The following is a 63,935-nucleotide window of genomic DNA, read 5'->3' on the forward strand; positions in this document are numbered from 1 at the left end:
GAGCAGAATTCTCTGTATATTAGCCTTCTTAAGAATGAACGATCCATGTGAGACACTGGGAGGAATACGTCCTTGGGGTGATTAGTTTAGCAACTTGAATGAACGTGGGATCCTAAAACAATTTTGATAGGAAGGTTTCCAAATACAGACGTCAAATGTGAACTAAGTGGTAACGAACTTAATAGAAAATAATTCAATTCACTCATTGCAGCATGAATCCATGTCAAATCGAACCTTAAATGTATATTTCTCTTTCAGCCATTAATCACAACGAGACAGTATGCTACAACGAAACCCAGAACGTAAATGTTTACAGCTTATCCTGCCCATACAACAAATCCATCCACATTGTGCGCTTGCAAGTGTATGCAAAGAAGAAGAGCTCTAATTGTGACCAGATTAACAACAGAGATCCGTCGTGTTGCTTCTATGATCCAAATGACTGCCGAATCGAGTGAGTGAAATGAATTATCACATCGCTTCCTGTCCTACATTTGTTTGTCATTTAAAGTCCACTCTTTAATACATTAGACTTTCCTCTACATATGTATTGGTACTATGTTGAATAAGGTTCCCGTTAAACTTGTGAGAATGAATAGATCTTTATATACGTTCAATTTAAGCAAGCTAGGAAGTCTGACTATTTTTCTCAAGCTTTATGAACCGTTTGCAATCACCAGCCTTTAGAAGTCTCGAATCTTGAACCCATCTACCAAGATGACGAGTTTTGAAAACCTAAAGATAATTTAGTCGGACAAGAGCTACATAAAAAGACATAGTCGATTTATCAGTGAGTAATGGGCAATGAAGATCAATGCCCCAAATCCTTAAGAATTTCTGATAGGCAGGCCCGAAATAAAGATTAACCTGGCTTCTCGTTTCCATAGGTACACTGGAGACTACAGTCAGTATAAAGGATGTAATGGTCGGCAGAACTGCAATCTTACAGTCGTCAGTGTGTTATCAAACACAACCTGCGATCCCACGTATATTGACAAAACTCATTACATGTCTATCGAATACGAATGTACACCAGGTAAGTGTGGAAGACTATAGCATTTAAATATATGTTTGTTAATACGACAATCAGTTGGGAATAGGACATACATAGCATGGTATTGATAGATCTCGCCTTCCTATGGAAGTCGTTGCTTTAATCGTTTTCTTTTATTCTTTTATGACTTTTCTTGATGTGGGTTACCTTTTAAAAAAATGCTAAGAAATTGGAGTTCATGGTTGTTTAATAAAAGTGGATCGTTTAAATACGAGCTGTAGGACGATTACACTTTGCAATCTAAACTAAGTTAAAGCTGTAAGAATGCTATGACAATAGCGAACCATCAGACTAAACAGAATAAACGATAACGGCAGCCTAACGAGAATTTGAGAAGAGATTTCGCGGTGCACGTATATCAATCTTTTACATTTGCAGCTCTTCAGATTGTATTTATTTTCTCAGAAAGAGTTCGCTTACATTTAATTTGGATTATAGCTTTTGCAGGCGAAATCAGTCAAAGCAAAATTTGATGCAAATAAGTGAGGTCTACAGTTTTGAAACTGTTTTGTTTTATATGCATGTTGGCAACATAATTTCATGAAGCTTAACAGTTGTCACTGTGTAGGGAAAAGAGTTGATATTTTATTCCCTGATATGCTAATACGTGATTTTGTCTTATTTGATATGCTCTCGTAAGTCACATCTCTGTACAAACCATTTATTATTTTTCAGCTGCACTGCCAGTGGACAAGCCTTCTGTACCAGGCAGGCAAATTTTGTATCTTTGGAACGTAGAGTATTCTGGCGCTATTGGAGCTTGTCGGTCTGGAACAGTTTGCACAATTACGTCAACATACGGGGCCATTAATATAACCGCGCTGGACGTCCGATTTGTTCTTGACCAAAAGGGCCAATGCACACAGAGACTGCATATAACTGACGGCAGCAACCAAGCAGAAATTTCCTGTTTTCACAACAATAACTTCACTCAATCTACAGTCTACATCAGTATGACAAATATGCTGCAGATAAGGTTGGATAACACCCTGAATTATACTGATGGCTATGTCTGGATACAATTGAAGCGTGAGTATTTCTAACGTATATGCGCATAATAAAGCGAAATTCGGTTAAATTAGTTTCCCACTTGATATCCTCGTGACTGAGTCTGCTGCAAAAGTTGTTTTCCTTTACCGATCTTCCCTCTAGAAATCTAAGTAATACTTTTCCAATGCTGCAACAATAGAACTATGCTTTGATTTCGCTTTCCTTTCCTTTCATTAGCAGGTTGAAGGTATGTTGTTTTAAGCATTTCACATCATAACCCGCTTGAGAATTTAAACGCCTCTTTTCCAGCAATTATGCAAGGTGCCACATTATCTGGATCATGCATGGCTCAGAGGCCAGTGTACGGGTGTGGAGACAAGCTACCAAGCACAGAAGATGCTCGTAAGTGCTATTTGAACGATTATTCATTATTATCATTATCATGCACGTAATAGTAATAGTAATATTAGCAGTGTACACGTTCATTCGATAGACCCTAAAATGGTCGCTTGGATAAATGCATTAAGTCATGAATCCTGCAGCAGAATATAAGAGGCAACTCATGACGGCATGGGAGACAATGAATTAGTAGTTAACATGTTGGACTCATTCCCAAAATATTCAGGATAAAAATCTGCTATTTGATCAGTCCTGTTCATATACAGTGCTGCGTCCTTGTGAAGGTCGCTTTAGTCAACGTGCCTCGTTACTGACAATCAGAAGAACCTACATGTTTGCCGTGACAGACAACACGTAACGAGACATTGCATATATGGGTACGGGTTGCTTTGATGCTAGAGTTCCCTGGAACTCTAAATCATATATCCTGCATCTTGAAATTCTCTAACGACACTAACCTGAAGTCTCAATGAATCCGTCTATAACGGAAATCTTATCAAGAAGTACATTCGTCTTGAAGCACGATGTCCGGTGTTGAAGGAGATAACGGTTTGTTTCCTATATATTTTCTGTCCCGCGGAAACTTTACACACTCTAAAGTTCACAATTATAAATAGAAAAACGTCTGACATATCACACACCTGCTACCAATATAAACCAGAAATACGCGGTTGAGCAGAATTCTCTGTATATTAGCCTTCTTAAGAATGAACGATCCATGTGAGACACTGGGAGGAATACGTCCTTGGGGTGATTAGTTTAGCAACTTGAATGAACGTAGGATCCTAAAACAATTTTGATAGGAAGGTTTCCAAATACAGACGTCAAATGTGAACTAAGTGGTAACGAACTTAATAGAAAATAATTCAATTCACTCATTGCAGCATGAATCCATGTCAAATCGAACCTTAAATGTATATTTCTCTTTCAGCCATTAATCACAACGAGACAGTATGCTACAACGAAACCCAGAACGTAAATGTTTACAGCTTATCCTGCCCATACAACAAATCCATCCACATTGTGCGCTTGCAAGTGTATGCAAAGAAGAAGAGCTCTAATTGTGACCAGATTAACAACAGAGATCCGTCGTGTTGCTTCTATGATCCAAATGACTGCCGAATCGAGTGAGTAAAATGAATTATCACATCGCTTCCTGTCCTACATTTGTTTGTCATTTAAAGTCCACTCTTTAATACATTAGACTTTCCTCTACATATGTATTGGTACTATGTTGAATAAGGTTCCCGTTAAACTTGTGAGAATGAATAGATCTTTATATACGTTCAATTTAAGCAAGCTAGGAAGTCTGACTATTTTTCTCAAGCTTTATGAACCGTTTGCAATCACCAGCCTTTAGAAGTCTCGAATCTTGAACCCGTCTACGAAGATGACGAGTTTTGAAAACCTAAAGATAATTTAGTCGGACAAGAGCTACATAAAAAGACATAGGCGTTTTATCAGTGTGTAATGTGCAATGAAGATCAATGCCCCAAATCCTTAAGAATTTCTGATAGGCAGGCCCGAAATAAAGATTAACCTGGCTTCTCGTTTCCATAGGTACACTGGAGACTACAGTCAGTATAAAGGATGCAATGGTCGGCAGAACTGCAATCTTACAGTCGTCAGAGTGTTATCAAACACAACCTGCGATCCCACGTATATTGACAAAACTCATTACATGTCTATCGAATACGAATGTACACCAGGTAAGTGTGGAAGACTATAGCATTTAAATATATGTTTGTTAATACGACAATCAGTTGGGAATAGGACATACATAGCATGGTATTGATAGATCTCGCCTTCCTATGGAAGTCGTTGCTTTAATCGTTTTCTTTTATTCTTTTATGACTTTTCTTGATGTGGGTTACCTTTTACAAAAATGCTAAGAAATTGGAGTTCATGGTTGTTTAATAAAAGTGGATCGTTTAAATACGAGCTGTAGGACGATTACACTTTGCAATCTAAACTAAGTTAAAGCTGTAAGAATGCTATGACAATAGCGAACCATTAGACTAAACAGAATAAACGATAACGGCAGCCTAACGAGAATTTGAGAAGAGATTTCGCGATGTACGTATATCAATCTTTTACATTTGCAGCTCTTCAGATTGTATTTATTTTCTCAGAAAGAGTTCGCTTACATTTAATTTGGATTATAGCTTTTGCAGGCGAAATCAATCAAAGCAAAATTTGATGCAAATAAGTGAGGTCTACAGTTTTGAAACTGTTTTGTTTTATATGCATGTTGGCAACATAATTTCATGAAACTCAACAGTAGTCACTGTGTAGGGAAAAGAATTGATATTTTATTCCCTGATATGCTGATACGTGATTTTGTCTTATTTGATATGCTCTCGTAAGTCACATCTCTGTACAAACCATTTATTATTTTTCAGCTGCACTGCCAGTGGACAAGCCTTCTGTACCAGGCAGGCAAATTTTGTATCTTTGGAACGTAGAGTATTCTGGCGCTATTGGAGCTTGTCGGTCTGGAACAGTTTGCACAATTACGTCAACATACGGGGCCATTAATATAACCGCGCTGGACGTCCGATTTGTTCTTGACCAAAAGGGCCAATGCACACAGAGACTGCATATAACCGACGGCAGCAACCAAGCAGAAATTTCCTGTTTTCACAACAATAACTTCTCTCAATCTACAGTCTACATCAGTACGACAAATATGCTGCAGATAAGGATGGATAACACCCTGAATTATACTGATGGCTATGTCTGGATACAATTGAAGCGTGGGTATTTATAACGCAACATTCCCTTAAATTATTTTCCCACTTGATATCCTCGTGACTGAGTCTGCTGCAAAAGTTGTTTTCCTTTACAGATCTTCCCTCTAGAAATCTAAGTAATACTTTTCCAACGCTGTAACGATAGAGGTTAGCTTTGGTTTTGTTTTCCTTTCCTTTCAATAGCAGATTGAAGGTATATTGTTTTAAGCATTTCACTTTATGCACTTGAGGATTGAAACGTCTCTTTTTCAGCAATTATGCAAGGTGCCACATTATCTGGATCATGCATGGCGCAGAGGCCAGTGTACGGGTGTGGAAACAAGCTACCAAGCACAGAAGATGCTCGTAAGTGCTATTTGAACGATTATTCATTATTATCATTATCATGCACGTAATAGTAATAATAATATTAGCAGTGTCCTCGTGCATTCCATATACCGGATATAAGTCGCTTGGTTGAATACTTTAAGTCATGTACCCTGCAACGGAATTTAAGAATCAACTGATGAAGGCATGGGAGACATTGGATTAGTTGTTATTTTGTTGTAGTTATTCCCGAAAGATTCACGAACCAAATCTACATTTCATCAATCGTATTCACATCCCGTGCTGCGTCCTTGTGAAGGTCACTTTTTTGAAGGTATCTCTTTACTGACGGACAGTCGAATCTTCTTTTTCTGCTGTGTTATACAACACGAAACGAGTCATTTAATAGATGATACTATAGATCTCTTTTACTCGGTAATGTGTTTTCGATGATATACATATATTTACTGTATATTCTCTGAATCTTTTATACTTTAGAGACTATCAAGCTAAACATTTTTTGCACAGAATTAGTGTTTCGGATGCGTAGACAAATTGCTAAAGATTAAAGATTGTGACATACTTTGGTCATCGTCTCCATCATGCAGGTGATAAAACACCATTGTATTGATGAAATCGATTTTGTTATACGATGCTCTATTCGGTGTTATTTGTTTATGCTTAAAATCTTTAACGAAAGCAAAATGTGATTTCCTTTGAATTCTTTTAAACGTGTGGACGTCCGATGCAGTACCAAGTGAACTTTTAAAAATTATATTCGGTCGTGAAGATGTTAGATTTTCAGACGAGGAATATCTTAACTTGAAAATGATTTGTGAAAGGATTTCAATTATTTTTATGGATTAATAAATATTCGCAAGAACCGGATTCAATTTCGCGTTGGTTGGATTATTGTTGTTTAAATAGTGGGTAGTTTCATTATGATGTTGGTCAATTAATTAAAAGCTGATAACAGAAGCATATATTGATGTAGATGACAACAATTTTTGAAAATTTGAAAGTAAACAGAGTCTAGACTGGATTGTTGATTGTCTTTTTAGAAGAATACACGGAAACAAAATAAAATTGATTCGTATTCTATACCGATAGAATGTGATTCAAACATTTGTATGAGGTATTTCAATAGAAAATCACTGAAGTTTGAAGAAATAAAGGAAAACACAGTTTCTGTTCTCACTTGATTCAACACATTTTGAGAAGTGTTGCTTCACTGACTCGATGGACACTTTACTTATTGCGCTATTTACAAAATGAAATAGGCTTTGTTTGGTACAGTTGTGTATCTCTCAATATGATGTTTGTTAGGAGTATCTAGCCAGGACTGTACTGACTTGCGTTCAACCCCATTCATACGTATTTGTCAAGTGCATTGCATATCTATTGCTCATATTGTTATTAGGTTTGTACGTTCGTTTTGTGAACCAGGAAACAACCCTTATACAGATTCTGATCGTATTAAAACGCCTTTTGTGAAGATCAAGTCATTTGAATGAGACATTAGTAATCGACTTGAATGAAATCGGTTTGTGTTTAATATACTAAAATAGACGATGAAACTCTTAATGGCGGCGATTTGTCATTTCGCTTTCATAATTTCCGACATGTTCTTTAACTGATATTTGTGTCGCATGTTTGTATTTGCATTTCAGACATCTTAAAATATATACTCTAAAACATGAGTATAAGGGTGTGATATTTTAATGTATTGCAGCTGGCAACCACACAGAAACCTTTTGCAATAACACGACCCAGGTGCTTTCATTAAAGTGTCAACAAAGTGAGGTAATCTACATTAAAGTCATTCGCATGTATGCGAAGAATGAGACGTCATCTTGTAGCAGATCACATCTGAATAATCCAAATTATTGCTGCCTTTATGATCCAAAAGATTGTGAGATAAAGTGAGTTTATAAAATATTTGGTTTTAGATATTATTTTTCATGCAGACTTGCTCTTTCTTTGTCTCTTTCTCCATCCATTTGAAAGAGGTTATTCTTGAAGTAAAATAACATTGTTGTTGGTAGCGAGATTACTTTACATTTTATAGCTTGTGTCCTTTATTCTCGAGTAAACAAAATATTGCGAAACTGAAAGTTTGAAATAATCTACCATGTTCTCAATTTTAGATAAATTTTAAGATATAACTAAGAAAAAACGCGGCTTTCAAGTGAACCTTGCCATCATAAACAATGTATTGATTACTTATCCTTCTCTCTTTATATATATATATATATATATATATATATATATATATATATATATATATATATATATATATATATATATATATATATATAAGATTGCAAATATTTGATATTTCTTAAATCCATGTAATACCTGGTTGATGTTCGACTATTACATCCTTGCTGATTGCAATGTATACTTTCTGAACGCTAAGAGATATAAAATCTATATCATTCTTTTAAAAGGGAGCCAAATAAAACGGATAATTGGGTTTTTTTTTATCATTTGCTGGTTCTATTAGGAAAGTTTAATACCTTTGTTTCCATTTTCAGATTTACTGGAGATCACACGCTGTACAAAGAATGTAATGGAAAACAAAGCTGTGTTATCCCTTTCGTTAGCGTATGGACAAATTCCTCGTGTGACTCCTCATATATTGACCAAACACATTACATGAGAGTTGAATATCAGTGTATACCAGGTAATGGTGATTTAATGTTATTTAGCAGGAATAGTTTGAAATTCAATTTCAAAAAGGAGGAGAAAAGCAAACTATTTGATCGAGAACCTGTGTCCAAAAATTCCTCTTAATTTGAGAACTTGTCTCTGTATGATATCAATATGGTGTTGTTTAATTTATGTTGCGGCGTACATGCTTTTCTCAATAGTCTCAAACGTCTAAGCCAGTGAAACTCAAATAAATTTTGTATGATATTTGAGCTGTCACTACATCCATGTCGAATAATGTAAAATACTGCACACATGAACAAATACTTCAGAAATGATACAATTAGAAAGAGTACTCAACGCAGAAATTCTCATTATATAGAATTTTACATCAAACATTCTTGCGAAAGAAAAGTATTAAATATTTTATTCTATTTCCAGAATTTATGGAAACTAGTTTAAATTTAAAGTATCAAAATTTGCTGTATCTGAACTTGAAAATGGTTAAATTTTGATATTACTTTTGCATTTATATAATTACGTTTTGCTTTATTGAAGATCGATCGCAATTATTAAACCGCTCAAATAGACTTAGTAATGTGTAATTGTTTCGCCCGTTTTAGATCCGATTTCTCAGAATGAAAACAAAACAGGATGGACATCCGTATTTATATGGAATACCGGGTACCAAAGTCCAATCACTGCCTGCCAATCAGGGGGAATGTGCAGACTAAGGTCTACATATGGCACGATAAATGTTACGGCGCTGGATCTTCGCCTCGCTTATGATAATAATCAAACTTGCGCTCAGATAATTCACGTTACAGATGGATCAACAGAATATACTATTTCCTGCCAACATAATAGTAAATTTCAGCCAACCCACCTTTTTGTCAGCAACTCGAGTGAGTTACTGTTTCGGCTGGACAACAAGTTGAACAGGACTGATGGATACTTTTGGTTGAGGACAGATTGTAAGTATTGCATTTACCTTTACCTAAAGTTAACTACGATTATAGTAGACCTAGAGTTTCAATTGCATACGTAAGCAAATAAGTGTGTAATAGTTTTCTTTCAAATTAATTTAAAAGTAACCCATTTACAACAGTCAACTTGCAGATTATGCGGCAGCTGATCTGGTTCTACGCTGTTTACAGTAGAGTATGATTTATGCTGCGATAATTATAAAAAGAGATTTAACATATTTGGTTTGATTTCTACGACAGATGTATAACAATACTTCAAAGCTTGATGCTGCTGTTGTTTATAGCTATGATACACCCTTTCTCCACCTCCCCGTCTACTATTGCTGTTACTATATATACCATTTATTCAACCAAAACAAACAATACCACTACTAAAATGATCGTCATTGCAAAGAGGGGACGTTACGTACCTCGCATGTCCAAACATTAGCAATACTCATCTGAAAATTGCCTTGATAATGAACTGCCATTGTGCTTTCTTTGAGTGAGACTTTAATGAATTTTGTAAAACTGTCAACGCAACATTTTCCATCCAATCTACAAATCTTTACATATTTATGATCAGTCTAAAGTCTATGAGAATGGCTTCCTATTTTTATCTTACTCCGAAAACCCTATTATATCCATTTTCATTAAACTTCTAATTATTTCTCACAATAATTATTTTCTCATTTAATACAGTACTAATAACTTTCTATTACACTGGTTTATTTATCATTAACCACAATGGCGCTATTACTTTTGAAAATACTTTCGTTTCACACTTAAGAAGCAAATATAGTCTTGTGATGTGTCAAGACTGTTGACCTTCTAGTATGAATGTATGTAATCAATGAAAAGGCGCCATAAAGAATGCCTAAACAAACTAACCCCGAGCAACAAAAAGTACGATTAAGGTACTAACTTAATAAGAATTGGCTTTCCACACGAATCATGTACATGTTCAGTGATTCAACTTACATAAACTTAGAGGACTGTTGCTATTCAATATATTTTGTCCCCCATACAGCATCGTATATCTGTTACATTGAGCGACAAGCATTTAAACATTGAAGAGTATCAATCTTTAATTCAAATTTACTTCAACAAAGTTTATAATCATCTCAAACCACAGAAGTTTTTTGTGACGATGATTGTATTTCAATGTGGATCAAACGTATTTATTCATTTGCCATGATGCGATTCTCGAAAGGAACTTGTTAGCTTTCTTAATTTGTGCATTCTTGCACGTACATAAACGTATACTCCAGTAAGAACATTCTCTCGATGAATGTATTTAGAGAAAGACTGTTCATATCTGCAAAAACCGCAGTAAACCGAAAACTTTTCAAAATCGAATATTTTTATTGTGGGGTGGATTAAGTGTTTTCGGTTTTGAGGGTTTTCACTATATATCTGTCTACCATGAAAGGATGTGCTACATATTAAGTTGCATGTATTTGTGTGCCGTTGGCCTATGAATTACTATTTTTATTATTATTATTAGTAGTAGTAGCAGTAGTAGTAGTAGTAGTATGGAAAATTGAAACCATTTTGCATTCTGTACATTTTAGCAATGATAAATGGTGCCAGGCTAACTGTGCAATGCTGGAACGCAACACCTGTATACCGATGTGGAGATGAACTTTTGCCTGATGAAGATGGTAGCGGAAACGTGGTCTTATTTTAAAAAATGTTATATTACTCTATTTTAGTTAAATCTTATTAGTGTTGAGTGACTTTATTAATTAGTAAATTTTGTTGAGAGTTATGTCTCTTTTAGTATTTGAATACTGCGTTGAATGCAACATTCTGAGAATTTTGATACGTATCCATATAGAAGTATAAATGTACACAGCTTAAAACTGCATCACCCGATCCTACTTGCATAGATGTATCCAAAGCTCTCCTCTCAGAGTGTATATCCTACACTATATGTACATATATAAACAAAACGCAGTATATTTCATAAACATTGATACCTACCTAACTATTAATCCAACTATTTCATAGAAATGCTCTAGATATCATAAATCGATAGTAAACCTTATAAGACAATTGCTAGACTGTGTATGACGAGCTTACATCATTACAGCTTGAACCGATGTTACTAACTACTATGTATGAAATCATGAAATCAAAAATGGGTCATAGGGCATACAAAACTAAAATATCAAAGCGTTAAGGTATATTTGTTCATTGCATAGTTCGTAAAAATAGGCAAAATGTATTTTTATCTCCATTTACAATTATCAGAACACATTTGCGTCTCTTTATCATTTATACGTATGCTTTAAAATGTATTTTACTTTTATATTTTTAATTCCTGTTCAAACATAATACAGTCTAAATATATTTTAATGCAACTAAAAACGCTTATACCAAAATATTCTTGAGGTTTCTATTAAGATATTAAGAAACCATACGGACGAACGAATGTAAAAGAGAGAGAGAGAGAGAGAGAGAGAGAGAGAGAGAGAGAGAGAGGGAGGGAGGGAGTTAGGGAGAGAGATGTAAACTATGGATAATGACCTTCCACATGTCTAAATATGTTAGGCAGACTTGTGAAAAAGTCGTCTTTCTAAATTATGGAATAGTTAGCTATTAAAAGAGAATATATTCGGTATATTGACAGACATCGAACACAATTCTACTATGTGCGTGCCAAATAACACCTATATCCAGTTGTACAAATTTTCCTGTCCGGATGAGAAAGTTATTCAAGTTCTTCATGTGTACATATTTGCTAAACGAACCGTCAGTGGCTGCAAAGGCGTCTCTTCCGCCACCAGGCCAGACTGCTGCACGTATGAAGATGAAGATTGCGCTATAAGGTCAGTTATATTCATTGATAATTTTCAAGTAACAGTATTGTTCCAGACGTATTCCACGTGCAATGACGGCAATATGCAATTTAACACTATATATATATATATATATATATATATATATATATATATATATATATATATATATATATATATATATATATGCTGTTGGAAGAAGTAATTTCCTTGTGACGTCAAGACAAAGTGTGATGTATTGTCTGGGAGAATTGCATATCAGGTTATTATAAGAGGAAAGATTAAAAAGTGTTGGAATGTAATGCCATTGTTGGTTTTGGTGCTCGAAGATGATATTGCTGGCAATAGGCAGAATTACCACGCCAAAGAAATAATAACTTAACATGCTCTACAAAATATAAAATAAAGTTATATTAACTTGGTAGGATGCGTGCTTTCAGTAATACAAATATAACCGACATTGTACCTTATTATCACCATATTTTTTTAAGAAAACGGGGATTATATCGTTCTCCCCGATTGTTAGTATTACACTGAAGCTTATCAAACAGATATGAGGACCGTACTCTGTAGAATATGGTGGGATAATAGTAGTCTGTAGATATATCCTAGGATTTAACGTGTTTAACTTGGCCCCTGAGAGTAAGGCTACGGGGTGGGGGAGTTAATTTTAAAAAATCTCAAACAATTTCTTCAATATCGAAGAAGCAGATCTGAGGTATGCGCCAATTATAGTCGAGGTTTAACATAGTGCACTGTTTTCGTATTGCAACCTTGGGTCTTATATATGTGACTAGGACATGTTTCCGATGAGTCATAATTTGGAAAATGTTAAAATCGTTACCCATTTACAATATATAAGCTTGAGGACACGATGAGATTATGTCAAATAAGTTTCCAAATAGAGACCCAGGGTCATATCCTGAGGCTAGGGAACTTAGGCCACAACTGGCAACTATCGAACGTCTTTTCTTATAATCATTTATTTGTTTGAAGGTCAGGAGGAGACGAAAAAAAATGTATAGACGTTAGATCTTGCTAAAAGGGTTCGGGAATTATCTCGTTGTTATAACTTATAAATTAGTAATGACCCCAGGCTGAAAACCACGGGAGCACGAAATCAAGCATATCTTCAATCAAGACTTTCGATCATGTAACTGTGGTATGGAACGTATCCCTGGATCATATTATGGATGAAGTGAACCCAACATAATCATGGAAGAGTTTTATTAAAAATACCTACTTTATAACCATACATACATTTCATAACGGTCTGTGTGTAACAAAGACGTGCATCTGGCTTATAACTCAAACACTATCAAAATTCCATATTATAGCCTTTTAAACATTAAATGGGCATGAAGAGATAAACAAGCATAGATTTGTTGTTTCAACATTGATTCTAAATTCAGGCCATGAACCAAATGAGATAGCTTGTAAGCCCTAGGATATGCCATACCGTACAATTGATATAAGTCTACTTTCATATGTACAATATACATATATATATATATATATATATATATATATATATATATATATATATATATATATATATATATATATATATATATATATATATATATATATATATTAATGCATGCAATATGAGAAATGTTCGAAATATGACTTTTTCGTTTCACTGAGATGCTAGCTATGCAATAATTAGTCTTCAAGTAAGTCTAAAGTTTGATAGTTGGTATGTTTGATTCATTAAAATCAGGTCTGATTATCATCAAACAACATCAGTCTCGATTTTGAAATCGAGTTTCCAATGTATGCGAATTAAAGTGACATTTCAAACGTAACGTCACTTCTTGTTGGTTGATATAGAAAATCAAAGACTAAAGTAATATCAAAAGCTAATCATCTCTAATATAGTTGCCAAATAGCATAACACGTCGAAGATTTGATGCCCGAAATATGACCATTGTCTATTCTACGTAATATGATCATTTGTAGCAAATTTCAAGAGTCTAAATTATCAATTTCTTGAAATATTTAATAGCTATACACAAGACTACAGCAGGTACATCCAATGTAACGGAAGACAGTCATGCTACGTGACGGTTGCCAGTATTGTCACCGATGGACATTGTGACCCTGGGTACATCGATACAACACATTATATGAACATCGTTTACGACTGTATTAAAGGTAAGATACTTTGGTTAGTAATAGCTACTTTACCTGTTTCTATTCATATGTATATCAATAACTCCTTGCACATGATTTTATGTAATCTTTTTATTTTTGTTCTTCATGGCTGTAAATTGTAGAGATTATCCTTCGTTCGTGGCGTATATGCATAGGGTCCCTTATCAGACATTAAAGGACGCAAAATTGAGAAGGATCTATAAAGAGATGCTTGCGTACATCTTGACAGTTACTAATAAAATAATTACAAGTAAACAAGCCTTATTCCCATTGGAGGGATCGGTCACGTGGTATCTTAGAAGAATTAAGTTAATTCTTATTGAATGACTTAGGTCACATGACTAGGTAGTTTGAAACATTTCAATGAGTACTATGATCTATCACGAAGAGGTAATTGTGCGATAATTGTAACAGGACGTGTATATAGGATAGAATTGAGCAATCAGATTTCATTCCTATATTTCGAGTCATTCTTTTTTGTGTTAATATTGTAATATCAATTCTTTTGATGTGTTTCATGTTGTTCTTAGATATTATTTGAGAGGAAAACCATTTGTTTGGACCGTTCAGTGTAAACAATTGTTTGGACTATAATGTTATTCTAAAAATATTGAACTGTTCATGGATGTCCTGAATAACCCAATTATATCAACGTCATGATTCTTGGCGGACGTGTACATTTCCGGTTCTGAAGTATATACGAAACTTTTTATTCCTTTGGACATCAGTATAACTCTTCCAGGATTATTTTGGATTCACTTCATAACCCTAATTTCCTCTTACATTTTTATTTTATACCATTGGTAATTAAATTGTTTATTACGTTTTTTAAACCTTGTTCACTTTGCATCTTTTCGTTACTTAGTTTATGACCATAAATTCTTCATACTATCACTGTGGAAGATACATATGTAAATTTGTTGTCATAAACGTCAGAAAGTGAAAAGGAAACAATTCAGGGGCGAAATGAGATTCTAGACACCATCCAGTCTAATCCCATGTGAGTCGAAGTATATGCCCCTAATAGCTATGCTTAGCTGATTTCTGTGTCTGCTTCTAAATGACTTTGGTTGTGCTTCTTGCATTATCATATTATTTTGATAGATCACCCTTCTTGAGGTAGAGTGCATTAACTTTATGAAGCTTTATCAAGGACGACGAAATTTTTGATGGCTGATTATAAATTTGTTTAAACGGCGATCATAACGGACACTGAATATTCATCATCTGGTATTACCTTGAAAGTTGCCCTGAAAGTCCAGAAAATTGACCTAGAGCATAGTGAGTCCTAACTGTTGACTTTAAAAAGCATTTTCCATAGAACATCGCTAACAGAGACAATGGAAGCATTGTCCAATGTTAAGTCCTCATGATAAGAGTTTCTAATTGAGATGAAAATGCTTGGAAATACATGAGTCTTCATTGGCATACTTCATGGATATTCATACTTCATGGATATTCATGTTTTGAGTTTTCGAATTTCACAAAAATCTACTGAATCAACGTGTATTTACAATATTTATTGCTTTGTACAAAAGTTTGATAAATTTTTCATATCCATTATTATTAATTATAATTTAATGGTATTTTAAAAGTCGTGCTTGTTCGCGTTTATTTTTAATTAATAATTCTTCTCAAATTGGAGCACTACTGTTTGCAGGTGCTTGATCACAAGCAATGCGTGTAAAACTTGAATGACTTTGTAAGACAATGATCACTTAAGGTGGGCTAAATAGACAACAAGCAGGTATATGAATAAATATGAACCCAAAAGCGGAACTATGTTTTCGAACAAACAGTTTAATGTAACAGTATGGATATGATTATATAATACTAACATCTATATCACAGAAGTAATTAACTACACGATTGTGTCGTTCATTAATTTAAAAGGAGAACTTATGCTAATATACTTACTTGATCAGACAGAGCAAAATGCGTATCGCATGATTCGTATGAATTAGTATTACCTCTAATCGTCAACTCGATTTAACGTTTCACCATAAGTCCCTCTCATAATTGTTCCTTTGATTTTTGTTTTTTTCTAAATGTCGAATTCATTGTCGATAGAAGCGATCTAGTAATTACAATATAACCTTACTAAATCTCTCTTTTTATCAATCAGCCTAATATATCACCACTTTACACTTTAATGTTTTGTTTACAGAGTCAAGAATTGGGACCATAGACTCCGACAAACCTGTTGGACCAATAAGTCCCATCCCTAGTGGAAGTGTCTATATATCTAATGACGGATATAAAGAAGGAATAGCCATTTCAGCATGCCAGACGGGAGGAGTTTGCAACGTGCAGACTACTTCGGGATTCATTCAAATTATCGCCCTTGATATTCGCTTTTCCTATGATATCCAAGGGAAGTGCGTACAGAGACTTGTGGTAAAGGATGGAGATAGCGAGAAATCAATCACCTGTTACGATAATAATGATTTTGAGGCAAGAATTTTATATACAAGTAAAACGAACAACATTTCCGTGCGACTAGACAATACATACTTGGAACAAGGCGGGATGTTCTGGATTAAACTCAAAGGTAAATGTGTTTATAAAAAGAAATGCTTATTGAAGATTAACTTGAATCAAAAGATAACCAGATTTAAAATAAACATTGGAGAATATTTTACCTCATAAAGGCCTATATATACTATTATATTATGTTCATTTTAACGTTTCTAGCGAAAAAAATGTACACTACGATATGTTTGTATATTGAGAGGGTTGATTTGTTTTCCTTTGTTAAATATAAAAAAACGAACTTCACATAAAAGTTCAGTATTTGACGGTCAAACATATAGATTGCACGTGATTGTACATTTAGCTATAATGTGTGGCAGTTCCAAAGGAAACGCACTCTATTCGCTATGAAATGCAGTCAGATAGCTAAATAGTCAACAATCTGATTAAGCGTTGGCTCACTTGATAATAATTATATGACAGACACACAAAATTGTCATGATTAAATTTCCGCTCCCGTTATTTTAAGTAAACTATCAAACATTTCGTTGAGTTACCGTCATGGAGAGTATGTTCCGAATGACGTACACCAATTTTGTAAACGTAAAAGCTTGAATAAAAATGTTTACTGTTGTGCTATCTTATAATTACAGGTACAGACGTCAATGCTATTCTGAGGATGAACTGCGGTCCGCAAGTACCGGTGTATAGCTGTGGTGATAGTTTGCCCATCTCTGAGCCATCAAAAGGTGGCGCGGGAGATGGTACGTATTCAGAAATATGTTTTTAGTTTTCTATGCCTGAATGGGCTTTTTAAAATTTAAATTATCGTTTGAAATGTCTTACAATAGACAATAAAACTTACATATACTGAAACCTCAAAGAGAACCGTTACTCAAAGTAATCATCCTACAGAAAAAGCACTTTTGAAGCCTTTCTTCTACGTTAGTATTTGATTATGGCTCGTGTAAGCAAATCGCTAATAGTCTTTGCTCAAGCAAATGACACTTGCTGAGATACATAGTTTACAGATATGTGCTAGGTAACCTATGAAATGTTCATAGCCAAATTAAGGACTTTAGCTTAATTCGTAGCAGTGTTTTGCCTGTGAAATTACTATAAGCAATATGTAGAGAGAATCATATTCGAGTGATAGGTACTGGAATAATGACATGGCGGTTATGGATTGTTTCGCTCAGCAACTCTCATTAATTGTTAGGCATAAATTTCCTTACACTTGTGAGCAAAGATGTAGAGGATGACAATAATGGTTTTGCGGAATTCATAGCGTGGTTTATATCATTTTTCGGCCACCACATTGGATTCCAGCCAAAAACAAAGATGTGTAAAACATGTTTCCTGTCTCTTCGTAACAATTATAGTCAGCAATTATCTGAATTTTGTGCGAAACATTGAAACGTTTTTAAGCCTAATAAATAAGGTATGTAGCAATTTATAACAAAAACCAATCTAGGCCTCTATTATTTACTTCAACTCTTATTAAATGTGCATGCACCTTTACAAATTTCGTTTTCTTGAAGAGCTTTAACGTTTAATGCAGTTGAAACAAATTGAAAGTGTTATAATGCAAATCAGTGTAATCATACAACATTTTAAAAGTTTACAATCGTTGTAAATATAAATACCATTTCAAAAAAATTGTAGTGGTTAACCTCAGATTAAGAAATGGAAGAAACGCTGTTGCGAGTTTGTTGAATTTTCGCCTCCATTTGTGAACCGCTCCGGTGGCCTAGTGGTTAGAGGGTCCGCCTCGGATGCGGGATGTCGTGTTGATCCCCGAGTCATATCAAAGACTTACAAAAATGGTATTATCAGCTGCCTTGCTTGGCGTTCAGCATTAAGAGGTTAGTGTTAGGACTGGTCGGCCTGGTGTCAGGATAATGTGACTGGGTGGGATATCATGCTATATGTCTGCGGCATGATGGTCCAGTGCTAGACATCACTATAAACTGCCACATTGCGGACATCGTAGCGATATGACTGAAAAATTGTTAAAGCTACGTTAAAAATCAAAATTACGTCACATCACATCACGCCTCCATTTATGCGATCTATGTGGAGTTAACTTAAAGATAGGCAAATCCTGTCTCTACTTCGAACATTATTGCAGTACTGGTGCCAATCGTATGCTTGCTGCATATCGAGCGTGCACTATGACATTTCTGGACTGGCTCGTTGTTTCAGAAAGGCTTTATATAAACTGAAACTGCTGCAAGTGGAAACATTAAAACCTATCATATACATATTCGTAAATGAGTAGATGCATATGTGAGTTCTTGTGATATGTTCAATTTCTTCAATTCATTCCATACTTGTAGCAGGTTCTAGAAAGGAAGACAATCAAGTGCCAATCATAGTTGGAGCCGTATTGGGAACACTTGCGTTGCTAGGCATCGTCGCTGCAGCTGCACTTGCTTACAACAAACTGAGACGACCGAAAAGTTCCGATGTAAGTATAAGCAAATGCAATCTTTTATGAGGCAACGCATATTTAATATGCCGCATCATTCGTAGTTTCATAACTTTGTGTTATTACGCTTGTTAGTAATATGTGGATAGTAGATAAGCGTTTTCAATCGCATTACAAGGCTTTTAAAGAGTTCAAGTCAAGCAAAGTAAACATTCTGCACGTAAATTTAACAGATTGGAAGCAATCTGCTCGTAGCATCAGATACTCAGAGACTTATAAACAAAGATCACGCATTTAAAATGCTCAAAATTGTCCAAGTTCGTATGCAAATGTGCGAATGTATTTCAAAGATTTCATCAACGTATGAGGGCTTGTACAAACGTTCGTGGACGCTGTGTATTAAAATAAAATACACCAAGCTAGAATTCTTAATAAAGCAAACATTCTGCATATCATAAAACCATTTCTGATCTTTTTCGTACATTTTGGTAAAGTTGCTTTTTTCTCCATTATGAATGCATAATTTCTTTGAGCTGCCGGTAAAAGTATATTAAGCATCTGTTCGCGTCATGATTCGTGCTACATGCAGTCGTGCACAGTAAAAACGTCTGAAGCAGCTGAGAACGTCAAGCGTAACGTGACAGGATGTCGTGCTCTGTACGAAGGTAATGAACAGCGTGTACTTCGTGTGTCGCGCCAGATGAAGTCGTGCCCTGAAACTGTTAAACGGTCGAATGATTATTAATCAAACGATTTGCATTGCTTTTTCTTCTTATAGGATATAACATTCCCACTAATGTCCATACAATTAACTGAAACTCAAAGGAACTGTAATATAATGTGATAACAAAATTCTTTGTCAATGAACGTGCGGATCAACACTATAATGAGGAAAATATCGTTAGAATATATATACGTTTTTGTCATTACTTCTTTTAACATGAAAAAGAAAACTAACGTAAGATGCTATGATGATCAAAATATGGTAGTAGGAATACTAAGTGGGGTTTCGGGCTCAAAGATATTTTTTCACGGAAAAAGTACAAATTGTCAAGGTCTCTAACCCTTCTACCACTCTAGCCCATACCCCGAAAAGTGGTTGTCGGGGCGACTCTTGGTCGTCGGGATTTACTACGGTTCCTAGAACGTACTAGTGAAAATTCATATTGTTCTGTGAAAAAGGGTCTTTGAGCCATAAACTACCATTTAGCATTACTACTGTAATTGATACACGTTATTGTTAGGCAAATTATTTTCACTTACCCGATAGCAACCAATCTAAAACGTTTAATCCACCAATATCAGGTTCAGATTTCCGATACTCAATCGCAAATGTGTCAACTCCATTTTCACAAAAACGTTTGACGTCGAAAGTACACAACCTAAGTTTAACAATCACATTAGTTTCTAGTTTATGATGATTGGACCTGATCATCATTGTAACATGAGTTATTATTCTAACTAGTGCAGTTTTATGTTCATCGGATCCGAGCATTCGATCAACTGTATATTTTTAATTCCCTTTGCACGTTTCTTACTTTCTGATTAGCCAACTTTAAGCAGGACATTTTACTTCGCAGTCCAACAAATTCTGATATTAAAATAAAGTTTTTTTGTCCTTAAACTTATGAATTACTTTTCTGTTGGCGTTACACTTCAGTCCGCTTTTTCAGGATAATTTTATAAATCAAATAACTCATTATTCAAGTAAATATCCTGATAAACATCAACACATTCAATTTATACATCAACGAATCAGTATCCTTAAACAAGAGCTTATAATCATGCCACTGCCGTTTAACAAAATTATGATGAAAATCATACATCAGCCTCTTCGACAAATCCAAAACTGCAGCAACACATATCAGTGTATTCAACTTTATATTTGTTGATAGTCGTTGAAAAGCCACTAGATTTGTGTTAAAGATTTTCATACTTATGAAATCATCTGATGCAACAAGCTTGTTCGTCTTTTTACATCAGTGGCAATTGCAACTTTGACTCGTTTTTTTGATATTTCTATTGACTAAAATATCCCAAAATCCGTTGTTACAATTCCTTTGCAATTGGTATTAGAATCAATCTAATCTTTCATCAACTGTTAATAATTAAATTTTAGAACCCGATGATCTTCTCTTAGAATAAGCCCATATTTTATCGCTTGTTTCAACTTTTTTAATAAATTACGTATCGTTTCTTGCCAAGTAGAGTCGGAACAAGTTTACGAACAATAGAATTATATTTATTGAGGTGTTCCGACAGCAGCTCATAATCAATAAACATTGATCTGGCACAAAACGGGTAGTCGTGGTGCAGATAGTACTAAGTATCAGTATAATCAAGACCAACTTCTACGAAATAGCTAATATATTCCGGTACAGATTTATCAGTCTCTTTAAGAAATTGATCGGTACTTATCTGATAAAATCCACTACCTGGCATTGGCCCGGACATCGCGTAGCCTTATAAGTTATGCATGTCGATAAATAAAAATAATGTTAATAATAATAATAATAATAATAATAATAATAATAATGAGGACTTTATATAGCGCCTAATCTTTAGAAGCTCTAAGCGCTTAACAACATTAGACAACACCTATAACATAAAAAACATATATAATGATATGATTACAAAACACATACACCATAAAATTGGAAAACATAAAAACATGCTGAAATTATTTAAGGTAGATAGCATTATTAGGACATTATATTTGTTCTTGCAGTCGAAATAAGTCAGCTTTAAGAGCACTATTGAATGAGATCACTGTGTCTTTGTGTCGAAGTTCAGTGGGTAATTCATTCCACTTTGCTGGGCCTTGGTATGCAAAAGAACGTTGTCCATATGACTTCGTTTTCATAGTGGGAATAATGAGTATACGGTTGCCAGAAGAGGGACGTAAGTATCTTGCTGGTGCGCACACGTGGGTGAGGTCGGATAATTATGTCAGACTGGAGTCCGTCAGTGAAACGTTGCACAGAGACAAATTTCGTGTTTGAGTTTGGATTAAATGCAATGCCATTGTAGGGTACAGATCAGCGGGGAGGTGTGCACTGATCGTGGCACTCTAAGGATGATCAGAGCAGCTGTGTTTTTAACTTTTTCAAGTTTCTGGAGTAGATATTGAGATGAACCAGACAAAATTGAGTTGCAATAGTACAGTCGTGAAAGTGCTAATGAACACACACGTCTTTTAGTGGCATCAACTGAAATATTTGCGAATGGACCTGATGCGTCTCAGCTCAAGATTAACAACCTTGCATACATTTATGACATGTTGGTGCAATGTTAGAGTACTGTCCAGAGTAACACCTAGGTTTCGTACTGACTGTGTGAAATTAATGTTGGTTTTGCTGATATTTATTGTTTGACTTAAAGGATGTGAATGAGAAAGTCTTCGTGTTGTGATCAGAATGGCCTCACTTTTATCGTCATTATTTGCAGCTTCTTGCATGTCATCCATGATTTCTCATCAGAAATGCACCTCTCTACACCTTGGATGGTAGCATGAACTTCAGTTGGGTGGCTAGATTTGTATATTTGGGTGTCGTCAGCGTATAACTGGTGAGACACTGGATGATGACCTATGACATTTGAGAGTGGCTGAGTGTACAGAATGAAGGGAACAGGTCCAAGAACAGATCCCTGTGGAACACCACAACATATATTAACTGGGCTGGAGTGTATTATATTTGCAGACACAATTTGTGTCCTGTAGACCAAGTAAGACTTGAACCACAATATGGCTCTATCATGAATGCCAAATACATGCAGGAGACGGTGAAGTAATATATCATGGTCTATTGTGTCAAATGCTTTAGACTAATCAAGGAGGGTGAGGACTGTCCAAAGCAGAAAGAATGTGATTAACTACTTTTGATGAGTAGTTTCAGTACTTTGGCATGGGCGATATGCAGATTGTACATGGCTAAAAAGACTGTTTGAATCCAGATGAGATACAATCTGGGATAGAAAAACTTTTTCTAAGATTTTTTGTATGACTGGGAGATTAGAAACTGGGCGGTAGTTCCTTAAATCGTTATGGTCGAGTCTTGGTTTCTTCATTAGATGCTTTTCAATGGCAGTTTTGAAATATGATGGGAATTCTCCGGATGAGAGATAGAGGTATTAATATCATCAGTTAGTAAAGGCAATACTGGATCTAATCACTCAAGCAGCAGTGATGTTAGAATTGGATCAAGTTCAGATGTCTTTGGTGCACACTTCATCACCATTGTACGTACTAAATCCATAGAGACAGGTTTAAATACTGCTAATGGTTGCCGCTGAAATTCTGTATCAAAACTGTATGGTGAAAACGAGTCAATTGAAATTGTGTTGTCAATCTTATCTCTAATGGTTTGTATTTTGTCACGGAAGAACTTTGCAAAGAGGTCCGGAAGGTCGACTGGAAAGAAGATAGTTGGAAGTGGTGTACATTTGTTCCTTGACATTAGCTTGTTAGTAATCTCAAAGAGATCTTTGCAGCTGGACTTTCCATGATCCTAGTGTTGTAGCGGGCTGATTTCGCTGCACGGATTATATTGTTGACGTTCTTCCTAACGGCTTCATAGATTTGCTTATGAATAGTTAGTCTGGAGGAAAGCCAAACCCTCTCAGCTTTACGGCGGTCTCTTTTAGCAGTGCGATGCTGGTCCCTATGACGGAGAATAACTTTTGAATTGATACTCTGTACTTGGTGGCTGGGGTATGTTTGTCGAGCAATTAACACATGCAGTTATCGAGTTGTTGTGCTCTAGGAGGTAAGCAAGGTGTTAGGTTTGCTTGGATGTCATGCATTAATTTGGTTCTATGTAGGAATATAACTCGATGGAAGATCAGGATTATAATCTAACACGTACTTGTTCTTGGCCTTTTCATACGTTTTCGTGATTACACTTATTCCACCGCGAATTGCACTTTCGATAAAGTTGAACATATCAACGTCTGTTAACGTCTGTTTTACGTTGATGTACGTGGGAACAGCATCCCAACTTAATCACCGTCCTGAATAATACCAGCACGGATCTAATCTGTAGTTGCTATAGCTAACATTTCTAAAATTTTCAAATGTATCCGCCAACAACTAAACTTTACTCATCATATATAAATGATGATAATCACCAAACGTTTTACAGTCGAACTTATTCCAAATTTCTTTGGCGTAATCGTACACAGAACAGTAATATTTGGTAGAAATAGTACTGAATAAAACGCGTCTTTGTCAGGCAATTCTGTTTCGTCAAACTTATCCCAATGGTCGAGTTATTCGTACGGGAAAACTCCTTTTCTGGTTAACAGAATATACTTGTCACCGAAATGACTTTTCAAATTATCAAACTTAACACAACCTTTGACCAGTTCGTCTAACGACGCAGCCATAAACTGTAAGATGTCAATGAATCTCAACTTTCCAAATGTAACTGACATATAGTTATCGAAATTATTTAGAATATAATTACGTTGTTGTTCAATTTTAGACGTTCTCGAATTTCTACATCACCAAAATCCTCAACAATAATATGTGAATAATATCCTTGGAAATGGTGCAGTAAAACAGGAATGAAATCCGGTGTTTTGTAGTGCAAATTACATTTTTCATGTGCGACATCGCGATATTTTCCAGCTATATGACAATGATTTCGAACTCGATCATCGCCTCAGAAACATTGACATTTATGACACAGATCTGCCGTTGGGAATTCCGCTTCTTGTTCTTTTGTTAGGCGTTTAATTTTTGTTGTATTATCTAACAAATTTGAAATAAGATTCGTTTCGTCAATTAACTGTTTCAGGAGCCACTTTACGGGGTCCTGCGAATCCTTAATCAGCGTAAATCACAAGTATTTTGATAGGTACTGACAAACTAGAATCAACAACACAAACAACTTTATAAGCTACTCCACATGGCATTTGGCCCTGTACGTTTCTAGTATTTGATTTCTCGGGATTATTTTCCACACCAAATTGTGGTCGTAACAAACACTCAAAATCAGCGTAAATCACAAGCAGAACTTTCATTTTATTCTTGTAATTTTGTAAATTGCAATATGCTGTCGTTTTTGTTCGGCATTGTTATCCGCTGAAAGTCGACGCAGCACTCTAGATGTTTTTGTAAAGTTTCTTCTGATACACATCCGTGTAAACACTTATAACAAGAGTACTGTTTACCCTTGTGCTTATTACAACACTTTCCAGCAAGTCCATTGAAGTTCTTGATCCACACGTAATGGCTTTTGTATGATAACAAATTTACAGTTTCTTTTATGCCTTTTCAGATATGTCTCGCGAATAAACTCTGTCGTTATCGTCAACGCCAAATACGTTTATCGAAATACTATTATGTTGTTCTGTTTCGGAATTTGATTTTTCTGCAATAGGAAGCTCTGTTCCACTAAAGTTTAGCATTCGAACATAATCACTATATTTGTTTATTCGATCCATGTTATCAGCGGCTGGAAATAACGCTGATAATACTGCCCATTGAAAATATATATCATCGTTGTTGTAGACGCTAACTCAACATTTCGTAGAAGAACACACGAGACTCCGTGGATTGGATTCTACTTCATTGTATAAAACAGAATCAAGAAATTGACTCAAACTTCCAACCTGAACCAGAAGCTGCGTATTCCTTAATCGTCATCCAAGTTTCCTGGTTAATTTGGTTGGACAACGATCTATGATCAGTACCGACTAGCACCAGTTCAGATTTTGCTGTAATATACGGATCAGCAGGTTCATCGTCGATCGAATTGGATCGCCATTGGATATGTGCACTTTTGTTAGTAGAACGTGATACTGTACCAGAACCTTTAGTCCTTTGTGTTTGTCACGTTCCAGTTTGATCGTGGATTGAGCTGATGAAACAGATTTGTAGAAGAAAAGCTAGTTAGATCAAGTTGGTCTTCGAACTTCCAGCTATTATCTAATCATGAAAACGGCTTTGCAATTTGTCTTGGTAAATTACTTGTAGTTTGCATCAGTCCTTGTTTTGTAATATCTCTCAATTTCAACATTATATATAACACAGTTTACTGTCTTTCTAATACGATATCAAAATGCAGTCAATTAGTGATTAGGATAATGTATATTACAACGATAGCAAAAATTGCAACTAAGCGAACTAATATTTACTGTTGACCAACAAGAGTACTTCTACAAACATTCGAGATGGAACTGCTATTTTAGGAATATACTAGGAGTTATTAACCTGAAGACATGAGCATCGTTTGGAGTTAAAACTGGGTATAAGATAAAAGTGACAGGAGAAAATGACAGCGAATACATAGAGATGTTTGTTAAAGATTGTATTTATTCGCTACACTGCGAAGACATTCCAGAAGGAAGTAGAGTTATCAAGTGAACGGTAAAGTTACAGATATTAATACTGCCAACATCAATTTACAGGCTGAGTTTTAGAAACATCCACTCCACGATTTGTATAAAGCAAACGACAAAGGTATTGTTCGCAATATTAAAACAACGAAAAGTGTTGCATATCTAGACAATATGGGTTATTTGCATGTAAATATTAGAGGAACACAAGTTAATGTTGTTTGGGGTTAGTCTCAGGGACTCAGGTACGAAGTTTTAAATGGTCTTATTCCAGAAGGTATAGTAATAGATCATAGGAATAGTATCAAAACAGATAATAGATAACACTGAGCTTGAAACATCAACAGAACATAATACACGAGGTAAAGCAGCAAATGATTGCAACTTTAAACATCCTCCTCGTTGCGTGATATCAACAAATTTGGACACTGGTGGAGAAATATATTTTTAATCAATTTATGTTGCAGCAAAATATTTTGATATAAATCCATCACTAGTTAAATTTACAGCTGATGGAACAACGAAACCAAAAACTTTTTCTATCAGATGGAGTAACCTTTCGAAACGACAACTAAACATTTACTCGTTTCTTGAAATTCCCACTAATTCCAATCCGCTAATACAACTATGACACCAATTCGAAAATAGCGTCACAATTAAACTGCACAACTGATAAAAAGTTTTCTTCTAGAACTTATCGTTCCGACCCTGCTGAAGATTCAAATCAACAACTACTGTATAACCAACTTTTGTATCACAATTTAGTCGGATTGCTTCTTCTAGTATGTTCAAGTTCAAAATATTTGCACAAGCAATACTAACATCCAAATTATTATTTTGCTTTAGACAAACATTATTTGTATATGTCGGCAGCTTCCTCGCTCTCAAAACGGTTGGCCAATCTCAATGACGTGGCAGACAAACTATAAATACCAATAAAAAAGTAGTTGAAAACGAATCTGATTAACTCGATCTTAACTCGTATTTGTTTTTATCAACACCACCAACAACAACATTGTTGAAAATTGAGTTTCAGAATGATGGAGAACTTGTAGAATATATTTCTGAAACTGTTTTATCAGATAAACAAAAGCATGGTAGAGCAACGTCTGGTAGATGCGAAGTTAAGTTTCACCTAGCACAAAAATAAAATGCATTTTATATTTTAGTCTTTGAGCACCAGGTATTTTGGAATATGAGCCGACCGTTTATGAGCATTAACATACTAGCTCGCCAAAAAATATAACGTTCGATTTTGTATTCGCTAAGATTTTTAACTTGATGACGGATGTCACAACAGATCGTAAACATCTTCTATCGTTGCATAAACCAATCAAATGTAAATCTGTTATAAAAGAAATACTTGAAAATTTACAATAATCTTATTAGCAATTGTTTCTTAAACCCAGGATCTTTGATACTACTTGTTGCTTTCCAACTGTTGACACTGTCGAAATAATCGCACCATTTCACCAAACTTCGATTTCCTTTCCTCGCTATCACTGGTGTGATAACAAATATCTTTTGTTCTGTCTTTTGAAGTTCCTCTTCATAAAAGCTACCAAATACATCCTCGGCTTTTAGATATTTTGCTTAGGAAGTGACTGGTATTTTTGTTAATACTCGATGTACAACAAATAATTCGTCGACGAATTTTGAGTAAATCCTAATTCAAACGTTTTCTTAACTAACGAATTTGAAACTCGATCTCCGACTTAAATTTGTTTCTGCGATACATGTTTTCGTTTACTAGCATTGGATTTTCAACTGCTTCTTTCTGTGTCATTTTTGATAGATCGGTATTTTTCGTTATTATATTCTGATCGGAGCCGCGGCAGTTCATCGACGTATTTAGAAAATCTTAACATTTTTGCATTTACTTGATAAACATGACACTGTAATAACCACTAGCTGAAGTTGCTCAAGTCGATTTGGCGAGTAATTTATTTTTCTAATCCTTTTCCAAGATAAACAGTTTGATAACTTCGCTCGGAGGTCAACCGATCAAAATAATTGTTTCATTAAACCGCTACCCAATGTGTACCTGATTCGTCGTTGAAATCTTGTAGATATATTACACAACTAGAAGCGGTCGTAGCGATTTTAGGCGTCGGTGAAATTTTTAAAAGTTCGTCTTTCGATTATACTCCATGAAATCCGTCGATGGATTTAAATTTATCTAGTATTTCAAAGGTGTTCAGCGGCGGATACCAGGTAACATCAGACCTGGCCCTAAGCATCTGACGTTTTTCGTTTTCGATTTTGTTTTACTAGCGATTGCATCATTACCTTGTCCAATCCCGATCAGATCGTAAGTAGACTTCCCGCTATTCCTGCTAGTAAAGGACCGATTAATCCCCCTGTACCATCGTTTATTTTATTGACCTCGCTTATTGCAATTCGTCTTTCGTTTCGATAACATTCTTTATCAGTAATCGTTAGACAAAATCAACAAGCTGTTTGATACCATCACCGGAAACCGCTTTCTTTGTAGCACCTGATATTTCTCTGAAGCTGCTGCGTTACCTTGTGTTCCAAAGACTGGTAATATTTTCGGAAGTATAGTTTTTGCTAATACTGATCTATCGGGTCCTCGAAATTCAACATGTGCCATCGGGGTTGTTTAAGCGACTGATAAATTTAAGACTAATGATTTATCGTTGCTAATTTTGTTATTTGTGGTTGTGTCAGTAAAAGTTTTGTTGGTGCGGCGCCTTTAGCGTTGAATATTGTATAGATTTTAAAAGAAACTGCTTGGCGTTTAGCAACTGCGGCTAATAATTTTTTAATTTCTCCTGGTGATAACTTTACTTAATGTAAAACGTATTTCGTTTTAATTATTATACTTTATCAGATAAAATTCGTTTGCTAAAGTTGTTTGTTTATACTTGTACGGTCACACTACCTTTGGTAGCGTCCTTTGTTAGGAACCTGTTTGATATGATAAGTGCATATGCGTAATAAATTTCAACAGGAGCATCACCTAATATGCACGTATCTTCTATATCTACTGCTGATCCGATAGCTAGTTCGGAATGTTTTGATACGTCGAAGTAAAAGATCGCGTAAAGTGTCTGAAATTCTTTCGATCGATATTTGTGATTCGCTATCTACGTCCTGATATTTTTGCATGGCCTCCATCAAGTATATATATTGGCGTGCAATGTTTACATCAGAACCAGCCGCAAAGTTGCATTCGATTACTCATTCTGGATACTGTTTCTAATTTATGCTGATAACTATTCGCCGTACATCGGGACTATCAAATACGGAAATGTGTTTCTCTTGGCTCCAACATCAGTTTTGTGGCTGAAACACAACAAATATATGCCGTGGAAGTTGTTCGCTAGGCGCTGTTTTTATACGACATGCATGATCAGCAGAATTAAGAACTGCTGTTTGATTGACTTTGTTTTGCATGAAATATATATGTTTCGTGTACGGGTTAACATTTCAAGCTCGATTAGTGTATTGAATAAAGGAACAACTCGTGGTATCCACAACGCTAGTTTTGAAATTATAAACTGAAAATCTGTAACATCAGCGGGTCAGATCAGACAGCCGTTTTGATCGGCTCGGTCTAAGAAAAGCGTATGTTTGATTTCGCGAAACACTTTGTTGTAGTCAGGACAAAATCCGAATATTGTGCTAAGCCGGCAGCATCATCGTTACTTTACCTGATCCGTCCGGCAAACCTTTACGTTTGACATAACCTTCGTTGCACGACCTAGTAGCAACAATCGGAACAATAAAATGCTTTTGCTAGATGCGGCTGGTGGAGCGATTCCAATTGCGTTACAAAGATTTATTAGCGCGGTTCAAGTGTTATCCAATGCATTATCATATGATAGTGCAGGTTCGTATTGGGCATGAAGTGGATCAATAAAATTGTTTATATTTGTTTGAGGTCCCGGATCATCAGCACCAGCGCTCGGAGCATTAGCTGTTCGTACTTCTTCTTGTTCCTCCAGTTGTTCGAACACCAGTATCTTTGAACCACGACATATTTGTTGCAATAGATCTTGAATAATTGTCTCTGAACGAAACTAGATTAAGCACATCACTTGTGACTTGCACGTGCATTGAAATATCTTCTACTGTTTGATTAGCAAGTTGGTATCGGCACTTCTAAACAAACTTCAACCGTTATTATCAACAAGCGTACACTGTACATCAACTACGGCCTTGTGCGGCAGTAGAAACACATATTCGTCTCGTGTATTAAAAGTCCTAATACAAGATTTGTTTGGTTCGTTAGACGTTTTGTCGAGATACTTAACATATTCGTAATCGTTAGACAAAAATGAAGATCTTGGAACGCTAGAACGCAACAATATCAGTCTGTGGTCAGAATCCGACGGCGACAACAGTTTCTTAGTCGTTAATATCATCGCTCGTGCTGTTTCTCTGCTAGTGCGATCATAAAAATAACTTGTTTGATATCCGCTGCTGAAAACATCACAGGCGAAGGAGCACCTTTGATTGTATCCGCTATCTTCTGTCCGATAGCGGTGCCCGCCGCAGATGCAGCTCAAATAGCAAACGATTTTGACGCGTCTATCGCAATCTGGGCAACTTTATTTCATTCCAGGTATATTTTCAACGATCTTAGAGAATATATTTCCGAAGAAACCTGAAGCGACCTTTCGTCTGTACATTTTTCGTTGTTTAATTGTTTATTGTTTATCACACGATAAAATTCGATTATTTGACCGATCTCAGGTGCAGATAGTACGTTACAATTCCGTTATTAAGATCTAGTTGTCGCCTTGCTTGATCCGTCAACGCCATCGTGATAGACGATATTTGACTTTCTTAGTTGATCAGATATTATATAATTTGTCGCGGATTAACTTGCATCAGCGAACCCGGTGGAACATCAGGTGGAAAACTATATATTCTTTGTCCTTGGCATCCACATGCTGTATAAGATCCTAATGCTTTCGAACAGTTCATAGGAAATATATTTACTTGTGTTATGTTCACCAGAATCTCGCCATCGTATGAAATGTAAACAGCGGAGACAGAACAGTACTTTTGTTTGTTAAAATCTACCAACAGTCGGATACTACTTGGTCAAGAAAACGTCAATAAGAAGATTGTTTTTTAACATTATTCTAGCGCGCAACGTGTTATAGTTCGGAATAAGCTCAAAATTATCCGCTGTACCACCGCAAGACGTAATTAGAGATTTGATCGTTTTGTTGAGGTCGGTCGCGTTATAAGCGCCGTTAGGTATCTTTACTTATACCCAAGCACCAGATCGAACGTAAAGTTGTTATTTATATTTTCTTTAACATTAGCCATTGAATACTAAGCTGTAGCTGAAATTAATCCGATTTCATAGATTGTATCGGGATCAAATTCGAGCGGCGAATTTATAAGCAACAAAAGATTTAGCGCTATCAGCTGTTGTTTGTCAGGAGGCAAGTAGCAATGTTGTTAAAATCATTTTTTATTTTAAACTACAAATACAAAATTATGATGAATCCACCAACCGCATTAGCGGTTGTGGATTAGATCACTATGAAGAACCTGATTTATTCTGCGGTTCTTAAAGATCTGTTCGATCGTAGATGACCAAGTATTTCAACAATTTCGCTGTCGATTTCTGTGCGGACGTTTCCCACTTCTTTTGATGAAATAAGTAGCATTAGTCAATAAACAATTTCCATGGCAGAGATAATGATTTTTACGACATAACCTTAGCGTTCATCTAATCTAGCTTCATCAATAATACGAGCGAAAGTTTTTAATTTTTTCGTCCGTAGGTAAACCTTTCCTCATTCGCTCTTTTATTTTCAATCGTCTTAATGCAATTACCAGCTATATTACCCTGTCGAATAGGTTTTCGTATTTCATATATTTTATATGTGCTAGCAGGCTTGAGTTTATCAAATAATCAATTTTTGTACGCCTTATTTCACGTCGTTTGGAAATTCAATTTTTGCTTCAGCATCGGTTAAATTTCTGATGTTAGTAACGCTATCACTACAGTTTTAATCCTCATTAATTTTTTTCGTGTAATTTGCTTATTCTATCATGCAGAGCTTGATTTTGTTTAATCTCTTTCATTTTCGTCTCTCAGCATTTTATTTACCTCAAACTTTTGTAATATTTCTTGATATGGTTTAGCTTGTTCACCTACTCGTTCAGTAACATGTTCTGTCGCTTTCTTTTGCTTTTCTTTGAGTAGACCTAACAAACCTTTTTCTTGTAATTGTTTTAAATATTCTGATGATGTCGTAGAAGTATCAGGTTGTTTGCAAAGTACATCTTCTGTCACTGATGTAAAAATCCTAGTAGTTTCTTTTCCTGTTTGAACTTGACCTCGGCCAGCAACTTCAACGTGTTTCTTAATCGCGGCACTTGTAGCAGCGAATTTCTTAAAACGTTCTATTTATTTCGTGTCCATCATTTTATTGACAAAGTTAGATTTTTGCAAAAGTATGTCAATACAACATCGAAATATTTTTCGCGGATCTCGAGAAACAAAGAAAACATCGTATTTGTTAGCTGTTGCCGTATAATAAAGTTCAACAAACTGATCTCTTGTTACGTCGCCGCATTGTTCTCGCGCTATATTCTGCAAGTCAACCTTATCGAGTCCTGGAAATAGTATAAAGCATCTGATGTTTCTTCTGATAAATCAATCTACGTTATAAAAAAAAAAACTTTCTCTAGATAAACATTGTTGCATTTTCTGGTAGGCGAAAACAATTTTAGTTTGTTCATCGCGGATTTGATAAGCGGAATATCATCAGATACAATTATTTTTTGTTCACTAAAATCTAATTTTAATACTGGAACAGGTTCTTCGGGTTGTCATATAATAAAGAAATCTTCACCAACGCCAATTTGTTTTTATTTGTTTTAGTTGCATTATATTACTTAAGCAGTTCGTACTTACATATATACACGGTCGTAGTTGACGTTGTCTTTGAGCAGCAGATTCATCAACAAATTTGTTTTACCAGATCCGGTTCGACTTATTATCAAATAATAACAGTCTTGTTATTCGTTTTTATGTTTGTATTTGATTAAGAACCTGTATCAAAGTTGATAATGCTCATTCTAGATAAAACAGACATAAAATTAAAATGTATATGGATCACTTGCGAAACTGGATAGCAATCCTAAAATATGGCCATTGCGATGGGTGTATTTATTGAACTTTATCTCGAATTTACTCAAGCAACCAAATCAGAAATAGTTTATTATGAAGATCCGAAAAGTATCAAATTAAATCGGTCACATTGATCATACTGATTTCATATGCTTCGATAAATAGTACGTCGAGATGTATATCGAATGCGCGGAACAATCGCAAGTTTGTATTTGTTAGATCTACTAGAGGAGACAATGATGGAAGATTAGAATATATTGTTGAATTTTTTCGTATACTATAAAATAAAAAATGAGTCTTTACACGAACTTTGGAACGTTAATCACAAATTCAACAGAAGAAACAACAACAACAGCAGATGGAATGGTCGATCTATCAAATTATCTCAAGAAATTTGCGGATACTATGTCCGGGAACTTGAGTATGTCAGGCCAACGAGTAATCGATCTAGAAATTGATTATCCTCCGCTAAACGTAAACGCACTACAAGCAGTTACTTTTTCACAACTTAAGTCGGTCGACGATAGTGAGTTGCCTTTGTCCGGTGGAGCAATTACTGGCGTGCTAAACATGTCTACCAACAAGAGAACAATCTTTGAAACTTCTTATCTACCGCCGAATATAACCGTGAGTGAATAAGTTAATTATTTCCAGTTTAAATACGCCGACGATAACAAGTTGCCATTGATCGGTGGAACTATAACTGTCAACTTAAACATGAGCTTGAGAAATATAATAGGTTTGGAAGCATATTCTCCACCAGGCAATCAAAACCAGAGTCAAGCAACTAGTCTTAACCAACTGAACTATGTTTATTAGATGAAAGTTAATAATATAATGACGGGAAATCTGACGTTTACAAATGGTGCTAAAATAACGGGACTTCCAACGGATTTTCCACCGGCTAACCTTAGTAACGCTGTTTCATACGACCAGCTAAGAAGCTGTTCTTGCACTTGAGCGGAGATTCTATGACGGGCAGAACTGATATGGGAGGTAAGTTGAATATACAATACATCTTGACAATACGACGTTGACCAACAACGACTAACTAAAAAACGTAAAGTTTGTCCAAGATAACTTTCTTGTTAAGTCTGGCGACACTATGACGGGCGTGTTGAACATCGGTAGTAAGTTAATAATCGGGACACAACTCGACAATGCAACGATGAACGACAATACTTTTGCGACAAAATGTAAGTTTGTCCAAGATAACTTTCTTATAAACTCCGGCGACATGATGACAGGCACGTTAAACATCGGCTCGAATAAAATAACTACAACTTATGTTCCAGTTGACCCGGTTGATCTGACAAATAAACAGTACGTTGATTATATTGCTGGTGCTGTCAGCGGCGGCACAAAACGAGTTAAGAAAAACGTTGGTCATATTCCGAATCTAATAGATTCGACAGATAACTGCCGCGGCTTTACTGCAACGGCGTCAACTAAATACTTTGGTAATAATCCGAATCATTCGTTTTTGTTTAACAACTTTATATCGGAATGGACCATAAACGTAGAAACTGTGAACTTCTGGATCCAAATTCAATGTCCAGTACCAGTCGCAATTTGGAGATTCCATTTGCGGGGTCTATTAAACGCGTATACTGGTCGTATTTATAACCGCTGAGGTTTTACTGCAACAGCGTCAACTCAGTACTTTGGTAATATTCCGAATCATTCTTTATGTGTTTAACAACGTAATGTCGGGCCATCACGAATGGACAACAAACGGAGAAACTGTTAACTTCTGGATTGGATCAATATCAATGTCCAGTACAAGTCGCAATTTGGAGATTCCATTTGCGGGATCGATTAATGCGTATACTGGTCGTATTTATAACTAGTGCGTAGAAGGATCGGCTAATAATACAAATTGAAAAACATTGTGCAGCAGATATGTTAGTGCCCCGGTTCATTTTACACTTGATCCCACAAGTACTGTTAATAAATATATTTATTTCGGAATCTTTGTTGTTGCTACGGAAAGTCTGTATCCTGGTTTAACGGCGTTTCAGATACATGCTGTCGATGATTTAATTGAGGTCACGATTTAGTGTGATCTAATAAATAAAATGACAACGTCAACGTCGTCGTACCCACCAACTGTATCAGTAGCTAAAGAATTTAATAATTTTATTTGGAGTCCAAAATGTTAGAGCGCTGTTCCTGATGTTGATCAGCTAGACCCAGAAAAAACAGCTGAGACAAGAGCGAAATATGGAATCGATAAAATGAAAATGTTAACATTACAATAACCAGAACTAAATGAAACCAAGGACAACTTTGTACGAGTAATGAGCATGAGAGGTCCACAACTAAAAAGTGCTATTCGACATTTTCATATTATCAGTAATTACTGTCATCTTGATGATTGTCATGAAGAACAAGAAACAATCGAAGAGTTGCTCTCAAATACACTCCTAGATCTTAATAAAGAAAATTCATTGCTGATTAATAAATCAAATCTAATAAGAGCAAGATTGCACCGCAGAAAGAAACCCGAACAATAGTTCATGACGATTTTGACAAACTAGCTGAAACAAGAAAAGGTAAATTTGCAAAAAGATCGCAAATTAAGGGAAACGTTTTAAAAACTTAGAATATTTCGCGAAATTGTTATGACCTGTACTGATAAAGAGATGATAATCGAACTAGCATGTGAAGTTACGGAGCCTATTACGTTATCAACAGTGTATCTAACATAAGTAGATTCATTAACAAACAGAAAAAAGCGTTATTCCTATTCATAAATAGATCTAGCTCTGACAAAGACTTTGGATATTGAATCACTACTTGAGTCGTTATCTGCTCCTGAACAAGATTTGTTTTATGAAACACTAGACGACATAGCTGAAATATCACCAATAGGATATCTTGACGATCATGAAAATCCGCTCTGTCTGGAGAAAGACAAGAATATATCGAAAAGAAGCACAGTAATATTAACAGAACCAAAATATAAAAATATCAAGAAAAGTATTGCAAGTCATCTACACTTATCATTGAATGATATAGAAACCTCAGTTAATTCTAGCTTGTTATTGTTTGCTACAGCATATGCAATCGTTAGGCTGCATCTGGTGTTATAATTCTAGTAATAGAGATCTTAGTAAGGTAATTGGTTATACTGACGCAACAAAAACAATAATAACGACGATATAAACGAGGCTACTAAAATACCAAATACATTTTGATCCGCCAGATAATGTTATTTCTCATGACGTTTAGATTAAAAATGAAGAACGTTACAAAGCTACATCTTCTGGAGTATATGACAAGTACAGAGATTTTCTGGCAAATCCTAAAATCAATGAGTTTCGAGAAGGTCTTGATTCAGTCACTGGTACTACTACTTTTACTGTAGCACAGCAAATAAAATTAAACGACAAATCATCGACTTCAACCATGTTTCAGAAAATGAACGAAATAAGCTATTTAAATACTGCAAATACTACAACAATACTCTGGTGTAAAAAACATTATAAATACTACGGTAGAATCTTGTGATTTCTTATATACCAGTTATTATGACCAGCTCCGTAGAGCAGCATTAAATCCGTTTCTTTGGATAATATCCAGAGTCGGTTTACATTAACAGCAGCAGGTAAGAAAATAGAACCGCGATTTGAGGCAAAGAAAAGTGCTTGTAAAACCGCATCTTATACATATAAAAAGTTGTTTGGATCAGATACGGTCTTTTATTCGCGGAGTTGATTATAACATGGATGATCTGAATCCATAATTTCGGATTATCGACTGTATGTCTAAAATATCAAGTAGATTGTGTCATGGGCTGTTGTAGAGCGTCGCAAGGTCGAGTATGCATTTTGTCTAAAAATATAGAATAATGTCTGAAACATTAACAATTACCGAAAACAAGAACAGTAAAAATAAAAATAGTATCCTTGATAATAAACCATTGACCGTTAACCTTACCGATGAAGTATCTTGAATTTGTTTCAAGGGCGGAATAGAAAATCCTAAACTTCCTTTGATTCGATCATCATATTCAGAAAGTAAATATTTAAAGAGGCTCGACGATCTAAACGCTATCTTATTAGAAACGTTTAATACCTTCCACGATCCGATTAGTCAAGACAAATACATAAAAATAACTACAGACCTTGATCGATCGAAAGTATATTAGATTGATAGTAAGCATGCCCTTAACAAGATAAAAATGAAGGATCTTTTCGAGTGCCGTAGAAAAGTTAGTGGAAAGGTTAAGTTTTTTTACATCAGCTCAGCGATACATTATTTCTGCTATCTGCTATTGATACGTTGATTAAAGGCGAAGAAGTCTAATAATGACGATATCGATTTATAGCAAAAATGATAAGTGGGGGTTTATGGCTCAAAGACCCTTTTTTCACAGAACAATATAAATTTTCACTAGTACTTTCTAAGAACCGTAGTAAATCACAATGGCCAAGAGTCTCCCCGACAACCACCTTTCGGGATATGGGCTAGGGTGAAGGATGGCTGGTGACCGTGATAATTTGTACTTGTTCTGTGAATAAAAGGATCTTTGAGCCAGAAACCCAACTTAGCATTACTACTCATGATATAATTTGCATCTAGGTCAGTTTTAGTTGACGTTAACTGATTAGATTGTTGTTGGTTGACAATAGGGGCTCGATGAAGTCAATCCTGCGCTGTTCTTCGCTGATGGGTCCTCATGTGGTTAATGTGATGTGATGTGATGTGATTTTGATTTTCAACGTAGCTTTAACAATTTTTCAGTCATAACTCTACGATATCTGCAATGTGGCAGTTTATAGTGATGTCTAGCACTGGGGCATCATGCCGCAGACATGTAGCATGATGTCCCACCCAGTCACATTATCCTGACACCAGGCTGACCAGTTCTAACACTAACCTCTTAACGCTGAACGCCAAGCGAGGCAGCTGTTAGTACCATTTTCGTGAGTCGTGTGGCTAATGAGTCCCATACTAAATATGCATGTCCTGTAGCAGTGTTTGCACTGGAGGCATGGGTGGGTTCTTGACGATGAGACCTTCCTGCGTTCCCTGGCGTCGGCGACTTTCGTTCTGTGGACATCCTCGAAAGTTTTTGCACTCATTACAAACAGCTGCACGCCAGCGAGATCTATCCTTGGCGCAGGATTCGAGGTCTGTCAAAGATATCGAGCAGCATCTCAGGATATTCTTGATGGAGTCTTTGAATCGTTTCTTCGGGCGACCAATTGTTCTGTGTCCACTAGATGGAGCTCCATCCAAAATCTGACGTGGCATTCGCCACTCCTCCATACAGATGACATGACCCGTCCACTGGAGTTGGGCTGATGACCATCGCTTCAATACTGGTCAAGCCAGCTCTATCTAGGTTCGTCACTCTGTCTTGCCATCAGACGCCCATAATGCAGCGCAGTGCTCTTGTGTGGAAGCGCTCAAACTGATTGATGTGCTTTTCATGTTGTCCATGTCTCACATCCATACAGGAGGCTTGTTAGCACAAGTGTTACTAGATAAATATGCTTTTATTAGTTTATCAATATATTGTTAAAAAAGACAATAATTATATTTTATTTTTATGTTTCCTATAGAGTTCACATTCCGAGTCACGATCGAGAAGCAATGATAACGAAAATGAATTTGAAGGCTCTGATATTAGTCCAATAATCAGTCTTCCTCCTGGATTCCACGGCCCCGGGAAGTCACCGCCTTTCGATGCCAAGCAGCTAGACCCAAAGCAGAGGACCCAAATGCCGAATGACTCTGTTAAGCTCAAGCGAAAACGTCTGAAGAATAAATATGCCAATGGACTACCATCTGTGGATTGAAAAAATCTCCAATCATATACTGTGTTACCTCATTTCTGTAAAAGAAATATAAGTTCCTATTATTTCTTGAAATCGGTTGTGCATTATAGTGTATGCAAAATACGCTAGTACAGCTTGCAAGCATCAACATAATCACATTAGTATATTTTTAAAACTGGTATACAATCATCATTTTTCGTTGCCAAGAGTAAACTTCTTACAGAAACTTCTTACAGACTCGTGCAAACGTCTTGGCACCTGATAAAGTAAGTTTAGGATTCCGTTATCGATTTTAGGCAATTGTAGTATCGATACATACTAACCCGGGTATGCACATCAAGACCATTATGAAAACATTTATATAAAATGTGTGACACTCTAACACCATGGTCACAGGTTTGAGCAAGCATGTCAAAGAATTTGTTGTCTTTTGCAACACTTGCAAACAATATCTTTGAAAGATTGATATATTTAAAACAATTGTAGTTTGGATTTAACGCTTTGTTTGATATTTTTATTTATTTTGTAGAGATATTTTCCCGACTTTAGACAATATTTATCATAGAGCATAGACAGCCTCAACATTCTGACACCGAATCCATATTTGCAAATCTACATAATGTTTTAATTCGACCAAACATTTGCATTAGTGATCTCCCTTGTTGCTCTCTTTCTAACTTAATGCATATATAGTTCTAATTTTCTTTGGAGTTTCCATTCTTGTATCTTTTTCGGTATATTATTCTTAAGCAGCTAGTTTACCTACACCACCGTTTATCTTATCCAGTCTGTTCTGTCCTTGTATTTTCTATTTGCTATGTTTTGACACGTAAATGCAAGTGTCTTCCAAAAACTTTCCATGGATTAAATCCATAGTGTGATCTTTATTTAATACTTTGGTTTCTTCATTAAAGGTTTTAAAAAAAACCCATAAGTCTTGTGTATTTTTTGTTTTGCTTACCTTTAATCTTGCCTTTACGAAGTAGAGGAGAATTTACAGTATTATTACTGCAGGATAAAGTATGCTCTAGGTTTGATTAGGGCTGGTATCGTAAGCAGCATACAGACGGTATGAAACTGTATGAAGTGAAAAGGTACGGCGTGCATACGGTATAAAACGATATGAGGATGAAAAGGTAGGCCTGCAAATGGTTTGAAACGATATGAGGATGAAACGGTACTGATTAATGAAAACAAAGAACAGCATGCAAAAGGTACGATTCATCAAAGATAGCAAAAACAGTACAAAAATAAAGCGACTGCAGGAGAAACGATAAGAGACGGCAGGAAGTCGGCATGATATACCCAGAAAAAGGAAAAGCTTGAAACGGTACACAAGCATTACCCCAAATAAATCTAATTTTACTGTGTATGTATGCATAGGGTCTAACGGCACAAAGAACAAAACAGGAAGACATGCCCTTAAAAATAAATGCGAACTTGTTACACAGAAATATTAAAAATAAAAAGAGTAAATAAAAAAAAAATAAAAAAAAAAAAAATATATATATATATATATATATATATATATATATATATATATATATATATATATATATATATATATATATATATATATATATATATATATATATATATTCTCATTCACGTAGTTTCTTATATGCACATACTCAGAATCAGTTGTAACAATTACAATAACTCTCAATATTGTCTTCGTTTCTGCTGAATATATACTCCTCGCTATTCCGGTATTTTTCGATTGTAATCATCTTTTAAAGTCCTTGATGTTCTAAACATCTCGTTAAATTGTTCAATTGTGCAGGGGTTTGCATGTTAATTGCAGTCTTGATATTGAATAAATGGACTTACTGTTTATCTGACACCCCTACATTTATTGTGCTATGATCAAAAATTTTATGTTTTCATTCTCTGATCTTAATTTGTTTATGTCTTTGTCATAAATATTTTATTACCTTCAGTTTTAAAATCCAATGATAATTTTGCTCTTTTATGTTCAAACCATATGTGTCACCTTTTATCTTTGATTTAGTCTCCTTGATCATTCTGCCGAAATGTTGTAAAAATTATATTGATGGGTTGGATTACTTTGATTAGAGTTTTATATTGTCCAATGATTTAATACGTTCCAGCTTATATTTATGTATTATTCCAGTATTTCATAATCTTCAAATCAATTTGAAAACATTTAAGTGGATAAAATACAGAAAACATTTTTAAAAAAAAAAAAACGTTTAGTAAAATACGATTTCACAGAAAATAAAACAAGCAATCGTAGCTTTAAAAGTACTATTAAGTGACAGAGATGGGTAAACATTGACGAAAAGCAGATACAGAAAACATGAGATCTTTGTTTCAGCGACATAAGCTAATTGTTGCTATACATTCTTAACGCCATTGATGAGTAAGTGTGTAACTATGGATTTATTATATTGGCAATGACTGTCGCAATAAGTTTTGTGAGAGTAAATATGAGGAAACTTCTAAGGTTAGCCAATGAATAAGTAACTTCACCAGAGAAGACGATCCCTGAAAAGCAACATAGTATAATTTCACAGGAATTTTGAAACAACTCACGCAGAAAAAATTAACAAGGAGAAAAAAGTGGAGAAATGAATAAGGCTACAACAGAACGAAGAACAAAAAAGCCCAGCAAACACTACTTCAGACTAATATATTACTTGATAGGTGTAAATGATATTTTAGGATGTTATACCTGATAAACAACCTCAAAAAGGAGACGTAAATCCGTTTTCAGAAATCACAATGGAACATTATATTCAGCTGTTACCGTGTGTGATCGTAAGCGTTTGAAGAGAATATTTAATATTAAATTAGATTCAACAGTTAATATGGTTATAGGAGATATCATAAACTTATTCATTTGATGTATTTTAGTCAGTTTATGGTTGAGCTGATAACACAATGGATATTACGGAACAAAGTATATAGGCAAATAAATAGAGTAACAAATGAAAGTCAGTGGACGCAATGATAAGTACATTTCAATGTAAGAATAACAAACCAAAGAAACGGCAGGAGTCGTGGCATTGTAAAACAGAAACCAGAAATCAAATCAACCACAGGCACCAGAAGAAGGAAAATAGTTTCCGACTTCTGGTTGTATATGCACTAGCACAAAATAGAATTCGTCTTGTTTCTTCGTGCAAGTGGGATAGAAAATTCCATTATATGTCACCACCGTATCCATTGTTACTTACTTTACTTACAGATAACGGTGTTAAGTTTAAGTTCAAATGAAATCAATAATATTTTTTACAGATATAGAACATTGCACAAGTGCTAGACAATGTATACTACTCAATACAAGTTGCTTTTAATTGAATGAAGCTTAGAATTGGTATATACGTTCTACTTTATGAGTTGCAGAAATAGCAAAGGGTTTTTTAAAAATTTCTAGTTTTGAATAAGTTATATGGAAATTTACTAGATTTTGATACAAAAGCTGTCAAGGATTCAGATATTGCTGTAATCTCAAGTCATATCGATAGTTGCGTTCCATATCAACAATTAAACAGAATTCAATGTACGTTTTTTATTGCGTTTATATGGATATGCATGTACCAGATTTGAAGACGGTTATTCGTCAAACGTGTGCGACAGTACAGAAAATATATTTGTATTAAACACAAATGATGTGCCTGACGGATAAACAATTAAAATAATTTTACTGACATATAAGCATTCTGGAATTGAAAATGGCAATACAATAGCAGGCCACGAATCAAATTTACATTTTAAATTGAATAAACTGAATTAACATCATGTTAATGTCTCTTCTTTATGAAACATGCCAAGGATGTAGTAACATGTCTCATTTCAGCAAGAATCCGTGCTTTGGGTTTAGTTCTTTTTTTATTTATTTTGTTTTAAAATTTCGGGTTTGCATTTATATACAAATTCATTTTGTAAGTACTGTATGTCTAACGTATTTAGTGAAATATGGGAATTATTGACAAAAACGCAGTTAACTGGTATGTTTTCTGACAACTGTGTTAACAGCAAGACGATTATGTCCCAGATGTTTGCAAAATGTAATGACGTTATCCCCACCCATTCTTTTACTAAGCATCATTTCAGAGAAACATTTTGAAAATCGTTTTTCAAACACATTTATGTTGCACTACGTGGTGTATATACACTCTCGTTTTCTCTCTCCCTTAAAAGGTAAGGTGAGATAAATGAGAAAGTGTGTCTTTATTTGCTGTCAAGCTACACATTCGACGGTTTGATTGGAGTAATGTTTCATGTACTGTTCCCGACTGAACTAAATAATGGCCCTCTTTGAGTCCATGATTTCAGAACAATTATGATGGAGAAAGAAATCGGGTGTTAGATTATTGTATGACTCCAATTGTCATCATATTTGCCTCAGGATATCACCTGTTTTATTTTCTAAATAATTCAAGCTCATGTCTGGGGATGTTGCATATATTGGACACATTCATCTTTTTTAAATTGAAATGTGTAAAACTTTTATTCGAAAATGTGTGGTTGTACACCTTAGAACTCCCTAAATCCGCTTCTTATTTTGTCTTATATTCGCTATATTATTCACATTTTTAGTGACAACAAGGTACTACAAAACAGGTACTTTCGGTATTGTTTTATAACTCAAAATCCATCATGAAGTTAATATCAGATGTGCTAAAATTAAATTATGGTTTTGCCAAAAAGCGTCGCGTATGTCGTTTCCCTTTTTTCACTCTCTTGTTCAAATGTGTATTTTGGAAAGACAGGGAACACTCTGAAAATGAATGTCAAACCACCGTTTTATTTGTCATGACCCTGCAGCTAACAATACCCGCCTGCTAATTGTCATGCTCTTGACAATCATATACCCTTTGTAGCTAAATAAGTTACTGTGCGTATAACTAATCTCCAGTGATTTTTACCTTTCGTGTCGTCTAGAGTCTCAATTTGGAATTATAGGCGAGGATGGGCAGGAGTTCAACCAACGTAAGAGATGTCCATACTAGTGGACTGACCGACATTTCACATCGCTTGTATTTTGAATTCTTGCAAACAACCGTCTAGATTAGCGAGACACATACTAATAGTAACCTCTTGCTTAGCGATTTTACAATCTACCTATATCATCCTTTGGAACAATTAAATCATATGACTTTTATAACCAAGTAATTAAAATTAGACACCAATATGAGCATTAATTGTATGTAATTTCACTTCAGTTCCTCGTTTTAATCAAATTAAGCATTAGTATCATGACTACTATAATTTTTCATAGCATGCTGTTAGAAATACATAGCGAGAGCTTGTATGGTTAGGGTAGGTGGGTAAATTTTGATGGTAACTTTATATGCATTATTTGCTACGTCGTGAATAAGATCTCTGTGAATTTTATATAACTAAACTAAGAATTAATCATATCTGTTGTAATTAGCGAAAGAATGTAAAATAATTTCCGTATTGGTTGTGAGTTTGTATTTATTATATCTAGACTAATAAATAAAATTATTAACTGAATGATCAGTCAAATAATTGTATCCTAAATTAATAGACGAAAACTACACTTTACTTTAAATGAAAATATTAAAGTTTATACTCCTAGTTATATAAGACATTCTTAGACTCAAGCTACTTAGCATATTTTGTATTAGATTGTTTTACCTGTGTGTTTCTATGTCTACGCTCTTTTGTGTGATTATGTCCTATATAGTCAAGACTTAATTTGCATAGAACAAAATTACTACATGCATTGCTCTTTAAACCTTGACTGATAATATTTTATAATCGGTATATTAAATTTATATAACAATATAAAGTTAGATTTTTAGCGAATTGCCCTTGTGAAATCTGAATGCATTCATTTTTATCAATGTGGGCCTAATTAGTCGGTTGCAAAGTAAATTGTGTTTAAGGAATAATCTCTTGAGATAGGCCAAATTTCCTCCAAATACTAGAGACAGCGTGTAAAGTTTGGATAATAAACGATGAAGGTTATAATAATATGATAGTTGTTGTTACAAAAGAAATGGTAGGAACAATTGAGCCAGGATATTTCGAAAATAATTTATGAATTTGTGAACGACAAGATAGTGTCCAAAACAGTTTTGGGGTTGTGAGCGAGTAAATTTTCAAACATTGTCTTTTTTGGTGGGAGAGAGAGAGACGGGTAGGAAAAAGCGATAGAACGATAGTAGTAAAGGGGGCCACTATAGCCTCAATGGAAATTAGCATTACAAGACCCCCCTGAGCCACTATAGCCTCAATGGAAATTTAACATGGAGAAAAACCCTGGGCCACTATAGCATCAAGGGAAATTTAACATGGAGAAAAGTCTTGGGCCACTCTAGCCTCAAGGGGATTGAACATGGTGAAAAAAGCATGGGCAACACTAGCTACAAGGGAAATTGAACATGGGGAATTGTAATAGGGTCCAGACCTGATGGGTCTATGGAAAGGGAACAGGGGGAGAGGGACATAACACACACACACACACACACACACACACACATATATATAAAATAATAATTCGGGGGTAGGCAATTGAAAGTCATTCTCTTTTCGAGAAATAGGAGTGGCCCTGAAAAGGGCCTTTGTGTTTCTTCTTCTTCTTCTATTTCCTCCACTTCTTCCACCAAGATCTCACTTTTTCCATTATTCCTTTCTTCTTCTTCTTCTTCTTCTTCTTCTTCTTCTTCTTCTTCTTCTTCTTCTTCTCCTTCTTCTTCTTCTTCTTCTTCTTCTCCTCCTCTGTTATCCAGTCAGGATGACCCATGGCTCTGAACTTTTCCTGGACTATGATCCAATTGTTGTTTAGCCGCTCAAACTCTGCCTCTTTCTTTTTGTTTTCCTGATCTTTTCTTTCTTTATTCCATCTCTCTTTAGTCTTCTTGACCTCTACCTCCATCACTTTTCTCATCAACTCCTCTCTTTTCTTCAGTCTGTCCAGACCTCTCTCCACAAAAGAGCACTCTGTCCAATGTGACATATTTTCAAGAAAGCACCTGACTTTGCTTGCATTGTGAAGTGCTTCCTTTAGGCTTCCCACTCTGACATAGGTGGGATTTATCATGCCTCTCAATCTCTTTTCCTCCTCTTCTATCATTCCTGCTATCACTTCTTTTGCTACGTTTAGGCATTTAGCGTAGTACAGGTACTCTGCTATCTTCCATTCTTTTTCTAGTCTCTCCACTACATAGATACCATCCATTATCCAATAGTATATATGTACCAAGTTGTTAAACAACTGACTTGCAACCACCATCTTCGTTTTTATTATTCCGTAGAATGGTTCGAACATCAAACTCTGTGGGTTCTTATACTGAAAGCGCAGACGTGATGGAAAACATCCCCCTAAGACTTAAAATTGATATTACCTAGATCATCACTTAAAACGCGCGGCTGTGAAGGAAAACATCCCCCTACTTTTCTCATTTCATATAATATACTATCCACATAAGTTAAATCAGCAATAAACTAACCCCAAATCTACTATCCACACACACACACACACACACACGCAAAGCAATAAAATTAAACCCAAATTTACTATCCCCACAAACGTACTTGAGCGCTTACAAACAAACACACATACACACACATACACACACACACACACACAAAGAGTCAGTGTTTATATACACACTACTCTACCTACACACATTGGCAAATCGATAGTTATTTCTTTTCTAGAGTATTGCGTAGCCCTGAAAAGGGCTGTTTGTTTTAGAACTTCAGATGCACCTATCTAATGCTGGCACCTTCCTGGTCTGGCACCACACACACATCTTCGACTCCAGTCTCTTTTTACTTTTTGTCTTGAGAGTGCAGAGGCGGGATGATTCGCTTCAGCACCCCAATCCTCTGTCTCTGGTATCTTGTAAGTCTTCCTCTCTCCTATTTTCTTTTCCTCCTCTTCTCTCTCTCTTCTCTCCGCCTCTTCCTTCTTTATTCTTGCTTCTTCTACGATAGCCTCCGCGAACAGTTCATTTACTATGCGCCTGGCATATTCCAGGTGCATCTGGAGTTCTAGCATTTTCACAATCCTTGTATTCATTGTCTTGCTCTTAACAGGTCGACGATGGGTAGCCCAACTGACGAATAGTTTTTAAGTTATACTAAAAGCGCGGACGTGAAGGAAAACATCCCCTAAGAAAACAAAATTGATATTACCTAGATCATAACCCAACAACGCGCGGACCTAAAAGAAACACTCACTCACTTTTTTATACTACCCACCACTATTCTAAAAACGTTCATTAATCACTTCAATATACTATCCACATACTCAAAGCAATCTAACCCTAAATCTACTCTCCCCACACGTCAAGCAGCAAAAAAAAAAAAAAAAAAAAAAAAAAAAATCTTGATCTTAATATACTATCCACACCAACGTACTTGAGCACTTACAAGCACACAATCATATACACAAACACAAACACTCACACTATAAAAGAGTCAGTGTTTATATACACACTACTCTACCTACACATATTGGCAATTGGATTGTTATTTCTTTTCTAGAGTATTGGGTAGCCCTGAAAAGGGCTGTTTTTTTTGTTTGCTATGGCAATCTTTTAGTTTCTAAGAATGCTACGTCCTCTCAGGATGGACTTTCTGGCGATAGGTCTGCTTCTTCGGAAAGAGAAGAAGAACTCTTTGGTGTCGATACGACAATCGACAAAGCCTTTGTCAGGTTCAGGTTGCTGCAGTTGCTGCTGTTGCTGCTGTCTCTGAAGTCTGTACTTCTCTGTCCATTCTTCTTTCTCCCTGTTCACTTCTTCTCTGAAGAGCTCTTCGATCAGGTCTTCAGTGACTTTTAGCATTCTCACGTTCTCTATTTCTTCTGGCTTCGGTATCAGACTGTGTCTGACCCTATGCAAATTCACGTAGGCTTCGTTTAGCTTAGCTAGTTTGAAGCACATCTTCTTAGGAGGATGAGTCAACAATGGATGGTTAGACTGGAGGCTACCCAGGTTCATAAAGTTAAAGCGCGGACGTGAAGGAAAACATCCCTCCACGGTTTTCGATCCGCAACGTTTAATGAGTGTCATGAGAAAGATAGAGAGAAGTCAAAGTGCATGAATCAACATTCTTATAGTCAAACAAAAGACAAAGGCATTTATTTTCAAAACACAACATTATTTATTCAAAATCACTTAACACTAACCAACAACTCTAACATTTTTTAACAATAATCCAACAATATAACATCAAACATTTTTTTTCAAATGACAAACATTTTTTTCAATTTACACTCTACTTTAAACAGGGTTGGCAACGTTGTGAATGAAATTGTGATTTCCACTGTTGCAAGTCATTGCGTCATGGATGGACACAACGTTTCCTAGCTGAAGACAACAAAATAAGCATACTAGTCACAAAATCAACGATTTATTTTCTCATCGTTTCTAGAAAAACTATGTTCAAAATAAGTCACTAAATGTTCTTTTGCTGATAATAAGTGATCTTTTTCGATCTCGACTTTCTCTTTGAATTTGTCAAAGAGGGCTTTGATGTAATGGATTTCTTGAGTCGTTAATGGAGGACAGAAATGTTCACGCAAGTCTTTATACCACCAACGTAACACGTCTTTTTTAAACAGACTCCAAGCTTCGTCCAGATATTCTTTGAATTTTTCTTCTTCACTGATGTTTTGACATTCATAGTAATCATGCTTCATTCATATCGTAACTGTCTGCCAGGTATGTAGCACAGTAGGAGACCAATTGCTGTTCTTGTTCTGGACATCTCGACTTGATCATGACGTCCTTTTCGTCTTTGTCTTTGGATTCTCCTTCCACGGTCTCCTCACATTTCATGTCTAAAATTTCTCCACTAGGCAAAGAGGGATAACAGTCTTCCATGGCTTCTAATAGTCTAGAATGACTTCTCTCAAACTCTTGATTTCTATGGTATTGTCGAATTCTGCATACAGGAGGACTTTCACTGTGTGATCTGGAGGTGGATTTGCAAACTGAAGTTCCACACGAATCTGGCCCATTTTATAGGGTGGAAATGTCCCTCGTCGCTGCCTTGGTCTGGAGTGAAATCAAAACCCCACAAAGCATAGCCTCCTGCATAATCGTCGTACGAAATACCGTGACTGGTGTTGGTTCCTAACTGTCCGGTGGCGTCGTACAGGGACAAGTACGATCTCAAATAATTCTTTGCGACAATAAAGTTGGGCTCAAAGGGTCGGGTACACAAGGTCTTGCCGTCGCGACTGACTTCGATCTTGGACACATTGTAATGTTGAAACTCAAAAGGATTTTGATCGTGGGTTCCGTTGAAGGCTGAATTCCTGACGATACCAACAATCAAACGCTTGGGTAACTGTCCTTGGAACAGATGATCTTCGATCATAGATCGCTGTCCAGCGGGAATGGTGAATGTTTTCACTTCTACGCGTCGTATCGGATATTTGGCGGTCGTTCTGCTCAACGTCTGACTGACGTCGTTTCCCACTTCAGGTAACACTTCCACACGACGCACGTAAAGTCGGGCTTCTTGAATGATAGTTTTGTATTCGTTGGCATGGGCCATCAAATGGAAAGCGGCACTGCTACGATTCAGTCTCAGACGGATATCCACCCCGTTCAGCAAATACTTTTCTTGTAACCACATGTCCAAATGCAAACGATCCATCAGTTCTAAACTTCGCCCTTGCAGAATTTTCTTACGACGGTCGTTAAACCCCACATTGTGAGGATTGTCATCTTCTGTCAGGACTGTGTCGCTAAACGTGCCTACACCTGCCGTGTCAGGTTTCCATACCACGCAAGCATCCAGATGAGTATTCTTGGCTTCTTTTCCGTACGTCAAGAGATTTTCCAAGTAGGCACGATATGGGTAAGTATCCATGCTGCTGCTGACCAATTTGTTATTCAAGTACAAGTCCACTTCGCTGAACAAGGAATGCATGAAATTGTTGACAGGAGCTACTCTAGCATCGCCTCCTGGATTGGTGTTGTCCGTTTTGATCACTTTCACTTTCAAATACAGGTAACTGCTATTCAGATCGATGTAATCTTCGGGCTGTCCTTTGATTTCAAACTGGATGGGAGCGAAATCCGTCAAAGAGGAGAAGGGATGAAATTCCACCCATTGGGACTCTTGCATCGTCGTCATGGTAGGGGGCTTGGCAAAGAAATCCAGTTCCGACTTGGAACAAGCGCAAGACTCTCGGCGCATCATTTTTTTGTCTGTTTCTCAATAATCGAAAACGTCTAAGTCTCGAACGGTTCTTCTTTTCTTTGCCTTTCTAGCTTGAAGTCTGGTGAAAGGGTGTTTTCTTCTTCGTCTCTTTCTGCCTTGTCCTTGCTGAATGCCTGACTCGGTAGCGTGCAGGGCATTTATAGGTGTGTCTCGTCGGTCCAAAAGGTCTTTGCCCGTTTGCAGCAAGACATTTTTGCCTGCCCTCAAGAAAGCTTCTTTAGGGTTTTGTTTGTCGATGATGACATTTTGGAGAAATTCTTTGCCTTGTGTCAGTGCCGCATCTTTCAAGGCGTGCAATCCGCGTGTCACCATCGGTTTCAACACCGGGGCCACCGAACGAAAGGCTGATTTCAATATATCTCCTAAACCGTGTCCTCGCTGTCGAGTAACCCCTCGGTACACTGGATACATGACTTACGAGTCGTGAGAGAACCGTTTTCGAAAATGGAGTTTCACCGTGACTTTTCCTTTGGTGAATGGAATATTTTGTCCCAAATCTCCTTTTATAGCAATGTTGACCGTGTCCAAATAAGACTTGCTGACAGGCAAATAGTGAGGATGTACAAATTCGCGGTGGACGTGGTAAGTGTTTCCACCTTCTTCGTCAGTGGCCGTGGCAGAATCCACTTTGAAAGGAATGACACGTAGTAACGGTGCGGAGGTGTGTCCCACCACGTTGTATTCCACCACATCGGAGTACACAAACATCAAATTCAGTCCTTGGTTCAGTTCTAACGGGGCACGAAATAACTTGCTAAAAGACTCGTTGTCGTAAACGATTGGTAATTCGTTTTTCTTGAGCATGGCCATTCTCATGTCCATGTCTCCGCCCAACATGTCAAACAATTCAGGACAAAATAAAATGGACAGGATTTTACTCCCGTCAAATTTCATCAAGAAGCGACGAGCTGCTTTGTGGTATTCCATGGTGACACTTTTTTTGACACTCTCCAAAGCTTTCAGAAACACGACATTAAATCTGGAGGTTATGGTGCTCACCAAATGTTGACCACTAAAATAATAGCCTGGAGGAATGAACAAGTGATAGGTGGTGTACTTTTGATTTTTTGTGCCAGGGGTTTTCTTGTCATATTTGCCATAGGTATCCAAGTACTGTTGCAATTGTTCGTCATGAACTTCTACATCAAAAAAATTTTGATTGGGAAGGACATTGAGGACTTGGGTCGGGTGAATGATTTCTACTAAAGCCACTTCCCAATGGGCTTCGTGATCTAAGGGGATGGTCTGAGGTAATTTGGCCGTGTAACAGCACAACGTGTTGTGGGGAAACAGATCCATGGAACTGTCACTGGGTAAGGTTAAGTAAAATTGATTTTGGTGACTAATAATTCCAGAGTTCTGTGGCTGTCCGAGGGGTTGCTGGACGTCAGAGGCGTGTCTCCGCTCAAAATGGGGTTGTTGTTGGAATAGTGGCTGGCACTGGCACTGGACGCAAGGTTTCCGTGGTTCCCGTTCGAGGTGAATTTCAGGGACGGATTAGGAAGCAGGTAACCGATGCAACTGCTCAATAAAATGGTCCACAATTGTTTGTCTCCTTGTTGCAAACTCAAATTGGTGATGGCTGCCCCGATGACACAATACAGCACGAAGATTTGGCAGAAAAAGACGATTTGCGTTTTAGGCACTCGTTCTCCGCACCACACCCACAAGGGTTGTTTTTGTAAATCTTGCAGAGAAGAACTGGGTGAAGGAGTGGTCGACGTAGCTGCGTCTGTGTGAAAGGGCATGATGGTCACTTCTTTTTATAGTCGATGACTTGCGATGCGTCGATCCAAGAATCGAAACTGGGTGGATATCCTTTCCAACGTACTTTGACTTCTTTGACACGTCGTTTGCGTACTTTACGGGTTCTGCGTTCGAGAATGCTTTCGATGTCGTACACGTCGTCTTCTTTTTTGGTGACACGTTGTAACTCGGGCAAATAAAACGTTCCTTTGAGCACTTCTCCGTTCATGTCTTCCAATTTATAGACGGCAGGATGACGGCCATGCACTCGTCCAGTGACACGAAACAATTCGGTAGTCCAGTTAGGTAAGTAACCTTTGTCGAAAGTGCCTTTGTTTTTGCCAATGCGCACCCAATCTCCTACGGTCAACTCTCCACTTTTCTTGGGGACAGCCCTCGTCGGGGACGTACCAAACAGGCGCTCAAACACCAACACTTCGTTGTCGGGAGTCACTTCTTGCGGTGCACGTCCGATGCTTCGATGGTAAGATTGGTTGTACGCTTGCACCAGGTGCGGTAAGATGTCGATGTACTTCAGAGTGTGGTGATGCGTAAAATATTTCCACATGCGTTCTTTCAAAGTGCGTTGAAAACGTTCCACGATGCTGGCTTTGGTTTCGGGATTCTCGGTGGTAAAAAAATGAATGCCACGTTTCTTTAATTCTTTTTGGAAAGCTTGGTTCAGAAATTCGGTACCTTTGTCCGTTTGCCATCGAAGAGGGTGACGACCACTTTGTTTCAACACTCGTTGCAGGGCTCGCACTAACTCGCTGCTCGATTTCGAAGTCAAGGGCACGACCCAGGCAAATGTGGAAAAGACGTCGATGACACAAAACAAATATTTGTAGCCACGATTGTAGCTGGCCAAATGAGAGACATCGGCTAAATCGGCTTCCCATTGATGATCGATGCCTTCCACTCGGGTGCGACTTCTGGCAAACTTGCGTCGAATGGGTTTGTGTAAAGTGTAGGTAGCTTGTTCTTGTAACCATCGTTGCACTTGAGGTAAACGGAGACTTTTCAATCGAGTTTTGGCAGCACGATACAATTTTTGAAATCCTGCGTAACCTGCAGGATGAGAGGGATCGTAGTAAATGCTGGCTAAGACTTTTTCCATTTTTTTGTGTTTGTGTGTTAATAAGACACCCACTCTTGGAGGATGCTACTCTTTTTCTCTTGGGGTACTTTCTTGGATTGCAATGCTTTGCGTGTGCGACCGGCAATAGGTGTTGAAGAGGAGGATGTCTGAGCAGGGGATATCGGTTCTTGTTTCACTTCTGTCTTCACTTCTGTCTTCACTTTCTTTTTATCTTGTGATGAAGAAGGGGTGGCCATCATCTTTTTAATCCATCCAGTTCTGGAGGTAGGTGGTGTTGTTAACTTGCGTTGTTTTTCTGGTGGAGTTTGAAACCCTTCTTCTTCTTCTTCTCCTTTTTCTGTCTTGGTCACTGGTAGTGGTGGTACTGGTACTGGTACTGGTGATGGTGCTGGACTTTTCATCAAGGTCTTAAAATCTTTCAGAGTGGGTAGAGCTGTTTCGTCTAAAGCTTTCTGGTGAAAGAGTTGCAGTCGTTGCAAGAGTTGACCGTACTTTTGCGATTTTTCTGTTTCGGACAAATCTTGGTGATCCATCAAGGACTGCAATTCGTGTTGCAACTGGGACATCTCGCTCAAATGGGGATTGGGAGGTAAATGCGGAGTGCGTTGTTCTTGCCAACGATGGTATTCCATCCATCGTTTGTAAGGCACTAAAGCTAGTTTTCGTCCTTCCATGGGGTTCTCAGGGGTCAATTCTGAGATCTTGGGACTTCCGAGGGCCTTTTTATCTTGCTCCCACCAGTCCTCCCAACATGGTTCCCAAAACTCCTTTCAGTAAGGGACCTAACAAGAGGGGTAAAATGCCTCCACGTTGGACCAACATCTTCTTCTTTTGACGAATGGGAATTTTCTTTTGAACCATTTGGCGAAGAACGTGACGATGTTTACCTAAGCATTGTTTCTGGTGTTTGGACAAAGGGATCGTGCCTTTCAAGACGTTCAAACAACATTCGCACACGGTATCGATGACCTCTTTGGAGGCTGTTTGAATGAGTTTTTTTCGTAGGGGTGGAGAAGCTTTGGACAGGACAGATAACATGTCCCCATGTTTGACTAAACGAGGAGGCAGTCCTTTCCTTTTCTTTCCTTGGGGTTTAGAAGAGGGATGCTTTCTGGAGGGTGACATCTTTGAGTCGTCAGCACCAAAAACACTGATACCCCTACTTAGTCACAGACCTTTTTTATACTGGAACGCGTCGCCACTGATTGTCTTGACGTCGTATCAACTTGAGGACAGGCATGACACGTCGTGGAAGGGTACGCAACGGACTAAATCGAGCCAGTTCTTGCTTGGACAAATCCAGTAAACTTTGTAACATGCCCGATCTTTCTTGGACTTTGACTTTGGGAGCAGGTACTTTGTGAGCCGCAGCCACTGTTGCGAAACTGGAGGGTCCTGCCACTGGGGAAGTTCTTGGGGTCATCAACGGAGAAGTTCTTGGTGTGATCAACGTCTCCAAGTACTGTTCGGTTCTTGGTGACATCAACGGAGAAGTGATGGAACCTGAGGCTACCGGAGACGCAGTCACTGCCGTGGCAGGTCGTGGTTTGCGAGTGTAAGGTTGCGTCCTGGCCGAAGTGCCTCTCTTGGGACTAGTTTTCTTCTGTGGGCTTTTCTTTTTCTGGGGACTTTTTCTCTGTTTCTTTTTCTGAGGGCTTCTTTTCTTTTTCCGGGGTGGTGTCTGGTAAGAGGAGGGTCCCGCCACTGGAGAAGTTCTTGCAGACACGGGTCTTTTTGGGGACCTGGTCTTTTTCTTTTTCTTCTTGGAGCTTCGTTTGACTGCTTTTTTTGTCTTGGGGAAAACTTTGGGAGCATTAGGATCCCATCTTAAGAGAGAGCGAATGATGACCCCTCCTAGAGTACCGCTCCCTCCAGGTTTCAAAATGATTTGTTTTTTGGTTTGAGTGTCAATGCGGGGATCGGCCAGTTGGGTTAAAGCGACTTTGTTTCGATCGAAAAAGCGTTTGGTTTGATGAGGAATCTGAATGATCCCTTGGAGTAATTGACGTGCCGTCACTGTGAACCATCGTAAGACTTCTTTGAGACTAGCCTCTAAGACACGAGCTCGTATTTGTGGATTTTTTTTCTCGACTGATGCCGTACAAGGCACGAATCAATTTGACGGGAAGATGCGACTGAAGGGACGTCATGTTCACACTGTGTGTGAGACAGACGTAAAGGGTCTGAGGTTTTTATAGATTTTTTGTGGAATGAAGTTAAGTCGAGGACGGAGACGTGTACAGGACAGGCCCTCCATCTTGGCACCAGTGGTGAAACAAGTGGGTACGAAATCGCAAGTCCTCGGGGGTCGTAGGTTTCAAATCGACGAGTAAATAGGCGTGTGGAGTGTGAGTGGCATCGTCGTACGCCTGAGTCAGCCAAGGCGTTCCTGACTGTTTGGCTAAGACTTGCACTTGCGATTTATCTCGAGGGCTTTTAAACAAGACCACGTAATGCGCATTGAGACTGATGGTGCGATGGGCTTTACTTTGTTGAAACAAATTTTGAGTGATGTAAACAACACTGGCATTACGGTGATGCCCTTTGCGCGTGAACCACAGTTTAATTTCTTCTTCGTCTTCTCCTAACATGTCGTCAAAAATGACCAAATGGGTTTGACGGGAGTCAGAGACGATGCCATCGTCTTCTTTAGTAATGCCTTCCACAAACACGATGGAATCGGCTTGACTTTCTCGCAAGAGGCTGTACGCCGATTGCCACTCTTTGTAACACCACACGATGCGTTGAGGTGGTCGATCGATCAAATGATGTTTATGTTCGATCAAACGTTTGACAAATTCGGTTTTGCCTGAACCGCTAGGTCCAGCAATGAGCATGTTAAAGGGATGACGAAGATACAAAGCCTCCCAACTGGTACGATCTAAGTGTTCGTCGATGACTTTGACAGTGGAGGAAGAGGGAGCAGAGACAGTAGAAGTAGCCATAGTGTTAGGAATGTCACTTGTGACACGAAAAAAACAAGACGAGAGTTTATATACTTTTTTCAGGACACGTTTATTGAATGTTTCAAATATGAACAACACGAAAGACAAAAATACATAAAAGCCAAATAGTGATGTACAGGAATAAAAAACACATCAAAACGATCAAAGTGGAATATAAACAAGTCTCTGTGCAACATGTTCTGGGTAAGCAAGATGTCCTAGGGACAGTGTGTAATGTTCTTACAGTCTCTACATGAGGTACGGTCACACAAGTGTCCTCCCGGAATGACCTTTCAGGAATGTCCACGACAGTCCTGTCCTGGGTGATGGGTTCTTCTGGTACTGTCACTAACACAGGTTGAAAAGTTGCAAGGCTCACAAGCGCATTCCACTTCAGAAACCCCACACTTGAATTGTGCCTTTCTAAACTTGTTTTGTGTTTCTCTGAAAGTATTCATCTTGTTCACTTGGTCCTGGTAGTCACAATGAACTATCGATCTTGCCTAGGGTTCCGTTTTATATACAGACCAATACCGACGTGTCCATACGGTAAGGTGAAATGATTGGGAAGTCGCACTCGCTTCTGGTACACGATTTGATGGACTTTTTGCAAGGGTCGACTGACGATGTGGTGAGTGGGTAAACGTACAATCTTGTTGGGTTGATAGGTGGTCACTTTAAAGTGTTCGTCCTCTCCAGACTGCAAGTCTTCTTTCAATACCCCAATGTTCAGCACTCGACTGGTACGATAATTCAGAGTCAATCCTTTCAGTTTGCACTGCGTGTGCACTTCTCCTTGTTTGTCCCGATATTCGTAACCGTAATTTTTAGGACCACCACTGGCGAAACTTAGAATCTTGTCGTCGGGATGCTCGTCTGTCCAGGCTCCTAAACGGTCTCCTTCGATGTCAGGGTGCTGTTGACTCGGGTGATGGATGTAAATGCAACTGTCCGTGTCAAAGTACAGGACGCGTTCCCCTAACAGTTCTAAAGCTTCGTACAGTTTTAAGCGAGCATGAGCTGTCACGTAAGCCGCAATGATGACATTTCCAAAAGGGTCGTCTTGTACAAAGTCCAGATCTTCTTCGTAACTGACCAAGATCAAATCCTCGCGAACGACGTCCACGTGTTTCATGTATTTGGTTTTGTCGTGAATCATCTGAAAGTAGCGGGAAGGTTCAGTCAAATACTCCGTCTTGGGTAAACACGGACGTTGTGCCATTTTGCCCCACAAACAATTTAACATCACTTTGGCAAACGATCGCCTGCCTTCGTTTTTCTCGATGTGGTCTAAAGAGATGCCTTCTTGTGCATAGTATTTCTCTTTGAATGTCTTTTGGTCTTCGGGAGTGTGACACCAGGACGGATAGCCACTGGCTTCTTGTTTCAGTTTCAAAAAAGCATCCACGTAGTCTGCGAAAATCCCTTTCTGCGTGGGGTCACCCTTGTGGTATTGTTGTGTCTTGGGAAAGTGACAAATGTCGTACACTTCTAACAGTTGGTATCCCATGTCCAGAGCTTTGAACAATTCTACGCTGACCCAGGTTCCCGTCAAGGCCCGTTCTTCCTGGGTGTGCTGACAAGGCTGGTCTTGGTTGCACGTTTCGGCACAAGTTCGGCACAAAGGAAACACCAGTTTGCCTTGATAATGGTGAGGTAAGACGGAATGGTACAAGTCCGTGGGAGGCAAAACTTTGCACTTGATCAAGCCTTTGTATTGTCGAATGTTTTTCAGGTCGATGTGTTCCGTGAACAATTGTGGGTGCCCTGCAGGAAAGCGACAATATTTGCACACGTAGGGATACAGCGAACACACGTCCAAGTATTTCATTTCTTCTCCTTTCTCTTCGTCGGCTTGGTACATCAAACAGGTGGCATTGGTCCTTCCTCCGTACAAACTATCTCTCGGGTTCAGGGGGTCCACCAGCTTGTAACTTTCCACGAGACATTTAAACTCGGGATCGGTTTTCAAACGGTGATCGTACTCGTGTTCCCACATTTCCACCACTTGGTATCCTTCCTGTTCTAACTTTAGGCGTCGCTGACAAGTGGCCTGGTACAAGTCTTCCATGGTTCGTTGTAGAAACTGATTTTTAGTTTTACGGTCAGGGTAACAGACGGGACATCCGTGAAATAAGCAGCCGTTAAACTCGTACACGATCTTGGGGTTTTCTAAGTCCCAGCCACCTACCGAATGCGTTCCAATGGTTTTTTCGCCTCCTCCGTTGCGGGCATGCTGAATCCATTTGTCTTCCTTGTCGCACAAGTAATGTAACCAACGTAGGGCTTTGACCGAGTATTGACGTTTGACATAGTTGGTCATTTGAGGACTGATGTCCGCCACGGTGTTTTCAGGCATGAATCTTTGTCTGTACACTAAGGAACACGCTTTGGCAATGGTGCAAGCTTCTTTCAAAGGATCGATCCCTCCGTGTTCCATGAACAGTTCTCGAAATTTTCCACAGCAACGCCGTAAAATGTCCACGTCGGAACGACAATACTTTAGCATTTCTTCCTGAAAGTCCGTGTCGTTCTTGATGGCATAGGTTCGCCCCACCACGATAGCCCGGGCTAAACACATCTGGTCATGAGGGTTGTAAATTTGGACGAGGCTACGCTTAATGCTGCGAAGATCGTTCACCAATAACATCTTTTTGCGTCCAGTCCCTTGAGGAAGAGAGACGTGAGCCATTTTCAGTGTGGCTTTTCCATCGGTGATGTCAAACTGGTCATTGGATTGTTGCACCTGTTGTATCTTGTCCATGACTTTGGAAGGGGTCAGTTCTGTGGGTCTGCTAAACTCGATCCAAACAGGGGACTTCAAACCATCGTGTTGTATGGATAGTGTCAAGCGATCGTCTTCTTTGGGTTGACATTGTCGCTTGAGTGCGGTGAGTAAAGAATCCCACATCTCGGTGATGAACCCTTCTGCTTTCTCTAACGGTACTTCGGACTTGAAATCTTTTAACTTCACCGTGTAGGTGTAAGCCGTGGTTCTAAATTTTCTAGAGGAGCGCTTTTCTGTCTCTCGAATGGAATAGTATTTTTCAGGGTTAACTAAGGGCGGTGAACTTGGTTCAGAGGGATTGGATTCTGGTTCACTCATGTCGTCTTCAAAATCACTGGCATGAATTTGTGCCAAGACTTCAGCTCTGGTACGAGGCGATAGATCACGTTTCTGCCTCTTACTTTCTTCTTCTTCTTTCTTCGCAAATGAATTAGATCGTTTCATCTTGAAAACAAAAAGTCAAATGACTCAAGTTTAAACACCATGAGCTACTTTATAGTCCTGGCAGACCAGCGTATATAAAAGTGTACGTGTCTTGTCCTTTCACTATTCATTTCACTCTCTACCTGATCACAACGATGGAAGAGACTAGCCAGATGGAACGTTTCATCAGAGCGTTGCGAGGGGTCATTAGAAAATTCTCTTCAGACCAGCCTTCGGACTACTCTCCTTCCTTTCGAGACAAAAGTGAAGATACTTGCTATATCTGTCAAAAGAAAGGGCATTGGTCTTCAGAGTGTCCAGACCGTCAAAAAAGAAAAACAGGGGTTAAAAGAGACAAAAGTCAAGATACCTGTTATTATTGTAAAGAAAAAGGACATTGGTCTCCAGATTGCCCCAAAAAGAAACAAGACGAGTCAGAAGAAGAGAGGGATTCTTCAGAGAAAGAAGAGGAAGAAGAAGAGGAAGAAAGCAGACAGGTGAAGAAAAAGAAACAGGAGAAGAAAAGAAGAAGGGAAGAAAGTGAGGAGGAAGAAGAGGAAAAGCCTGTGAAGAAATCTAAAAAACAGAGAGAGTAAATAATGACACAAAAGAAGTGAATGAACTTTTTAAGAGTGTTTATGTTGTGAATTGAATTGTAACTATGGATAACAGAATACATTAATGATAAAAGGTAAGTGACTTTGGGTTATGATTTTAAAATAAGAACCTACACTCACGCACTCATACACAGACACGTACTATAAGGGTAAAATGGGTTGTTATTTTGAGTTATTGGCAATTGAAATGGTATCTCTTTTCGAGAGAAGTGGGTGGCCCTGAAAAGGGCCGTTATTTTCTTGGTGTAGGGGTGAGTTTAAGCAATCAACTTTAACTGTCTTAAGCCTTTGCCACGTCCGAGGCCTACTTTTGATGATGATGATTGGGTTGAAATCACTAAGGGTGGTAAGGTAGGCTTAGTCTCAGGGTTGGCGTGTTTAGCTCGGGAAGGTCGTATTCTCTTCGGTCGTGATAAAGAAGTCTGATACATTTGTTTCAGACTTCTTAACTCCGCTAAAATGTCCAACAGTACCGTGACCGTTTGACTTTCACCCTCATGTTTCTTTGCTGCTTCTTCTTCTTCTTGCTGTTTTTTTCTTCTTACCTCTTCTTCTTGCTGCTGTTGCTGTAGCAGAAAAGCTTGTTCTGCTTCCTTTTGTCTCTGTATAAATTTCTCCAATTCTTCTTTCTGTCTCTGTCGAAAATTCTCCACGTGCGGTAAAGATGGTAACGAAGGTTCTGGAACAAATTCTTGAGAGGTCAGAAAATCCACAAAATCACAGTTTACGGCTTCTGAAAGTAAGTCCGGGTTCCCTTGGGTAGTATCCACCGTCGGTGCACCCCCATGGATCGTTTTCTGAGTTTCCGTCATGTTGAATCACTGTCGCATAGATTGACAGCGCACAGGCGCTAGCGAATGTATATAGGCCACGTGACGTCACAGACTGCTCTCTTCCGATTGGATGCGGACTGACTGAATTTCGTCACGCGTGTTTGGATTGGTCAACGAACTCAATCCGTTTCAATCCTTCCTCTCCCTATAAATAAGCGCAGTTCAGTGCAATCACTCACTCACCTATTCTCGTAGCCGCAAGATGTGGACTGACGTTGAATCTTCCACCCTCGTGTCTTCAATGATGTTCAGGACGGACATGCTCATGTATGTCCGATCCAAGTGGACCGTTGTCCACAGGACCACCAGCAGTCTGTGGATACGAAGAGTCTACATAGAGAGACAAGGTTGCCTCAAGAGGACTCTGATGTATGGCCCTGCTGTAAGACGCAGCTTGAGGACAAGAAGATGCCACAGATGCCCTTTATGTTAAGGGCATATTAACATAAATCCAAAGGCCCTTTTCAGGGCCACTCCTATTTCTCGAAAAGAGATTGACTTTCAATTGCCTAACCCCGAATTATTATTTTATATGTGTGTGTGTATGTGTATGTCTTCGCGCGTACGTTGTGTGTGTGTGTGTGTGTGTGTGTGTGTGTGTGTGTTATGTCCCTCTCCCCCTGTTCCTTTCCATAGACCCATCAGGTCTAGACCCTGTTACAATTCCCCATGTTCAATTTCTCTTGTCGCTAGAGTTGCCCATGCTTTTTTCCCCATGTTCAATCCCCTTGAGGCTAGAGTGGCCCAAGACTTTTCTCCATGTTAAATTTCCCTTGAGGCTATAGTGGCCCAGGGTTTTTCTCCATTTTAAATTTCCATTGAGGCTATAGTGGCCCAGGGGGGTCTTGTAATGCTAATTTCCATTGAGGCTATAGTGGCCCCCTTTACTACTAACGATAGGAAAGCCAGGAATGATGTATTCCATGCTATTAACTATCAGGTAGAGGTCATCATGTAACAATGACGTCACAGTGAAATGCATTTAAGCCGCCACATTTACTATGGTCATTTTACCTGCGTTCTTGATGGTTTTCAATGGCAGCATAAAACAATATTATGAACCAGTCACGATCATTTATTAATAATCTGTAGAGACAACTAACTCACGCACAGGTGATTTGGTCTATAAAACATTGATATGGCATCAAACTATTATGAATGAGGATGAGAGCTTTCATAAAGTCTAGGTTTGTAAAAGAATCTCAGGCCATTTTGGGAGTGATACAATGAACTTCCCAAAGCGCAGTTTTCAAGCACACTATTTCAATGCGAAAGTAGTATTATTGTACTAAAATTATGATAAACACAAATTGTCAACGGAAACATGAAACACTATAAATGCTGACCCAACATTTCAGACATCAGTGACATATACCAATATTCAGAATGCAAGTTAATTATAGTCGTAACCCTCGCCACAACGCCCCTCATAATAACTCGTGCTCCTATTATGACACCGGTATAATATGCATTCAATTAAAAAACATAAAGATAGTTCAGTTCTTGCTAATTGGATCGTTTCACTTGTCTTTCCATGAAAATAGCAGACTTTAATATACAAAGGAAAGCAAGTAAGATTATCGTTCTGTAAATTTTTATGATAATTCATTTTAATTGAATTCAAAGGACACCCAGAATGTAACTCTATTTACCTGATATAAATCAAATTCTATCGATTTTAGTCCAGCACTTCTTATGTCTTTGAGAATGACATATCGTTTTCAATTGATTTATTTCAAAGCATATTGATCGTCACGTGGATTTTACTGAGAGCTGTGCGAAATATTAAAGTATGTTGAATCAAACTTGAATGCAGTTTATGCACATACAAGAGTAAGGTAATTTTGTAAGTCGTCCATGGCGTGTGAGCACAGTTCGAAAGGAATTGACACAAACTCCGTTCTTCACACTGACTAAGCATATATAGAACCTACCCACTAATATTCAATGACCGAAGCGTAGTTAAACTGATGCTAGCACGTATAGGTCCAATTACATTCCTAATAAATGCATTTATTTACTTCCCTATAACATTGGTAGTCAAATTAATTCTTTGTTAGTCATGTGCTGCGTGCTTTAACACCTTTGAATCAAACTTTCTTCATCAAGTCCGCCCATTTTTAATAAGAGTTTTTGCAAGAATGTACAATTGAAGCTCTCCCTTTGTCTTTGGTATGTATGTTATGTAGCTGCAGGATTGTAAGTGTAAGTTTAAAATTGTTTCAAATGGACCCATTTGAACCTTTTACCTAGAGAACACATTTCAACTGATATTTTTTCAACATATGGGTTTTAATCAGAGTCAGATATGAGCTTCAGAAATGTTGATGCCAAAGTAGTAAATCTGTAACGTATCAGCCGCATCAGGTGCGGAGGGGGGGGGGGCGGGGGTTCGTCTTTGTTTTTGAGGTTTATTCTTAGAAAATTGTTGCTTTTATCATTATGTGGCAGAAAATTATTTTCGAAAAAATGATGGGTTTCTTTTCGTGGAAATGTCTCAGACAATTACATAACGAAACCCTCTTGAAGATGGGTACATTTAATCTCCTCTTTCAAATATGGGAATTTTGAGATTAATGAATGAAGACTAGAAGGTGACGCATCTCTTTCCTCACTAGCAACAGGAATATAAACATGCTATTGCTGTTTTGATGGAGTTAGTATTAGTAGTAGTAGTAGTAGTAGCAGTAGTAGTAGTAGTAGTATTGTTTTATTATTAATATTATTATTAATTTTATTATTATCGTCGTTCTTGTTGTTGTCATTGGGTATGTGATTTATGTCTATAATGCAATTGCTTCCAATTTTTATATTTTGTTGTCCATTCGTTGATCTGTTATTGCACATTTGTTCATGTGCAACAGCACAACAAATGCTCCAGAAAACACTATTCGGTGTCTCAATACATTCAATCGTTTTTTGTAGTGAAAGGTCATATTACTATTCTCTCCCCCTCACCCCGCAACACATACACACATACGCACACACAGACACACAGTTAAACACATACAAACACACACATACACGCACCTTCACACACATACACAGACACATACACACA

General features: G+C 37.5%; 1 protein-coding gene across 2 annotated transcripts; it reads left to right on the forward strand.

Annotated features, from left to right (window-relative positions):
• The first annotated feature begins 7,240 nt into the window (after window positions 1-7,240).
• Window positions 7,241-40,114, forward strand: LOC149797209 (uncharacterized). Of its 2 annotated transcripts, none has more exons than XM_089960368.1 (10): window positions 7,241-7,424; window positions 8,040-8,188; window positions 8,778-9,128; window positions 10,694-10,783; window positions 11,755-11,953; window positions 13,932-14,080; window positions 16,248-16,631; window positions 17,206-17,316; window positions 18,892-19,022; window positions 39,024-40,114. In XM_089960368.1, the coding sequence occupies exons 1-10, from the start codon at window positions 7,330-7,332 to the stop codon at window positions 39,258-39,260; spliced, it is 1,896 nt and encodes a 631-aa protein (XP_089816494.1). In that variant the 5' UTR covers window positions 7,241-7,329; the 3' UTR covers window positions 39,261-40,114. The 2 variants fall into 2 exon arrangements, with proteins under 2 accessions (XP_089816494.1, XP_089816495.1); XM_089960369.1 differs by having other exon boundaries at window positions 18,895-19,022.
• The last annotated feature ends 23,821 nt before the right edge of the window (window positions 40,115-63,935 follow it).

This window comes from Sinohyriopsis cumingii, chromosome 6 (genome assembly GCF_028554795.1).
Source record: "Sinohyriopsis cumingii isolate HCF-2022 chromosome 6, ASM2855479v2, whole genome shotgun sequence".
Classification (NCBI taxonomy): Eukaryota; Metazoa; Mollusca; class Bivalvia; order Unionida; family Unionidae; genus Sinohyriopsis; species Sinohyriopsis cumingii.

Bases quoted from the DNA above. Each gene is read 5' to 3' on its own strand.
- LOC149797209 (XM_089960368.1), top strand. From the start codon at position 7,330: ATGTATGCGAAGAATGAGACGTCATCTTGTAGCAGATCACATCTGAAT. The intron at 9,129-10,693 runs GTAAGTATTGCA...TGTACATTTTAG, and splicing joins CTTTTGGTTGAGGACAGATT to CAATGATAAATGGTGCCAGG. The intron at 11,954-13,931 runs GTCAGTTATATT...AATATTTAATAG, and splicing joins GATGAAGATTGCGCTATAAG to CTATACACAAGACTACAGCA.